Here is a 70,444-nt window from a genome sequence, read left to right on the forward strand (position 1 = left end):
ATTGCTAGTTTAGTGGGAGTTGGACCTCCTTATAAGGGAGGTTCTTTCCCCACTTGTATGAGCATGAGAACAAGAGGGACATCCACGCGCGCTCCTCCTCCGCCGCCCGCCTCGCCACGCCACGCCACGCCTCGTCATGACGCGCCGCGGGTTGCGTGTTGCGGGAATGAGCCGAGCCGATGTCTAAATTTTTGCCACACACTACGGGTATACAAAAGGTCACTCGGGAGCTAGAAAGTTTTTGCTGTAGTGGATATTGAATACGAACGCTGCACCCTTCGGCTGCTGACTGTTCGTTTCATCTCCCGCGTTCCCTTTAGCTCCCGGCGCGGCCTCTCGCCTCCTTCTCTTGCGCCTATAAAAGGGAGGTCGCTCCTCCCAGAGAGACGCACCAGAACTTCTCCTTCCTCTCGCCACTGGTTCTAATCTCTGAGCTGCTGCTGTCTTCCTCATCCCGGCTTGCGGCGTGCACCGCGAGTCGGGACAGTAGTCCTCCGAAATCGCACCTCTTTGAGTCCTGTACGGGAGAAGGGTGATAAGGTTTTTGGGGAGCGCTCTGCGCGACTACTGACTTCTTCGTCACGGATGCCCCGGACTCCGACGACTACTTCCCCGATGTCGGCAACCTCCTCGACGACATGGAGGACACCGACCCCAAGTCCAGTTCCTCTGCTCCGGCTGCTGTCCAGTACGTGTTCTTGTTTTTCTTGTTAGAGGTCCTGCCATAGTTCCTTCTTCTAGTGTTTACCCTACACTTGTTAGGATCTACCTCATATATGCATCTTGATCTACTGTTTGCTCAAGAGATGATCGTTTCTAGCTCATGTATGCAGATGTTATTTACCTTCACTTTGTCAAATCGCATGACTTGTTTTATCACTGCTATACTAGTCATGCTTTATCTAGTATTTCTGTTAATAAAATCATTCGGTAAATTGCTCATATTTCCAACAATCCAAAAACCTTATTATAGGCAATTTACCCCGAGTGGTTTTGCTGCTTCCATGAGACCTCCTATGTTTGAGGGTATCCACTATAAGAGGCGGCGCGTGAGAGCAATCTTATGGTTTCAGAACATGAGCTGCTATGACGCCACTCTTGGCAAACCTGAAGGAGAGCAAGATGACCAACAGGCACAAGCTTTTCAGAAAATGGATACCTTGTTTAAGGTTGCTCTCTTGAGTGTTCTTGGTGAGAACATAGTTGATGCTTATGCGTCAATTGATAATGGAAAAGATATGTGGGATGCACTCGAGGCCAAGTTTGGGGTCTCGGATGTTGGCACTGAGCTGTACATCATGGAGCAATTCTATGATTACAAGATGACTGAATAGCGCTCCGTGGTTGAGCAAGCTCATGAGATACAGTCATTTGCTAGAGAACTTGAGCACTTCAATTGTATCCTACCGGACAAGTTTATTGCCCGAGGTATCATCATTAAGCTTCGTCCCACGTGGAGGAACTTTGCTACCTTACTGAAGAATAAGAGGCAGGAGTTTTCCGTTCCGGATCTCATTGGTACTCTTGATGTGGAAGAAAAGGCAAGAGCAATGGACAACCGTGCTCGAGGTATTGAGGGAGGTTCTAATGCCAATCTGGTACAGAAGAAGAACTTCCAGCCCCACAAGTTCAAGAACAAGGGCAAGTTTGATGGTAAAGCAAAGTTTGATGGGAAGAACAAGGCTGTGCAGCACATGAACTTCAAGAAGAAGAATGACAAGAAGAAAGGTGTTTGTCATGTGTGTGGGGATCCTGATCATTGGGCTCCAAGTTGCCCTAATCGCTATGACAAGCGTCATCCTGGGAAAGGCGGCAAGACCGCTAATGTTGTCATTGGAGACACTGACATGAAGGATGCTCGGTATGGTATATTTCCCACTATTCTTTCAGTATGTCATTCTCCTAATTGGTTGATTGACACGGGTGCTAATGTGCATGTATGTGGTGATATTTCCATGTTTTCGTCTTATCAGACTGCAGGGACTTCCACCGTGCTGATGGGCAACGGTTCAAGTGCTTCTGTTCGTGGTGTTGGCATGGACAATCTGAAGTTTACTTCGGGGAAGATCGTGCGGCTGAAGAACGTGCATTATGTCCCCTCCGTCAATAAAAATCTTGTTAGCGGATCTCTTCTGTGTAGAGATGGCTACAAGCTTGTCTTTGAGTCGAATAAATTTGTAATTTCCAAGTATGGAACCTTTGTTGGTAAAGGCTATGAGTCAGGAGGCCTGTTTCGTTTATCCTTATCAGACGTTTGCAATAAAGCTGTTAATCATATTTGCAACAATAGTGAATCAAATGTGTGGCATTCACGTCTCTGTCATGTTAACTTTGGTTGCATGTCGCGACTAGCGAAGTTGAACTTATTCCCTAGTTTACTGTCATGTGTATCTTCTGAAATGTAAGGATGAGGCTTTGAACTATTTCAAGATCTATAAAGCTGAAGCGGAAAACCAACTTGATTGAAAGATCAAGAGGCTTAGGTCCGATTGTGGTGGAGAGTATTTCTCAAATGAATTTGATTCCTTTTGTGCGGAACATGGTATAATCCATGAGAGGACGCCTCCCTATTCACCTCAGTCAAATGGGGTGGCCGAAAGAAAGAACCATACTCTAACTGATTTGGTTAACGCCATGTTAGACACATCGGGTCTCTCCAAGGCATGGTGGGGGAAGGCGATATTGACTGCATGTCATGTCCTAAACCGAGTTCCCACAAAGAACAAAGAGATAACTCCTTTTGAGGAATGGGAGAATAAAAGGTTAAAGCTCTCTTATCTACGAACCTGGGGTTGTTTGGCGAAAGTCAATGTGCCAATTCCAAAGAAGCGGAAGCTGGGACCAAAAACTATGGATTGTGTTCTCCTGGGATATGCTTTTCATAGCATTGGTTATAGATTCTTGGTTGTAAAATCTGAGGTACCTGACATGCATGTCGGTACGATCATGGAGTCGAATGATGCGACTTTCTTTGAAGATATCTTTCCCATGAAGGATATGCCTACCTCATCTAATCAGGAGATGCCTAGTTCATCGAATCAGGAACCAGTTACAATTACTGAACCTGCCATTTCAATGGAACACTTTGAAAGTCCTGTGGAGGAGAAGAACGAAGTTCCTACTAGGAGCAAGAGACAGAGGACTGCAAAGTCCTTTGGTGATGATTTTCTTGTGTATCTCATAGATGACACTCCCAGTTCTATTTCAGAGGCCTATGCATCTGAAGATGCTGACTACTGGAAGGAAGCAGTTCGTAGCGAGATGGATTCCATCTTGGCAAACGAAACTTGGGAGATAACTGATCGTCCTTATGGGTGCAAACCTATAGGATGCAAATGGGTATTCAAGAAGAAGCTTAGGCCTGATGGTACTATTGAAAAGTACAAGGCTCGGCTCATGGCTAAGGGTTATACCCAAAAGGAAGGTGAAGACTTCTTTGATACTTACTCACCTGTGGCTCGACTGATCACTATTCGAGTTCTACTTTCACTAGCTGCCTCACATGGTCTTCTCGTTCATCAAATGGATGTTAAGACTGCTTACCTAAATGGAGAGTTGGACGAGGAAATTTATATGGAACAACCAGATGGGTTTGTAATAGATGGTCAGGAAGGGAAAGTGTGCAAGTTGCTGAAGTCTTTGTATGGACTCAAGCAAGCACCCAAACGGTGGCATGAGAAGTTCGAAAGAACTTTAACAGCTGCAGGCTTTGTTGTGAACGAAGCTGACAAATGTGTGTACTATCGCCATGGTGGGGGCGAAGGAGTTATGCTTTGCTTGTATGTTGATGACATACTGATTTTCAGAACAAATCTGAATGTTATTAAGGAGGTCAAGGATTTCCTATCTCGCTATTTTGAGATGAAGGATTTAGGAGTGGCTGATGTCATTATGAACACCAAGTTGTTGAGAGACAATGATGGTGGGATTACATTGCTTCAATCTCACTATGTGGAAAAGATCTTGAGTCGCTTTGGCTATAGTGACTGCAAGACCTCTCCAACACCATATGATGCTAGTGTGTTGCTTCGAAAGAATCAACGAATTGCTAGAGACCAATTGAAATATTCACAGATTATTGGCTCGCTTATGTACTTAGCCAATGCTACAAGACCTGACATCTCTTTTGCTGTTAGCAAACTGAGCCGGTTTGTCTCAAAACCAGGAGATGTGCATTGGAAAGCTCTAGAGAGAGTTTTGTGTTATTTGAAAGGCACTGCAAATTATGGAATTCACTACACTGGGCATCCAAAGGTGCTTGAAGGGTATAGTGACTCAAACTGGATCTCAGATGCTGATGAGATAAAGGCCACGAGCGGTTATGTATTCACTCATGGAGGTGGCGCTGTTTCTTGGAAGTCTTGCAAGTAGACCATCTTAACGAGGTCAACAATGGAAGCAGAACTCACAGCACTAGATACAACTACGGTCGAAGCAAATTGGCTTCATCGGCTCTTGAATGACTTGCCGGTTGTTGAGAAACCTGTACCGGGTATCCTTATGAACTGCGACAATCAAACTGTGACCACGAAAGTGAACATCTCAAAGATAACATGAAGTCATCAAGACACGTTCAGAGAAGGTTAAAGTCTGTCAGGAAAATGAGAAACTCAGGAGTTATTGCATTGGATTATATCCAAACGTCTAAAAATCTGGCAGATCCTTTCACTAAGGGTCTATCACGTAATGTGATAGATAATGCATCGAGGGAGATGGGTATGAGACCCTCAATATGAGTTGTTCACAGTGGTAACCTATTCTTTGTGATCGGAGATCTCGTGAATTAGATGTGTAAGACAAGCTGTTGGTCAACTGGGAGGAGAGTACCCTTACTATTAAAAATACCACTCCATGAAGATGCAATACTCTCCTAATCTGCATGGCAGGTTGATGTATATCTTAATGTGTTCTAAGTGGCTCTTTGAAGCAGAGATGTTGTCCTGCAGAACATCTTTTGAAGAACGCACCTATATGAGTCTGATTGTTAAACGTCGCAATCTATGAGAGTAGGGTTCTCTCTAGTAAACTCATGGAAGGTCTCGGAGTATGACGCATAAGCTCCACCCGCGGGGAAGACCCACGGTAGCCATGTACCGGTCAAGGCTTTGTGTGAAGCTAGATTCACAGAAAACTTGCAGTTCAAGGCCCAGTCCACTGTTCAAGTTGCTTACTAGTGTAGCATAGAGTTCTAGGTGGAAGTTCAACTTAACAGTCTCCACTTCAGTACCGGTATATAAAACAGTGTTTTGAAACCAAAGGCAAATTTTGTGTGCCTCTGGGATCTGGTGGGGGATTGCTGGAATTCAGTCTATTTTGGGACAACCCAATAACTATTTCAGAAATTCCTAAATAAATCCTAGAGGCACACTTAGCCCATTTGTGCAAGGCAAGGGATACTACTAAAGTTTAGTCCCACATTGCTAGTTTAGTGGGAGTTGGACCTCCTTATAAGGGAGGTTCTTTCCCCACTTGTATGAGCATGAGAACAAGAGGGACATCCACGCGCGCTCCTCCTCCACCGCCCGCCTCGCCACGCCACGCCTCGTCATGACGCGTCGCGGGTTGCGGGTTGCGGGAATGAGCCGAGCCGATGTCTAAATTTTTGCCACGCACTATGGGTATACGAAAGGTCACTCGGGAGCTGGAAAGTTTTTGCTGTAGTGGATATTGAATACGAAAGCTGCACCCTTCGGCTGCTGGCTGTTCGTTTCGTCTCCCGCGTTCCCTTCAGCTCCCGGCGTGGCCGCTCGCCTCCTTCTCTTGCGCCTATAAAAGGGAGGTCGCTCCTCCCAAAGAGACGCACCAGAACTTCTCCTTCCTCTCGCCACTGGTTCCAATCTCTGAGTTGTTGCTGTCTTCCTCATCCCGGCTTGCGGCGTGCACCGCGAGTCGGGATAGTAGGTCTCCGAAACCGCACCTCTTTGAGTCCTGTACGGGAAAAGGGTGATAAGGTTTTTGGGGGGCGCTCTGCGCGACTACTGACTTCTTCGTCATGGACGCCCCGGACTCCGACGACTACTTCCCCGACGACGACTACTTCCCCGACATCGACAACCTCCTCGACGACATGGAGGACACCGACACCAAGTCCAGTGCCTCTGCTCCGGCTGTTGTCCAGTACGTGTTCTTGTTTTTCCTGTTAGAGGTTCTGCCATAGTTCCTTCTTCTAGTGTTTACCCTACACTTGTTAGGATCTACCTCATATATGCATCTTGATCTACTGTCTGCTCGAGAGATGATCGTTTCTAGCTCATGTATGCAGATGTTATTTACCTTCACTTTGTCAAATCGCATGACTTGTTTTATCACTGCTATACTAGTCATGCTTTATCTACTATTTCTGTTAATAAAATCTTTCAGTAAATTGCTCATATTTCCAACAAAAATATCAAATCATGCATATAAGAATTCAGAGAAAAACCAAATAGTATTCATAGATAATCAAGTTCATAAATCCACAATTCATGGGATCTCGGCAAACATACCGCAAAAGAATATTACATCGAATAGATCTCCAAGAACATCAATGAGAACTTGGTATTGAGAATCAAAGAGAGAGAAGAAGCCATCTAGCTAATAACTATGGGCCCGAAGGTCTGTGGTAAACTACTCATGATTCATCGGAGAGGCGATGGTGTTGATGTAAAAGCCCTCCGTGATCGATTCCCCCTCCGGCAGATCGCTGGAAAAGGCCCCAAGATGGTATCTCACGGGCACAGAAGGTTGCGGCGGTGGAAAAGTGATTTCGTGGCTCCCCCTGATGTTTCTAGGGTATAAGAGTATATATAGGTGAAAGTGAAGGATTGGCATGAGAGGAGACGTACCAATTTCAAAAGTGAAGGATTAATATATCCTATTAGCAATTATACCTGAATCTGTGGGCTATGGCTTTGAAACTGAACCATGCCTGTTGGCTGCTGCCCGCTATTGGCACTGAACAAAAGTGTTCGTTTTCCTAAAAAAAATGTTCGTGTCAATCAATCCTTCTCAGATATTGTTTGCCTCAATATTGGGTCTTCTTATATACTCCCTCTATTTTTTTTTAGTCTGTATATAAGATTTGGTCAAAGTCAAACTTTGTTAACTTTGGCTAATTTTATTAAAAAAAATTAAGATTCACAGTATGAAATCAATATTGTTAGATGCATCATTGAATTAACTTTCATACCATATAACTTTAGTGTTGTAGATGTTGATTTTTTTAATAAAGTTGGTCAAATTTTATAAAGTTTGACTTTAATCAAATCTTATATGCAGACTAAAAAACGGAGGGAGTATTATTTACCCCCAATATCGGGGTCTGCTTTTTTCTTTGAGTCCTGGCCCACCTTCGACCAACCAACCACCATTCCCACCTCCCCTGCTCTACTTCCCAAAAAAAAACTCCCCTGCGGCGACGGCGACGGCGAGGAGACGGCGAACGGCGGGCAAGGACCAAGGCGCGTCGACTTCAAGCTGCTCTGCTCCCCGTCCGGCATGGTAGCCCGGTCTCTCCTCCGTCCGTGCCACCCACAAGGTCAGCTCTCCTCTGTTCTGCCCGCGCCCTGCAGGTGCTTGCGTTTATTCCCACCAGGTTCCTTCCAACGCGACCTAGCTAGCTCCATTACCATGGTCACCAGCCAATCACTCACTCAATTTCCGAGCGCGTGCATGCGAGAGAGGCCGCCCTGTCACGTCACGCACGGCTGTTTGCTTCAGTGGAATCGCAGCTGTCTCCGCGCCCTATTGTTTGCCTTGCCTCGGTGCGTACCCAGAAACTAAGTAATGGCCGCCATACATCAAGAGACGAGCTTGAGCTTGAAGCGAATAAAGCTGGCCTTTGTGCCAATTCAAGTGCAATATGATCAACTCGTGTCTAGGCGCTAGCCCCCAGTGCCCGTCTTTTTAACATTCGCTTACCAAGCTCGTTCACATGGCATGTCCTTGTGCCGGCCAGAGTGTTGTAGCTAGCCTAGCCTTGTTCTTACTCTTGGATTTGCTTCGCGGGATGGGATGCGATTGTTTGGTCGATCTCATCCGGTGGGAGCAGTGGACATACACTTCACTTGTTGGCTAAAGCACATCATTGGTCCGTACGACCTCAGCTTGATCACTCCTTCCGGGCACCACAACTGAGGCTCCTTCAGTTCACTAGCAGTATGTTATTAACTTACTACTTTTTTTTTTAGAACGAAGGCTCGCGAGGAGCCCGGCTTTGAATTAACAAAGCCATCAACCGGCCACGAGGAGCCCGGCTTTGAATTAACAAAGCCATCAACCGGCCAGGAGTTACAGCAAACAACCAAATTACAGCGGTCAGAAGGATACAATGGGAACACTGGACTGAAACGCTAACTACAACCTCCACAAGCAGCTAAAGCAAAGGAAATTAAGATTACAGCTTGCAAAGGCCGAGCACTCCACACTAGGATCATATGAGGAAAAGCAGAGCAGCAAAGCAGGGCATATCCGACCTTCAAAGATGGCCATGCTCCAGGAACACCTAGAGAAGAAGGGGAACAACATCTTCCATCTCAATCACCGAAGAGGGACCCTACCCCCTCGCCATGGCTCGTAGGCGCCGCACCGTCGGGGTTTCGAGGAGCTCACCCTAGAGCTCGAAGAATGCCGCCCTCACATCGGAAGGTGGACATAGTGCGGCCACTTCAATTTGGGATATCCCTAGCCGGCCGCTCCGCCACGGTCCATGCCCAGCTAGGTGGAAATACGCTTCGTGGAATCGGACGATGAAGAGGAGGCAGCTCCGTCCCTCACCTACAGCGCCTCCCGACCGCATCCTGCCTCCCTAACGGCGCCTCAAGCAAGGTCACGGCGCGCAAGGCGCCGCCGCCGCCAAATCCGAGAGGATATAAGGTTTTCACCCGGGCAGGGTGGGTCGGGGTGGAAGCAGGGGACCTCGGCTGCGCCCCCATGGAGGAAAGCAGCGCCCTTGGGCATTGCCGCCGCCGGACCGGCCGGACCGGCCAAGGTTTCCCCCGGTCCCCTAGCTGGCCACCAACTCGCACCAACGCCAGGGCCAGAGAGCAAATCACAAGCCACCGCCGACGGCGAGAGAGAGGTAGGCGGGAAGGGATTTCGAACCTCCAGATCTGACGAAGAAACTTCGCGCCGCGGCCGGATTCCACCAACCACCCGCCGCCCGCGCGGCCAGGCACACTGGCCAGCACCCCTGGGAACGCCGCCCACCGCCCGACGACGCCGCCTCTCCGGTTGGGGCCGCCGCCCCAGGAACCGCAGGCCTCCGAGAGGGGATGGAGCGCCGAGATCCTCGCCGCCACCTTCACCGGCGCCTGCGCAGGCTTCCCGGCGGCCGTCTCCGGTAGCGGCGAGGGGAAGAAGGGAGTGGCGGGGGGTGGCGGCGGCCGCGGAACCCTAGTCGCCCCCGAGTCGCCCAGGGGGGCGACGCGAGGGCCGGGGTGGGGGGGAGAAATTTTCTTTTCCGTACACATTAACTTACTACTATAGACCTCGATACTGAAGGAGGCCATTTGCTTGCAAGCCCAGCAGCCAAAGCAAATGTAATCATCCCCAGCCTCTCTTGATCCTTCCTCTTTGTATCAACTCCAGGCGTATCTGCACAGGTTGTCCAGTGTTGTTAGCACTCTCAAACTTGATCTCTAACGCTGCCCTCTCATAAATATATATTACATGGTAGTAGAACAACTGTCGATCAGAGCCTTGGCCTCACGAATCGAAATACTCGTTGTATTTTTGTTCAAGAAGACCCGGAACCCTCTCCCTGATATTTACAGAGTATCTACTGGGACGACAGGAGTAGTTTCTAGTATTGATTAGTACTAGTTTATCTGTAGCTGATGACGGCATCTTGCCCTTGTTCTTTAATCAGTTTGGCAAGTGCAGCTAATAGCCTGATTATTACTACTCTCTGTCTCTGCTTTGTGCAGCTGCCTAGTGTTTTCGCCCCACACTTGTCCTTTCCAGGCAAGCAGGTGTAGCACGATTAGCTTTGTTTAATCGCTGATTAATTAACTGGTGCTGCAAAGTAGTATAATCTGATCAACTCGAGTCTAGGCGCTAGCTCTCAATGCCCGTCTTTTTAATATTTGCTTACCAAACTCATTCACATGGCATGTCTGTGTGTGCCGGCCAGCGCCTTGAAGACCGCAATCCCACCGATGACTCTCCCGCAGCCTAGCCTTGTCTTTACTCTTGGATTTGCGTTCAAAGGATGGGACGGGATTAGTTCGGGTGATGACTTGTAGCTGCTGACCACCAATAAGGAGAGACATTAGAGTAAAGTAAAGTAAGCAGCTCCCTCGTATCTCAGATCTCTCTCTCTCTCACTACTCCTTGGCTCAATAAAGCAGTTGCTGATCAACGCCTTGGCTTAACACATCAATAGTTCACATGACATTTTCATATTTTTTGAATCGTATGTCATAATGATTATAGCACTGGACACTTTATTCAAATACAAATTTGGTGACATGTTTTTTTGTGTGCCGGATAACCAACATTCTGTTGGTCAAACTGATTTTTGAATCGCAAAATACGCAGAAGCCAGCAGACTGGAAGGAGGGAGTTGGTTTTTTGTACTTGCTGATGACAGCCCCTTGTCTATCTTATTAAATCCGTGTGACAAGCGCAGCTACCCCAGTGATACTAGTTAATTAGTACTATATCAGATCTGTCTGGGTGCTAAACACTCACTAACTCACTCTCTCTTTCTCACAGTCGCTTGATCTCTCCGTCACTTGCTCTCTTCTGCCCGCCTCCTCCCGTCACCTCACCCTCTTCCCCATCGCCGTGGCGACGACAGCTCCCGGGTCTGGACCAGCCGCACCGCACTGCTGCCTCAGATCACAAGGTAGCAAGTCAGATCTCTCTCTCTCTCTCTCTCTCTCTCTCTCTCTCTCTCTCTCTCATATGTAAAGGTGTTCCTGCAGGCCTGACCGGCAGATCCTTTTGCAGCTAGCTAAGCCTCCCCAGCAGTCAGCATTCATCACCTGCAGACCAGTACCTCGTGCAAGCGCGTTGCAGCTAGCCTATACAATCAGTACTAATATCTTTTCCAACAAAAAAAATTGTGTGCTATTTCGACGTTATAGCGTCGCTATAGCCTATCGGGAAAGACCACATTACGTTTTAGCAAATTTGCGCGCTACAGCACTATTCATGTTATAGCGCACTATTTTGACGCTAAACAAAATAACTTGTAGCGTTTTAGCGTGTATCACCCAGCAGCCTATCAAGCATCACCGCATCAGCCCAACTCACTCTCACACACACACTCTCTCAGATGCAACTCATACAACAGTCTATACAACAACTCATACAGCCTAACCAGCCAACTCGTCACCAGTTTCCCACCAGCTCGTGACCGAAGGTGACGGCGGCGTTCGTGACTCGTGAGTGAAGGCGGCGGCGGCATTCGTGACTCGTGAGCAAAGGCGGCGACGGCGGTTCGTGAGTTGCAACAGCTTCTCTTCATCCTGTCTCCAAGTAGCAGCGTCGACCACGCCTCCAACTCCAGCAAGTCAATGCAATTTCTTATTAGGAGTGTTCCCTTTAGTTGCAAATTAGGAGTATCCATGTTTAGTTAGGAGTATTCCCTTTCCTTGCAAATTATTGAAGCCTTCCATTATGTGATATATATATTTGAATTTGTTTTTTGCAAAACGCTATTTTTTAAATATAGCACGCTATTAGCACACTATAACCTGTATAGCATCTAGAGAAGGGCGACGTTATATCTTATAGCGCGCTATTTTTTCATTGATCTTTTCCAGGATTTCTTACTTTTTATTAGTGACGGCAAATCAATGCCTGCATATATGACATATGTACCAATGATTGGATTTCCTTTGGTTTCTGGATCGATGCAGGTCGTACATCCCTGCATCAGATGGGGATGTACGCAGCACTCCGTGTGGCGCAATGGGTGGTGGGCAAGGCGCTAGCCCCCGTTGCCGAGGGTGTGCTGGGGGCTTGGGCAGACACCAAGAACTTTGGTCCCAACGTCGAGGCCCTCAGCACGGAACTGCTGCTCGTGAAGGCCATGCTTGAGCAGGCTGCCCACAAGGAGCTCGGAGGCCCGGCAATGGAGATGCTGCTGCAGAAGCTGCGGGACTCGGCTCAGAATGCCGAAGATTTGCTGGATGAGCTGGACTATTTCCGCATCCACGACAAGCTCCATGGAACGTATGAGGCTGCCGACAAGCACGGCAAGGGTTGCGTCCGCAACCTTGCCTTCAATGCTCGCCACACCGCCGAAACTGTTGGCAAACTGGTTAACTGTTGCGCTTGGCAGCGTGCTAAGCGCCGGCAGAGGTCACACAACAATTCCTCCTCAGCGCCAAGCGCCAATCATGAGGCCAGCGGATGCATGCCCAAGCTCGGTAAACTCCTCCCTTGCTCATCTTCCCCACATCTACATGTTGGTGATGGCGATGGTGGCAATGAGCAAGAAACACCAAAGCTTGAGTTTAATAGGATTGGTTTCTCTCAAAGGATGAATAACATTGTAGAGAAACTGCAGCTTATGCGCAATGAGGTTAGCAAGATTCTGATACATTGTGGCCCTAGAACTGTCCCAGACACTGCCCAAATTCGTCCTATCACCAAAGGTCGGATTGATGAGCCAAAACTGTATGGGAGGGACCGTGTCATGAATAGCATCATACATGATATCACCAAGGGTCAATATTGTGACAAGGGTCTAACTGTGCTGCCGGTTGTGGGTCCGGGGGGAATGGGGAAGACAACTCTGATACAACACATATATCGCAACCAACAAGTGCAGAATCATTTTCCAGTCATGATTTGGATATGTGTCTCCCTTGATTTCAATCTCGATAAGGTGCTAGAACAGATTAAAACATGTACACATCGAGTTGAAGCGGAAAAAGAGGGTATTATAACAGAAAATGTGATTGAACAAAGATTAAAATATAAAAGGTTCTTACTTGTATTGGATGATATATGGCGGATTAGTAATGGGGATGATTGGGAAAAACTATTGTCGACACTCAATCAATCACAAGAAAAGGGTTCCATGATTCTCGTCACAACTCGGTTTCAAGCAATAGCACAGAAGGTTAAAACAATTGGCCACTCAATAAAGTTGAACGGTTTAGAATCTGAAGAGTTTAGGAAGTTGTTCCTTGCATTTGTATTTGGTGATGAGCAATGTCCAAGGGATAAACATTTTTTGCTTGAGACTGGAGATAAGATAATGGAAAAACTAAAGGGCTCCCCTCTTGCGGCAAAAACAGTTGGTAGATTACTGAGTAAAGACCTTCGTTTGCTTCATTGGAGAAGGGTCCTAAAAAGTAAAGGATGGGAGAAGCAGACTGATGACAATGAAATTATGCCTGCCTTGAAGCTTAGCTATGACTTCCTTCCTTTCCATCTGCAACAATGTTTTGCATATTCTGCATTGTTTCCTGAAGATTGCAATTTCAGAAGCCACGATCTCATCAATCTGTGGATCGGACTAGATATTTTGATACCTAGTGGTCAAAACCAAACATGTGAAGATATAGGTTTGAGCAATTTAAATGAGTTAGTCATTCATGGTTTTTTCAGAGAAGAGGAAACTGATGGTGTTTTGTTATATGTCATGCATGACTTACTGCATGATTTGGCATTGAAAGTTGGATCGAATGATTGTCTTAGTTTACGTCTCTCTGATGTTGGATCAGCAGAAATTCAGCCATCCATCCGTCACTTGTCTATAAGCACAGATGACTTAGGTGAATATGATGCAGTATCTGGTGAAAAATTTAAGAGTGAATTGGAAGAACTGAAGACAAGATTGAAGGTTGAACATTTGCAAAGTTTGATGTTACTAGGAGAAATGGATGAAAATTTCGCCAAGATATTTGGTGATTTTTTGTGTGAAGCAAATGCTATTCGTGTTCTTTATTTGCCCAGCATGATGTGTCCCGTGGACTCCATGTTACATGACTATTCAAGACTTGTCCACCTACGATACCTATATCTAGGGACAGAAGACAACAAGATGCATTTACCACAGAACATCTCTAAATTTTATCATTTAAGGATTCTAGATCTTGAGTCGTGGGATGGCAGTTGTGATTTGCCTGAAGACATGAGCAACCTTGGCAAATTGTGCCATTTTTATGCCCCAGGTGATGATGAGATTCATTCTGATATTTGTAATGTGGGAAAACTTAAACTCTTAGAAGAGTTAAAAGTATTTCGAGTCAGTAAAAAAAGCCAAGGATTTGAATCAAAGCAACTAGAGCATTTGACCAAGCTAAGGGAGCTTGGCATATACAACCTTGAGAAGATACATACAGTAGAAGAAGCAGCTCAAGCAAAACTGTTGGAGAAAAAATACTTGAGGAGGTTAACATTGGACTGGGATAGTGAGCGGTCTAGTGTTGAGCCTGGTGTGGAAGCGGCGGTTCTTGAGAGCCTTCAACCACATGGAGATCTTCAAGTATTGTGCATTAGAGGGCACAGAGGCCCTTCTTGTCCAGCATGGCTGGGTGATCAGCTTGTTGTTGAAGCTCTGCAATCTCTTTGGCTTGATGGTGTTTCTTGGGAGGTTTTCCCTTCTTTAGGGAAGGCGTGGGATCTTCGTGAACTGAGGTTGGAGAATATTGCCGGACTAAAAGAGGTTATCATGGAGAAAAGTTTCTGCATGCTAATAAAGCTTGAACTCATTGGGCTAGGAAGTTATGAAAAATGGGTTTACCCAGCTGAACAAGATTCTTCTATAGGTGGAGACTTGTTGCCACCGGATGCTCATATATTCCCTCTTTTGCAAGTTCTGATCATTAGGAAGTGCCCAAAACTGTTGGGGTTGCCTTTCTCAAACCACATTGTTTTTCCAGATTGGTTCCCTAAGCTACAAGAGCTTGAAGTATGCGACTGTCCAGAATTTTCGTCAGTGATTCCCACGTCCTGGATTGAGAGTCTGCGTCGTGTCATGATTGAACGTGTCAAGCTACTGAAGAGGTTTGCGTACTCAAAATTATCTGATGGAGCAGAATTGAAAATCATTGGATGGGGTGATTTGCAAAGCTTAGATCAACTGTTAGTTTTTGATAAGGAAACATGTATGGAGAAGCTGACACTCGATAGCTGCCCACCTCTGGAGTTGAAGCACCTTCTGAAGTTAACCTCGCTGAAGAAATTAATTGTAGAAAATTCACTTAGTCTGGTTGAACCACTAGGAGGTCAGGGTGATGTGGAATGGCAGCTCCCTGTTGAGCATATCAAGGTCTATGGTTTAAATGGTAATAGTGGGAAGGAATTGACAGAGCTACTCCCTCACCTCCCAAGGCTCTCCATATTGAATATATGGAAGTGTAAAAACATAAAAAAGCTGGTAGTGGGGGTGGATGTGCAACAGACAACATCAGCAGCATCAGATGAAATAACAAGACCATCAGAGGAAGAGGATGATGGGGTGCTGCTCTTACCAGCTCAGATCTTTGACTCACTACGGGAATTAGATTTCTCTGGCTGCCCAGAGCTGGTCCTGGTGGACCCACCAACTCTTGTTCCCGGAGGAGGTCTCCAAGCCTTGCGATCCCTCCAGAGTTTATTAATAGTGTGGTCCCCAAAGTTTCTATCCGCCTTCTCGTTTTCCTGTCACATTTTTCCTTCCTCCCTGCAATACCTGGAGCTTACTGTGAAAGGCATGGGGACGCTGGAGCCCCTCGCAAACCTCTCCTCTCTTACCAAATTAAATTTGGAAGGTTGCGGACAGGATCTCAAGTGTCAGGGTTTGCGGTCTCTTCTTACCAACGGAGGCCAGCTCAACAAATTAATAGCCCGTGGCAGCCCTAGGTTCTTTGCTGGTTGGGATCCCAATCCCAGACGGACTTTGGAGGACGTTAAAGGAGGAGAAGAGCAACCGACGCAGCTTGTTTCATCCACACTGCAGGAGCTTTGTACAGATGACATAAGGGGACTCCTTGCTGCACCGATCTGCAGCTTCCTTTCTTCCTCCCTCACCAAGCTGGAACTTCGTGGGTATGGGTCTGAAGGGATGGAGCGCTTCAGCAAGGAGCAAGAGGACGCCCTTCAGCTCCTCTCCTCCCTCCAGAAACTTCAGTTTATGCATTTTGTCGATCTTCAGCAACTCCCTACAAGGCTGCGCAACCTTACCAGCCTCAAGATATTATCAATCTACCGCTGTCCAGCCATCTCGTCATTGCCCAACGACGGCCTCCCCAAATCACTGCAAGAGCTAGTTGTTGGATACATGTGCAGCGAGGAGCTAAGACAGCATTGCAGGGGGTTAGAGGGAACCATCCAAAAAGTCATAACATAGACTGATCCAAGGTAACACATCCCTCCATCCCATAATATAAGAGCGTTTTTGACACTACGCTAGTGTACAGAATGTTCTTATATTATGGGACGGAGGGAGTACTTTCTTGTGTTTTTCCACTTTGCCCTTTTCCTGCTTAATAACACTGCATTTGTTCCCATCCACTGTGCAGGAAAATGCCTTGGAGTTCCCTCGTACATTCTTCTAGCTTTGTAGAGCTCTGCTTTTTCCATTCATACACACTTGCCACATGCATGATGTGAGGGTCTTGTCTCTTGTGGCTGCCGTCTTCCTTCCTGTACATAAATCTGGTAAGTACATCTAAACTGGAACTTTACTCCTGCTGTACCATATCAATCCTATCAACTTCCACTTATACCCGCTGCAAAAAATATATCCACTTATGCTCCTGCTATATTAGATTTCCATTTTCTTCTACATGGCAGAAAGTATTTAAGATTTGCTTCTCAACGCCCCTTGTCTTTCCACAAGTCTGAGAAAACCAACCTGATTATCTGCAAGTCTCTCTTATCTTTGCTAGATGTAATTACCAACATAATCTGTGATCACCATTTGGTTTGGTTCTTTGTACAGGTGTTTGTTTGATCTTATAGGTTTCTTCATATTCCGACTTCCTATTTTGGGTGTTACAATCAAAATATCAGTATGGCATAAGTATGGAACAAATGAGACTTTTGCGTCAAGCTGCTGATATTAAGGTGGTCATTTCTTTCTTCATATTCTGCTATGTTGCTATCAGTACCAGGTGTTCCTGCATTCCTAATTTCTGTTTTCTTGTTTTTCAGGTGTTATAGCGTTTGTTTGGTAGGCTTTGTAGCCACTTATGTTTGCATTTTGTCCAAAACTCATGAAGACCGATGGTATACCTGTAAAGTTCAGTTTTAGGGATTAAAGGATCATCTTTGGCTTAGTTATGGAAAACAATGAGTTGTCAGTGTTTTGCTACTGATAAGGTTTGCAGTTTTGCCATCCAGTCTAAGTTACTGATACCAGGTATACTGATAAGGTTTGCAGTTTTTTTAGTTCAAGTCTACATTCTACTAATACCAAATATTCTTTCATTCATCATAATTGTTATTGTTTATTGTTTTAATGGTGTATAGGATCTTCACAGGAATAGTCTGCATACCATAGCAGTGCAACCCTGGAGCCAATTCAGATCATAGGGAGCAGTAGAGGTCTGAAGGTGTTGCATTGCAGGGTATGGGCAATTTTGAAATTTCAAAAAGGCATGATTGCAGCCTATTCATTAATTTTCGGTTTTGAGCTATGAGAAGATTACTTCTTATTTTTTAGCTATAACAGTTTTCAGTGTTCTATCTTTCTAGTCTTCTATATTAAATAGAATACAAGTAAAGCAATTTATTCTGATCAGTCAACAGTGAATCAGGATGTTGGTTAATGCCAGGGATTCACTTGCTGCTAAACTGTTAACAACTGAAACTTGCCTACCTAGTGATGGAACTGTAAGTGCCTCGCCCTGATTAATCTTTTACCTATATTCAGTCAGACATCATGTGCTGTTGGTAGCTACTCTCAGTTATGGTGTTGCTTCATGTTCTAGATCAATCACTCCAGGACAGAGAGAAAGAAGTACATAGCCGTGGTTCGCCCAATAGGCCTCCGTGTGGTACCTGCCCATAAGGAGGCTGACATGGGCGTAGGGTGCTTTTTGGTTCACTGTTGAGAGGACTGTCATGGAAGCTCAGGTAAAAATTGTGGTAACTTCACAACCTCTTTTAACAAGACATTAGAGAATGCGCTGGGGAGATTGCTTATCTCAATCACAACCTGTTATGGTGCTGCTAGAAGGAGGGCGCGAGAGGTCCGGCCGGGGGCCTTTTTTGCCCACGGCCGGGCAAGAGGGGAGGGATTTCCTTCTTAATTCTTGCTTTCTTAGATTGATACATCTCCTCTCTTTATATAGAGAGGTTTACTTGACTCCCAAGCAAGGCTTACTTGACCCCTATGCAAGCGACCCTTATCTCTAATTAACCCTAAGACTAATGGGCCCATTAGGCCCATTACGTACTCTAACACTACATCCCACCTAGACATGCAGCTTGTCCTCGAGCTGCAGCCTAACCAACTTATAACCATGACTCGACGCAACACAAACCTAACACCTAAAAACAAGCCTTTTACATCTCGGCTTGTTTTATTATTCTCAACCTGAAATAGACTGGGACGCTTTATTTTGGACCCTTAACAAAAAGTGGACACCATCCGCACGTCGGACGTGCACGTGTACAGCCACCTGGATCCCATGGACACCACCTGGACAAAAGGAGTGCATGTGTATGACCACCTGGAAGTGGTCGCAAGAGTGACCAGCAGAGGCGCCCTCGTGGCGGCCGGTGGCGGAATGCAGTGGTGCTACGCGGTGCGCTGCTGTCGGTGACACCATGCCTTCTCCCTGCCGGACGGCTGTTGGTTTGCACCGCACAGGGAAGAGTGGAGGGCTTGCGATGGAGAATGACGAGGGGTGCGCCCCCCCAACCGCCGATGTTGCAGACTTTGAGGTCGCTGCCTGGGAAAACAACATGCCCGCCGCCTGTGGGGGAAACCGCATGCCCAAGATCCCGACGCAGCGGATGAGATCGAGGTCCTTTGCGCACCGAAGGGCAATTTGGAGGAGCGGCAGCTACAGACCACGCATCTCCCGCACACGCCGACGCGCTAGGAGGCCGCGCGCAGCAGCCTGCAGCCTCACCGTCGCCGACACGTGGCGGGTAGCGATCCAAGACGGAAGCGGTGACGGCGACGGCGGGGACTGGACTTGGTGAAGCGGGACTCCTGCCGGTGCGGCCGATGCGGGGCCGGAGCTGACCGGCGGTGGCTGCTGCAGCTGCAGCGGCTGCTGCGGCGGAGCGCCGGGCGCGGCTGAGGCCGCCAAGAGCGGCGGCTGCCACTGCAGCCAGGGCTGGGCGGTGGTGGCGATGGATGGCAGCTGCAGCGGCTGCTGCAGTGGCCCGGCGAGCGCGGCGAAGGCCGCCTGGTGCGGCGGCTGCCACGGCGGCGCGGGGGCGGCAATGGGCCCTAGAGGCGCGGCGGGAGCCGGCGCCGGCCACTGCGGCCACTGCGCGGCGGCGGCGGGCGGCGGCGGCAGCTGCAGCTGGGGCTGCAGCGTCCCAGCGAACATCGCGGAGGCCCCTGGATGCGGCGAGTACCACGGCAGGGCCGGCGGCCCGGTGGCGGCGGTCGGTGGCAAGGGCGGCGGCGGCCCGTAGGGGCTGGCCAGGTACATCCAGATCCCCTGGACGGCTGTGACGAGGTCGTTGAGGACCCCGGTGATCTCCTCCGGGGTGTAGGCGGCGGCCGGTGGTGCGGTGGAGGGCGCCGGCATCTGGGCGGTGGCGGCGCCGGAGGATGCGACCAGCGGCGCGGTGTAGATGGCCAGCGGCACGGTGGTGACGGTCGGCAGCGGAAGCGACGGGGTGGGCGGCGGCGAAGACATGATCGGAACTGAGCTACCTGATACCAAATTGTTATGGTGCTGCTAGAAGGAGGGCGCGAGAGGTCCGGCCGGGGGCCTTTTTTGCCCACGGCCAGGCAAGAGGGAAGGGATTTCCTTCTTAATTCTTGCTTCCTTAGATTGATACATCTCCTCTCTTTATATAGAGAGGTTTACTTGACTCCCAAGCAAGGCTTACTTGACCCCTATGCAAGCGACCCTTATCTCTAATTAACCCTAAGACTAATGGGCCCATTAGGCCCATCACGTACTCTAACACAACCATGTAACTGACCTTTATATTTCTGTAGTATGGCTTGAACAGGGAGGAGGAAGCAGTTAATAGCCTGATTGTAGAGGCCATATGTGAATGTGACAGGGAAGTTGCCAAAGTTATTATGTCTTGGACTCCTGAATCAGGTATATATGTTTCTTGTGCTGTTCAAACTTCAAACTATACTTCTTCTTCAGTTCACATGATAATGATTCGCTCACAACTAACAAGGGACTATCTTTATTTAACCCAACAGGCCAAGACCGAAGCTGCCAAGAAGGATAGCTGATGAGTGTGTGGCGCATCGTGGGGATGGAAAGATCACGAGTGCAGAGACATGCTGTTGGACATGGACAATCCTACTGCGCGCGCTATACGGCGGTTAGTAGTTTGTTCATTCGGTATATGGCAAAGGCATTTTGACCCCGGCCGGCAGAACCGTGCACAAATACTTACACATCTCCTTTGCAGATGTAACATGGAATGGAGGGTGCCTGCCTGCCTGCCTGTTGGTGAAATAAATGGTCAGCTTCTTCTTCTCGACAGAGGAATGCTGCTCGCCCGGCTTGCTTGAAGACCTGGCCTTCATTTGTATTCCAGAGATGCTACTCTGCACGCCTGCTTACTGGAGCACGCACCATTGATCAGGAACCAGACTGCAGCATCTTCTGAAGAATTCGACGCTTGTTGTCATGCTATTAACTGAAGAAATCGACACCCAGCGGTTGGCGCCAAGAGAGGAGATGAGCACCATTTACTGTCGATCGCCTCTGGGAAGATGACCCAGGTGGTAGTGGTGTATGGAATGGGTGCAGAAGCAGAGCCATCCCATAATTTCGCCATCAGGCCTTCATCATGCACTTGTCGAACCTGTGAAATTTCTCTTTTGAAGTGTACATTCATTCATAAAAAAGCAAGGAGAAGATGATCTGTGGTCGGTAACCACATGCTATTAGACAATTCTGTGTATATTAGACAGTTGGCGCACCTTTCCATCTGCTTACAGTTACACTGAACGTGCTCTGTTCTGTTATTTACTCTGACTCTCAGGTGCTCAACATCACAACCAATGTGTGTTGTGAACGTGTACCATTGTTCACTGCTTCTCTGCTGCTCGTTCGTGCTGGTGTGTTTCTTCTTCTTACGGTGTCAGTGTGTAAAAAATTAAAAACGGATTTGGGGGCTGTTTTCTTTAAATTTTCCCGAGTGTTGTTGCTCGATGACCACAAAAAAAAAACAGAGCTTAATTAGTTTTCAACCATGCAAAGATTGGCTGTGGATTTCTTTCTTTCTTTGCATGCAGTCGCACAGTTTTTTGACTGAAACATGCATACAAACAGAGCTCTGCTTTTCAATTAAGCAGAGGGAAAACTGTACATTCACCGGGCCTTAGTTCGGAGTTTACCCTGAAGATGAAAACAGCAGGAGGAGATAGCAACCTGTGTGCAAGTTGATCGCAACGAGCATGCCATGCCATGCCCATGTTAATTGAATTAACGCTATTTCCACTTCAGTTTTCCTTTTGCAACTATTCACGTCTCTTTCTTCGCTGGGATGTGACAAATTCAAACGGTCGAACCCACATCTCACTCATGCCAGCAGAAAAATATGAATACACCGCAACCACATTCCTTGGATTTTCATTTCATTCTTCCTGTATGTTGTATGCGAAATCTTTTTTTTTGCGGATGACGCCCTTTTCACCTCTTTTTGGAAGCTTCTAGAAGCTCTTCGGTGTTTTTCTGTTTTACCTTTTCTGGTTTCCTTTTCAGTTTTTTCCATGTTTGTTTTATTTCATTTTTCTTTCCACTTTTATCTTCCTTTTAAAAATTAATGAGAATTTTAAATTTTCTGCACACACATTTAAAAATTCTTTAGTAATTTTCAAATTCATTAATGTTTTTTCAAATCCATGCATATTTATAAAATCCACAGACACTTTTTCAAAATACTAAGCATATTTTATAATTCATGCATATTTTCAAAATTGTGAATATTAACCCATGAACATTTAAAAAAATCACGACCATCTTTTAAAATTTGTTAATGTTTTCTGATTTTGTGAAAAAAAATCAAATCTACCAAAAAACAGAGAGCCGTTTTTCAGCCAGTCGTCGTTGTCTTCTTTTAAGCTAGAGCTGTGAGAAAAAGTGCAGCGATGCATGCTGGCCAGCAACGTGAGAGGAGCAGGAGAGCTAGCGCTACTAGGCCGTGGCCCGTCAAGGTAGTGACGTGCGAGTAGGGGCGGGACCAGGAATTGAAGATTGTGTATTCAAATTTTGAATTTCTTTTGGGAAGCTTATAGTCCTCCTTCTGGCGCATATAACCGATTATAGTAATATATTATACTAGTTCTAAACTATATAAAAGATATTGCATAATATATTATATTCATCAAATTTGATCATAACTTGGCATTGTTCAACATATAGGAGTACAAATTGTTCAACATATTGTGGAAAAATCTAAGATATATGGAGGATAGAAAATAGAAAACGATAAGAAACTTTACAAATTACAGGAGTACTATTCTTTATAGATAATGTTCAATGTAGTAAATTCAAAATTTATAATCATTCTCAAATTACAAATGTAAGTGGAAAATTGCAAATTCTCGTGTCAAAATTTCACAATCGAATGCAAACAAGTTCTAATTGCACTATAGTTAAATAGGCAGACAAGTGTTCAGACTAACTTACTTTTGTCTGTATGTACTGTAGTGCAGCCAGCTTAATTAACATCACGAGAAGAAAACTGTGCTCCTGCCTGCAGCGATGGATGTATCCAATTGGACTAAGAAAGAAGAATTGGCATGCGAGGAGACGTCCCAATTTCAGAAGTGAAGGATTAATTAACATCCTATTAGCAATTATACCTGAATATGTGGGTTGTGGCTTTGAAACTGAACCATGCCTGCTGGCTGCTGCCCGCTGCTGGATCAGGACCAGGGTAAGTTTCTCGAGGGGTCGTTTTTTCTTTTGGAGGGTCAGTGAACGAATTAAGTTTCTTGAGGGGTCGTTTAGTAAAAAGTAATGCCATTTTCCCATGATCTCAACCTTCACAGTAGCAATGCGCCATTTGGCGAGACACACAGTTGAACGAATATACTGCAGAGATAACATCTCAAATCGCCACTTGAAAAATGAGAGTGGATCAAATTGCTATTTAAAATGTCGTATGCAAAGAAATTCCATTGCTTTTTCATGTGCACCATGCAACCACAAAAGTTTTCCAAATATGGAAAATGCAAACCCAACGCCAACACAACCAACTGGATAGTTTTTTTTTGAGAAAAAACTGGATAGGCCGAACAATCTCATGTACGGGCCGAATGGGCCGAGCTGTTGGACCGTTCAAGATTTGCGGGTCAGCCCACTTTAGCAAAGGACTCGCATAGTTTCCGGTACTGAAAAAAAAAAGGTTTCCAGCGTGCGCCTCGAGCAAATCCACCCCCTCCCTCCACCAAAACCCCCACCTCGTCGGCGCCACCACCATTGCCGCCGCCGGAGAACCCGCCCTCTGGAGGTGCAGCCGCCCGCTGATACCACCGCCCTCTCCGCCGCCATGATTTGCGCAAGTAAGCCCTCGTCTCTTGCCCCATCCCTACCACCGAAACCTAGCTCTACGGCCCCGCTCCCTCTCCTATTTCCAAGCACTAACCCGCCGCTTCCTCCTGCCGCTGCTCCCTCCCCTCTCAAGTCTCCGGCGAGGTGCCGGAGGACCCGGTCTTGTCGACCAAGTCGGGGCTGCTCTTCGAGCGGAGGCTCATCCAGCGCTACGTCGAGGTCACCACCGTCTCCCCCGCTCTAGGTTTGGTTTTGGTTGGCCTAGGACCTTTGCACTGAATCTGTTTGGTTTTGGTTCCCCAGGACCATGGGAAGTGCCCGGTCACCAAGGAGGAGCTCGCCATGGACGACCTCGTGACGGTGAAGACCGACAAGGTGAGGCCCGCAAACTGTTTCTCTTTCCCTCAATGCGGTTCCAGTGTTTATCTTGTTGTTCTGGAGAACCTGTTCAGACGCTAGGGTTCGGTCATGAGCCTCGCCGATGCCTGCTAGTGCCACACTTTGTAGTCGCCTGCTTTGGATTGGGTGTTTGGTAGTCCTTGACTTACAATCACACCATGTGGCAATTTATTGTTACATCTTACTAGTATGTATGGGGTGACAGTATCTTACTTGTGGAGGACATATTAGTTAGCCATCATGTTCAGGATTCTCGGGTCGAAGGTTCTCCACATATGTTATTAGTAACCCCGGGAAGGAATTAGCCTGTCTCGTAGTACGGTTTTGCTACTTCAGAAAGATATCTGATGGGTTCTCAATCAGACTTACATAATGGAACAAGGACAATAAATTAGGTTTTAGGATTTGCGGTGATTTTGTATTCTTTTGCATGGTTCAAGTCGCCATTTGCACTGACTGGGTAAATGCGTTCGAGCAGGCACCTGTATTTCCACACAATGTCCATTACCTACATAAATGTTTTAGCCATGAGCGTGTACTGAAATTAAAACAGTAATCATGTATTAAGTATTAACCACCAGTTGATTGAAATATTGGTTTGTTAGATAGGGTTGATCTTTGTGATAATCTATTATATCCAAACCACAATTGATAAACCTGACTCAACATGTATGCATGCACCATTACTTGTGGGGCTGAAACTTCTAGCTTAGAGAATGGCAAAAGAAATCGACATCCTACTTGTTTTTTAAGGCTGACACTCATACCTTGTTAAAATAAACTAGTTGCCGTACTCTCATATGTTGTGTATAGCTGTCAATTGAAGAACTATCGTTTTTGCAGATTCCTAAGCCTAGACCTCTGCAAGCTGCAAGTGTCCCTGGACTCCTTGGTATGTTTCAGAATGTGAGTGCCTGCTTCCTTCTGTTTACAGTTTATATATTTGATTTTGTAGTCATAGTAATTCTTAAGCATGTTCTTTGTATTGGAGTCCATTGTTGTAACTTTTAAGAATCAAGTTAAGTTCTTTTGCCTAAAGACTGGATATGATTCACAATGTGCTTATGTTTAGATTCAAATAGGAAGAAATGAGCAGTAATTGAATATGAACACATTTGGCTCACATAATTTCCCTTTTGCTCTTTGACATTTTAAGACGACTCATGATTTTGTTTTCATTATGTAAGACTACTGAAGTCACTTCCTTTTTTATGTGGGTATTTAGTGCCATGAAAAACCGTAATAATATTGAGATATTCTAAACTGTACAAAAGTATTATGCTTTTATTGTACTTCCAGATTGTTGGTAATGGGTATGGTGAAGCATTTGATCTTTCTGTTGTTAAATAGTTGGGAATTCTTATCGAGCTGCAAGTGCAGATTAAGACTTCTTTCCTCTGATGTTGCAGGAGTGGGATGCTCTCATGCTGTCTAATTTTGCTTTGGAGCAGCAGCTACATACAGCAAGACAAGAGCTCAGTCATGCGTTATACCAGGTTTTCCAATCTTTCCAAATAGTGTCTTGAATTATACACTTTTTTATTGTGTTCAACAATAAAGTATTCTTCCTTTAAAAGTGCAAGTGCCATTTGATATCAGGATCTTGATAAAACCTCGCAGTTGCCAGCTAGTTAAGTTTCTGACATTTCAGCCTTATGGATGTTTGTGAATGTGCTTAGAGGATTTCGGAGCTTTATACAGCCATAGCTAGGACATCTTTGTGGATCACTTGGATAGGAGGTTCCATAAATTATTTCTAGAAACGCTTTATTTCTAGAAGGGGAGCCTTGGCGCAGTGGTAAAGCTGCTGCCTTGTGACCATGAGGTCATGGGTTCAAGTCCTGGAAACAGCCTCTTACAGAAATGTAGGGAAAGGCTGCGTACTATAGAGCCAAAGTGGTCGGACCCTTCCCTGGACCCTGCGCAAGCGGGAGCTACATGCACCAGGTTGCCCTTTTTTTTTTTCATGAGCATGATCATCATGTACCCGTTGGTTTTTACTAGCTTGTTTTGCCCATTTCCAGCATGATGCTGCTTGCCGTGTTATCGCCAGACTAAAGAAGGAAAGAGATGAGTCTAGGACACTTTTGGCTCAAGCTGAAAGGCAGATTCCTATTTCAGCTGCAGGACCTGCGCCTGTAGCTGCTGTTACAAATGGGAAAAGAGGTTTTCACCGTTCTAACATGTCAAAAGCTAACTTTTTTGTCTGTTTTGTTCTAATCCTCTTTCCTGGATACACAGCTTTGGAAGATGAAGTGGGTCCTGATGGGAAGAAGATACGTCCTGGTATTAATCCTGTCATGATCGATGAATTAACAGAATGCAATTCCGTGCTCTCAGCACAGCGCAAGAAACGGCAGGTGTGCATCTCTTCTCCCTAACAATCAATTAAAGGAGGACCTGAAGTTTGTTGTTTGTCAAACATGTCCTGTTTTAGTTCATAGGAAACTTGATATGTCCCTCTCTAAACTTGTGTACTACATGCCTTCTAGATCAGATCATATAAACATTATATGCCAAAAATAATTGTGGTTTTTACCCACTTGTTTTTTTGTCTTGTTTTGTTGAAATGGTACACTAATTTCTGTTTTTTGTCAGGTACCTCCAAGTTTGGCACCAATTGATGCACTTGAAAGATATACTCAAATCTCCAGTCATCCACTTCATAAGACAAACAAACCAGGGATTTTATCTATTGATATTCATCATTCAAAGGTCAGATTATTTCAAGTTTAGTTTGAAAAAGTGGTAAATTGTATGCTTGAATAGTGACACTGCAATGATTGTTGTTTACTTACCTAATTGATTTCTGTATTTATCACCAGGATATTATTGCTACTGGGGGTATCGATACAAACGCAGTTCTTTTTGATAGGCCATCGGGTCAAGTCTTGTGCACTCTCACTGATCACTCAAAGAAGGTCCATGGCCAAACTCAAACTCACTGACTCTCTCCCCATCATTTTACATCTACATATGTTAATATAGCTTATTCCTATGCACAGATTACAAGTTTGAAATTTGTTCCCCGGGATGAGCTTTTGATAACCGGATCAGCAGATAAGGTACACCTACTGCATAGTAGTAAAGTAAATCATTAATGTGATATTAGCTATATCAATATCAGTTCTAGAAAACCTTTTGCATTCACTAAGTTTTCATTCTGATGATTTGGGCTCCCTTACATAAATGATTAAAGGATAATTTATTGACCCAGTAATCTGATAATACCATAATCATCACACAACTCATCATTATAGGCTTCACTCTTCTGTTTGTAAACTCTGCAGACTGTCCGTGTATGGCAAGGCAATGAAGACGGAAGTTATGGTTGCAGGCACACAATGAGAGATCATGGTGCAGAGGTTAGTTTGCATTGACATTTGTTTCTGGTGAATGCCTGCTTATTTGATGTTTGCAATCGACCTTTCTGCGTTACAGTGTGCACAAAATTTTATTAGGCACCAACTGGTGGCCAGGGGTTGGGGGTGAGTGAGTGAGCAGGGATGGGTAAATCTAGAGCAGACGGTCAAGGAAGAGACCAGAGCTGGACTTTAGGGATTTGAGAAATCTTCTTGGTTATTCATAATGAAATCATATGAATGCTTAGCCTAAGCAGCCGGTGAAGGAAGAGACCGGAGCTGGACTTTAGGGATTTGAGGAGACTTCTTGGTTATTCATAATAAAATTATATGAATACTTAGCCTAAGCAGCTGGTCAAGGAAGAGACCGGAGCTGGACTTTTAAGGGCTTTGAGAAGACTTCTTGGTTAAAATTATATGAATACTTAGCCTAAGCAGCTGGTCAAGGAAGAGACTGGAGCTGGACTTTAAGGGATTTGAGAAGACTTCTTGGTTATTCATAATGAAATTATATTAATACTTAGCCTACATAGCCAGTAGCCCAATACATGAAGATTGGAAACAAATAATCAACTCAGTATCAATTCATAAAATTACATGTTACAAACCATGACACTTATTTTGGAATGGAGGGAGTAACCAATAAGCTGCTCACATCCATGACGGTCAATCTGCTATAGAACTTGCTGTTGCATGGCAGTCAATTTGCTATAGAACTTGCTGCTATATTGTCAGTTCTACTTGTTGGTTGAATGAGCTCGGATAAATAGGAAAATAGTCTGCAATATGCTAGAGACTCCAGTTTTTGTTTTTTCTCAAGAACTATAATATTATTGGCTTGTTCCCTTTTCGTGCATGCAGCGATGCTAGCTAGCAGAGGATGTTTTTGCATTCTTTTCATGTGGATCCTGTGCATTTTCTGTATTTTGTTATTTAATAATCTCGCTGTTGATGCTGCTCGTTGTATTATCTTACGTTCTGATTTTTCTTTCTGAAAATGTACCAGGTTGAAGCTGTGACGGTCCATGCTAGTCAGAAATACTTTGCAACTGCCTCCAGAGATAGCACATGGTGCTTTTATGATATTTCAACAGGGTCTTGCCTCACACAGGTCTGGTACTTTGCCTAAATTTCCAGAAGCATGCACATCTAGAGATTTATCATTTTGACAAGTGCTGTTATTCAGGTTGGCGAGGCTTCTGGACAAGATGGATACACATCAGCAGCTTTCCACCCGGACGGTCTTATACTTGGAACAGGCACGTCAGAAGGTGTTATCAAAATTTGGGATGTAAAATCTCAGGTAAGACAAGGCAAAAATACTATTCAGATTATATTCAGGTTGACGTCCATGCCATCCTCTTCTAATGTCTCATGTCGTGATTGAAAATTTATATTTGCAGACAAGGGTTGCAAAGTTTGAAGGGGAGGTCGGGCATGTTGGAACAGTGACTGCTATGTCCTTCTCAGAAAATGGATATTTCCTAGCGGTATGTTCTTTCTTTTCTTTTCTTATAAGATCGAATTCTGTGGAAGTCGAGATCTTTGCACAATAACTCTGGATCACTTGCTGTTTCATACTGATATTTCCACCATCACTTTACAGACCGCAGCCCTTGATGGTGTCAAGCTTTGGGATCTACGAAAATTGAGGAATTTTAGGACCCTGTCTCCATACGATCCAGACACACCAACAAGTTCTGGTAAGGAGATCTCTATTTTTTTAAAAAGAAATACGAAAGTACCGGGTTTCTACATAAATTGCAAGTTGAAATTTGGAAGAGAACTGCTCAAATTAATGTGAAATAAGGCTTCCATACAACCAGAATCCGTATTTTCATGAATGACAAGACATTTTTCTCTTGCAGTGGAGTTTGACTTTAGTGGAAGTTATATCGCCGTTGCTGGTTCTGATATAAGGTATGCTACCGACCGATCCAACTTAGCTGCTTGGTATTATTATACTGTAAGAAATGAAATGGCTCAGCTCACGATACGTTGTTAGCTTTGCGCTGAATATAACCTCTTGTGCATAATGGTTGCAGGGTTTACCAAGTGGCCAATGTCAAGACGGAATGGAATCTTGTCAAGACATTACCAGATTTATCCGGCACAGGTTTGATACAGTATTTCTTCTGCTCTTGTCCAGTGTCGCGGGTTCCTTTGTCGAGGGTAAATTAACATGGCTGTGCCTGTCCTTTCCAGGGAAAGTGACATCGGTGAAGTTTGGGGCAGATGCTAAGTATGTGGCCGTAGGTTCCATGGACCACAACCTGCGCGTGTTCGGGCTCCCTGGAGATGAGCAGATGGAGGTGGCAAAATGAGAATCAGCGGAGCAATGAGTAGACGACGATACATGTTGTCGCCACAACCATTTTGCCTTTGGTGGTTAGCCCTGCGCGTCTTGTCCAGGATATGCTTGAAAGAGGAATGCATGTCCCCGAACTGAAGCAGCCAGGCGGTCCAAGTAGCTGAGCAAACCTGCTGGGTGAGCCGCATGTTTTTGTAGTTTGATGATGATGTTTGCGCCGAAATATGTAGGATGCAGAAAGGCTTTCCGCAGCTGGGGTGGGTCATAGGGTGTGCGTGTAGACAGTACCCTAGGTTTTGGATTTATATTATGTATAGGTCGAATTACCAGGCATATGGTTGAACTTGAACTGCACGAGGCAGGCAGAAGCGACGTCGAGGATTCCGCTATCCTGTCGACATGGATTTCTAGGGTTTTTCCTGGACCGGGGCCTTGGTTTTTCCGAGGTTATAATTGTGTTCCCTTCCAACAGAGGTTAAACATTCAAAACGCTTTCTGTGGTTGAACTTGGCAGTCAGCGAGGTTGGCGTCACATCCGAGTCACTGGTGAGCGACGGTGTTGTCACTTCGTCTTAACCACGATGGCTACATATGTAGTTAACCACGATGGAATCATATCTGGTCAGTTGCTGTACTACGCTACACAACTTTTGTATGTGGCGAAAACCCGCTGAAATATTCCTTTTGACTTGTACATAGAAGAAATTACACAGGGCCGTACCTCACAAAACCGACACTGGCCCTGCGCCAAATCAAAATTTAGGCGCATTTAAAAATGTCAACCAAAATATTTTAATTAATCATCCCGTTTGTACAATACTATTGCTTTTTCAAAGAACTAAAACAATTTGGAATAATTGGGCCTGAACGAAAGAACTCAATGAATATGAGTCACCCGCTGGGAAAAGACCCCAGTGCATTGGTATATTTGAAGCAGCCGTGCAGTTCATTGCCCTCCTTTGAGGAAAATGTGAAATCACTAGCGAAGAATCAAGGAGGAGTTGAAGATTTAATTTATTGTTATTTAATCTGATCTTTTCCACGAGACTAGGGAACAAATGAGTCAAGGAAGTGAGAGAGCTTCGGAGGTTCTTCGAACGAGAAAAATACTGCTCGTTGTCTTGGGTTCCATCACACGAGTCTCTTTTACTTCAGCTCTTATACTCAATCAGGCCTAGCTAAATCCCTTGATTAGCATTACACATCGGCACCATTACAGACTTTTGCATAAGCTCATCATGAAAATAAACCCACCCAAATCTCATAATCTAAAAAAATAGGGCAAAAAAGAAACCATATTCGAGAGCTTTTCCGCATAGGAGCTTATTTATTTTCACCGGAATTCTCAAGCCAGTCCCTCCACAAGCTTAATTAAGATCAATAGAAAGCCTCAATACAACACACATATACAACGACATCTTTCATCTTACATATGTATTCTCTTATCTATTACTACTTTCGATCCATAATAGGTGTCGCAGTTTTGAAATAATCCTAGTTCAACCTTCGCATGTGGCGCAACGTTAGTTGACTGCTCAGAGAGGCTCACCGGAAAGCCATCTATCGACCATAGCAAGACACTCCCTTGGCATGTACTCCGGGGCTGTGTGTCCGGCACCCTACATGCGCACTTATTTAAATTAACCAGCTCATAATTTATTAAATTGCATTCTACTAGCCTGCAAATTTTCCTTTTTGCATTCTACTCCCTCCGATTTTGAAATATAAAGGGTGTTAGTTTTTTGAAAAGTCAAATGTTTCTATCTCTGACCAAGTTTATAGAAAACAGTACCAAATAAATAAAGTATTAAAAATATATGACATGGTGTATCCAGTTATACTGATTTGCTATTGTTGTTATTGGTATTTTGCTCTATAAACTTGGTGAAACATATAGTAGTTTGACTTCTGCAAAAATTAACACACCTTATATTTAGAAATGGAGGGAGTACTTGGTAAAGCTGGTACGGATTCTAACTAGCTTTGGTAAACTAAATCCAACCACACGTACCTTTACAGTTGCGTATGTCAGATTGTTGGAGAAAGTTCTTGTGTATCTGTTCAAATTATGAGAAACAAAAGCGATGTATAAGGCACCAAATGGTTTGGATATTTCAGTATGGACCACATACGGACTAAAATGAGTGAACAAACATACTGAACCCCGTCTACATACATTCGATTCAGAAAAAAAGTTAGAACATCTTATAATTCGGAACGGAGGCAGTAATATGTAGTATGAAATACTCACTGCGCGCGCACACAATGAACCACGACTGTTCACTTCCACTAATAAACTCAGTACTGTTTCCACCCAACACTAGAGCCAGAACAATAAGTTGTGGGTGGGTGTCCTTACCCCACGATTTGGTCGTCCACATGCCATGGTCGCCAAGGATCTGTGATGGGCAGCTTAAGTCGTCTGATCCATGCTTGGGTGTCAACATAAGATACTTTAGGGTCATGGTCTCCACTGCAGCGTCATGAGAAGACGAATCTAATTAGTTCTTGCAGGGGTAATTAAGCGACTCTGCTCAATCAAGTGTACTATATATATTTCCATAATTAAGGGGATCAGAGAGAGGCTGCATGCATACCTATATATCATAGCCCGGTATCCTCTAGTAATCAGGGCTGCATGATCATCTACCGCGCTGGTGATTTCATGTGTGTAAGGTAGATTGACATCACATCGTAGCCATGATGGAACTGTTCCCTGCACAGTAGTACATACGACCATATGCAATAAAATAAGACCTTCGTTATGGAGGGAAGAGGGGCTTCTTTATTTACCTTGTGAATACCCAGACTCTCCCTTACAGCTTCGTCATTTGTCCATAACTCGGATAGGAAGTATGTGGCATTCTGCATCAATCAAATGAAGCGCAACAAGTAAGATGTCGATACACTTAACACCGCACAATCAGAATAGCAAAATCAAAGCACTACTTTTTTTGGAAATAAATAAATAAATGAATACAAGGGAACAAGAAATGAAAATGAAAACTGAGAATAAACCAAAATGATTATTACTCCTTCATCCGAAAAAGTTTATCCCTCAAATGAATGTATGTAGCATCAAATTAGTGCTAGATACAACCATTTAAGGGACAAGTTTAAGACAAGATTTTTCAGACGGAGGAAGTGTTACCCTGCACACGGACGAAAATGCGGACTCTGTTAGCATTTTCCTCCCATGGTCTTGCAACGGCTGCTGCTTGTGAATGGTGAGGCTTGGATATTCTTCACACGCTGGCTCCAAGACGTGTACAGTGTTTAAACCCCTCATGCACTGTATCCCAAACCAAAAATACTGATCAAGTCATCAGCTAGCAAGCTACTACTCCCCGCAATTTATTTTAGAAAAAATCAAGCTACTACTGCTAGCTAAGTGTTTCGTGCGTTGCTACCGGGATAATCAACAAATTCGTGGTTGGTACTGGCACTCACCTCTTGGATGGCTTGGAGGGAATCGGCACAGTGGGCGTTCGATGCCCAACGGTATTCCCCCCCGCAGCTTTCACGAGCAGCCTGTAAGGTGAATAATAATACAAGCTAATCATATTTTATGCACCCGCGGACTAACTGATTTATAGGTGAACTATATATTGTTCCATGATATTCCAAATCGATAGTGATGCACTTGACCAAATTCAGTATTTAAGTTAATTGATATCAATTTTAATTCCGGCCGAGAGGCATTATCTTTGACTTGAGAGGTAGAAGCAAGCCGATACCAAATGTAATTTTGCACTAGTCATTTTCGTACAACATGCACGTAAATTACTGGAAGAAATGATAAACTTAAATATTTAGTTATATATCACCTCGTAGAGTTCATCTGGTATAATTCCCATCCCATGAAGAAATGGAACTCGAGCGTTGAAGGTCGTCGTGTTATCGGTTAATGGATTGCCAGCAATGACACCCTGATCAATTAAGATAAATTTCCATGTTGGTAGAATTCTCACTTCCTTACAAAGCTTATGTAAGGATCGCAACTTCACATATCTATAAGCATGCTAAACATATTATAATAACCTTGGTCAACCTCTGTATCTGAGAGTACAAATAAGCAAAGGTCATGGAGAAGTTCTAGCTTAACCTACGATGAACAATAAAAAATAGAAGAAGAAAAATCAAATAAAAATCTGAAAATTTGTGGCTTCAGAGATGCCCAAATGTTTTAGGTGCTTACAAAAGTTCATGGAGAAATGACAGCCTATGAGCTAAAAAAAACACAGCACTCATAAATGCTCAAACTACTTTTTATCTGGAGCTCCTCGGATATCATTTTGCCATCAAATTTTGTAAGCACCTAACACATTTGTGCATATTTGAAGCCAAACAATTTCAGGATTTATTTTATTCTTCTACTTTTTTGATTTATATTGTTTATCAAGGGTACAATGCACCCATGTTTAGAAGAACCAGTCTCCAAAGGTCATTGCAAAGGTTCAACCACCCAAAAAAAGCATCAATGACCATATAAAAGGCATGGGGGTGAATTTCACCCAACCATTGTAACCATGTTTTGAAACCATTGAAGTTTAATAAATTCATAGATCTGATCCAGATACATGTTTGAACATAAATATTTAAGTTAAAACATAAACTACAGTTTTCAATGTTGTGTTATTAAACAAAACTTTCTTGGCCTTGATACAAAGGGAACCTGGCCCTGCCTTATCAATTCATTTTCTGTAAGATTATTTGTTCAATTATTTGACTTAGATGTAAGCAACAAAGACTTGTGTAGACATGAAACTCTAGAAGTAGATCTTAGACCATCTCTAGTGTTGACCAAAAGCGAATTTAAAACTCCTTCAAACCGATTACACAAATTGCAGCTACCAATGCTAAATGTTCAGAGGAGAAAAACGACACACCAGAGCGCCTTGTGTTTCATCCGTGCAAAGGGATAGGGACCATGGAGGAGCACATTTTATTTTCTATTCCATATGATCTCCATGTTTAGTTGTTGGAGCTTGTTCTTACACTGGAGCAAAATAATTAACCATTCCAAGTTCCTACTTTTTGATTTGAGTCGATCCACCACTAGAGATGATCTTAAAGGTCTTGGAAAGAGAATGGTAAACATCACAAGAACACAAATATGAAACTTGAAAATAATATGTTGCAAGAGAAGTCATTAAAGTAATACCTTGAGATTAATGAGTCGCTCATTGCCGAGTTCTATCCCTAGAATGAAAGCGTCATGTAGGTTAAAAGACGCACTTCATGCTCACAAAAGAAATCCACAGGCTTTGAATAAACTATTAAGGAGAATAATCGGTGTTGATAGAGATGGAGAGTGTGAAGGAATTGATCAATTACCTTTAGCAATTTTCATAGCAAGAGAAGGTATGATTAAGCCGCTATATGAATCACCTGAAATATAGAGTGGATTTGGCAAGAACTGCGGATGTTCATCAAACCACTGTGAAGACAAGGAAACAATTGGAAAATTGTACCGATATGTTAACTTGTACATTCTAGTCGAAAAAGCATATAGATTAGAGCAGGTGGAGAGTGTAACCAACCGTTTCAAGGAAAATGTGCAGCTGCTGAACAACAATTGTGTCACTCTGTATGGTTCTCTTGTCTCCGGTCGCATATGAGAAGCCTGTTCCTACCGGAGAATCCACGAAGATGATGTTGCTAACCTACAATATATACGGAAGCAACACATTACAATACATAGCTTGCAAAAAAGAAGTCTTACATTGTGGTATGGAGGGAGCATATTTTTTACGCAACTACACACTACAATTTCTCCGCCGGAAGGAGGGGTTCTTAATTTTGTTGTATCAAAGGGAAAATTTGATTTTCGCCACTCTAGATTCCGCCAATTTTCTATATGCCACTCCAGATTTTGACATTTCACATTTATCACTCTTAGTTTTTGACAATTATCACAATTGCCATTCCCGTGGCAAGAGCAAAATTTTCAGAATGACAGTTGTGATAATTATCAAAAGCTAAGAGTGGCAAAAATGAAATAAAACTATTTTGCTTTTGCCACACAATGGCAATTGTGATAATTGTCAAAAGCTATGAATGGCAAAAGTGAAATGTGAAAACCTAGAATGGCATAAGAAAAATTGGCAAAAACAAAAAAATTCCCATCAACTAACCCCGCAACATAAAATTCATAACAAAACAGAAAAAAAGGTTTCACCTTTGCCCAAGACGATGGCTGGTAGAGCAGAGTAGGCAGGCCTCCCATGTAGCCATGGAAGTCAAAGTTGAAAGGGCCGATCTCGTAGGCGAGGCCTGAGAGGGCGGAGCAACCGGGCCCGCCCGTGAGCCAGAGAAGGACGGGGTCCTCCTCCGGGTCGTTCTCCGACTGGATGAAGTAGTAGAAGAGTTGGGCGCCGTCGTCCAGCCCCACGTACCTGCACCACGTGGACGTTGCATCATCATCATCCGAGGAGCGGGAGGAGGAAGAAGACAGAGAGCAGAGCACATGTATAGTATACGCACCCTGTTTCGAGGGAGAAGGGCAGGGGTCCGCTGAAACCGGGCAGCCGCGGCACGGCTTTGGTGGTGATAGACGGCGCTGCGGCGGAGAAGAAGGGATGGAGGAGGAGCAGCAGCAGGGATAAGAGCACAAGCGGCGGCCGGTGGGGCGGCGGCGTCGTCGCCATAGCTAAGCTTGACTCCATCGCCTTAGCTATGTGGCAAGCTTTGCACTAGCTGACTTGATTTGTTTGGATCGATGTTGGGACTGATCATCTGCTAGTGGAGTACTACACACGTACGAGAGACGAATTGAATAGCGTACCTACCCTCGTGTGTGAATCAACACATGAGAGAGACCATGAAAAACATGCATGCACTACCTGTACGAGTCAGGTCAGGTCAGCATCATCGTCGTCGCGTACCCCTCAAATCATGCTAAACTTAATCAGACGGGTCAAAACAGTGAAAATATCCCTGTTGTGCAGTGGCGCTACACCTACTGGCACTGGCAGGCAGGCAGAGTTACCGGGGATTTATGCAAATGGACGCCCGCGCCATCACTTAAATTCAGGCAGGCAGAGTTACTCGGCGGTCCAAGGCAGGCAGAAGCGGCGTTGAGGATTGTGCTACCCTCCCTACATGGTGAGCGTCACAGCTGAGTCACTGGTGAGCGGTCCAGTGCTGTCACGTCGTCATAACCACGGTGGATGCATATGTAGTTGGGTTAATTAAGATGGGTCAGCTGCAGTAGTACGCTACACACTGGACGTCGACGCCGACGTACCGGAAGAGCATACACCCGGGCCGTCCCTGTCACTGTCCGGTCTTTTTTTTTTTACCAGACGGCCATCTTAAACGTGCCTCAAACGTCCGGCTGATCGACACCCTCATATCCAGCCTAAATATGGGGCTGTTATGAAGCGCCCGGGCATGCCCGCCACATCGGTCTGACGGCGGGGTCCCATGCGAAAACGCCCGGAAATCCGGCGGTCCGCGGACGCCGCATCCGTCGTCGCAGTGTGAACGCCGCGTGGCGCCGCTCCGGCTTGCCGTTCAAGACCAAATCCGAGTATTTAAGCCGGACTGCGTCCCGCAACCCTAAGCCATCCACCTCCTCCATCTCCTGCTTCGGCGCTCTGCCCACGCTCTGGCACCACGCCATGGTATGGAGCAAGATCACCTACTACGACATGCTGACGCTGGAGCACTGCTACGAGATCCAGCAAGAGATCCGGGCAAGGCAAGCCGCCCGCCGCCCGCATCGTTGCCGGCCTGCCTCCGGACTCGCCGGAGCCGGAGCCGGAGGAGGAGGAGGAGCAGCCGGGGGAAGAGAAGGAGAAGGAGATGACTTCGATAGAGGTGGAGGAGGCGGAGGAGCCGGACCAGCAGGTGCCAGCCTTCAACATGGAGCAGGCGGATGCGGAGTTCGCCGTCACCTAGTCCGACGAGATGGCCGAGCAGCAGGCCATCCTGGAGTCCATCCAGGATGAGACCTATGTGAAGGCCAACCGGGGGTTCCTCCGGAGGGAGCAGGCGGGGTCCGACACGCTCTTTGCCGAATTCAACGCGGAGATAGAGGTGGAGGAGGCCAGAGTACAACAGCCGGAGCTGCAGCTGCCGCCCATGCTGCCGGAGCCGGGCACGGAGATCGCCATGATCTCCGACGAGGAGTAGCTAGGATCGACACAGTACGTAGGTTTTACTTTTTTCGCATGTCTTTGTATGCATATAAGAATCGAGTATGAGATATCCGAAGCAACAAGTGAAATTTGAGACGTGCCCGGTCACTGCCCATGTCCATGCCCGGACGCGTCCGTGGATATTTAAGAGGCCATATTTGTCATATATGATTGTAGTAGATGCTCTAACGCGGCGTTCATGTCGATCGACCCCATCCATCCACAGCGACCCAGCATAGCACCAACCAACATGTGCACGCAACTTGGCTGCTACCGACGATATTTGATGCGACTTTGATAGCTTCACTAGGAGTACCAAGGAGTATACAGCATATGGATGAGCTTTTAACTGTAACTCCTTTTTGTATGTGGAGAAAACCCTTTTTGTTTGACTCGTACTAGTACATAGAAATCATACATACGTTGGCACCATTATATTACAGGCCTTTGCATAGGCTCAACGTCCACCCAAATCTCATAATCTGAAATGAATAGGACAAAAGAAAAACAGAGCTTTTTCCTGTGGGAGCTTATTTATTCATTTCCACCGGCTCCCCCACAAGCAGTGGCGGTGCCAGAAGTTCAAGTATGTGATGTCAATTTAAACTTATAATGTAAAATACATGTGTATTTACAAATTTTCTACCATCTTCGGCATAATTTTTACTTGTAATTAAGAGTTTCACCAAAATGTTGTGTGGTCAAGTGACTACACTGCTTGAACGTGGCTTCGCCACTGCCCACAAGCTCAAGTAAGCTCAATGAATGCTCACGGCTCAAAAGCCGCAATACAACACATACATGTCTATTCTCTTATTTGTCACTTATACAGCAGACATTGCTAGCAATCTTCTGCACTGCCACATCATCAGTTGATCGCTCAAAGAGGCTCACCGGAAAGCCATCTATCGATCATAGCCAGGCACTCCCTTGGCATGTACTCCGGGGCTGTGTGGCCAGCGCCCTACACGCACATATTTAAATTAACCAAATCACAATTGATTTTTTACTTACTCCGTCCGGAATTAGTTGACGCTCAAACATATTTATCTAGCATTAAAATACGTCTAGATACATAAGTTTGAGCGTCGGCTAATTCCGGACAAAGTAAGTACTAGATTACTCCCTTTGTAACTTAATACTCCCTCTGTTTCTTTTTAGTCCGCATATAAGGTTTGGTCAAAGTCAAGCTTTGTTGAGTTTGACTAACTTTATATTAAAAAATATAAACATTCACAATATGAAATCAATATTATCAGATGCACCATTAGTTTTAGTATTGTAGATGTTCATATATTTTTATATAAATTTGGTCAAACTTTGTGTAGTTTGACTTTGACCAAATCTTATATGCAGACTAAAAAGAAACGGAGGGAGTATAAGACGTTTCTTTATACTATCATAGTGTCAAAATATGTCTTATATCAAGTTAAAGAGGGAGTACTTGTTATGGATGCTAACTAGCTTTGGTAATTAAGCTCAAGTTAAACCTGAAAGCAGTTAATGGCGCACGTACCTTCACGGTTGCGTATGTCAGATTGTTGGAGTAAGTTCTTGTGTATCTATGCAAAACAAGAGAAAGAAAAGGCGACGTGTAAGGCATCAATATGTGAACTACGACTGCTCAGCTTTCCACTATAAACACACTAGGCCTCTGCACCAGAGGTGCACACAGCCAGAACGTATAAGTTGTGCTGGGTCGGCGTCCTTACCCCACAATTTGGTCGTCCAGATGCCATGGTCGCCAACGGTCTGTGATGGGCAGGTTAAGTCGTCTGATCCATGCTTGGGTGTCAACATAGGATATTTTACTGTCATGATCTCCACTGCAGCATCATGAAACAACGAATCTAGTTATTAGCCTACGGTTGTAATTAATTAAGCGACTGTTCACCCAAGTGTATATTTCCATCATCAAATGACTATTCAGGTGAAACGTATATTAGCACGCGTGCTTACCTGTATATCATAGCCCGGTATCCTCTAGTAATCAAGGCTAAATGATCATCGACCGTGCTGCTGATTTCATTCGTGTAAGGTAGATTGAAATCACATCGTAGCCATGATGGAACGGTTTCCTGCACAACATACACCATACTTACCAAATAAGCCCTTCGTTGTTGGTGGAACATGGGCTTCTTATTTGGTGGCATGCGGAGAATTCTCCCAGTGCAAAGAAAAGCCTAGGGATTAGTTAAAGCTGATAATAAAATGTCAATATATAATCACTAAAACATTTCTCTTCCAATTCTCACCTCCTACCTTGTTATTAAAACGGTAGGAGCAATTCCCGTTTCCTAGCTCTAGTTACGGCCAGTCAACCACTTTATCAAGTAAGAATACATATACCTCTAAGCTAGTCCCACCCTACCTTACCTTGTGAATACCCAAACTCTCCCTTACAGCTTCGTCATTTGTCCACAACTCGGACAGGAAGTATGTGGCATTCTGCATCAAACAAATGAAGCACAACAGTTAAGATGTCGATGCAGTTAACACCGTAAAATAAGAATAACAAAATGGAACCGATTACAGATTTTGACAAAGCAAGCAAGAAGTAAAAAAAACAAAAAGCAAGAAGTAAAAATACGAGAAGTGAAAATAAAAACTGAGAAGAAACTAAGAATGGTAATTGAGACGTTTACCCTGCACAGAGACGAAACTGCGGACTCTGTTAGCCTTCTCCTTCCATGATCTCGCGACGTCGGCTGCTTGTCAAGGGTGAGGCTTGGATATTCTGGACAGATTTGCTCCAAGACGTGTACATCGTTTAAGCCCCTCATGCACTGTATCACAAAAGCCAAAAATGCTGACCAAATCATCAACCAGCAAGCTGCTTGTGCTAGCTAAGCGTGTCGTGCGATTGCTACCGGGATAATCAACACATTTGGGGCTGGTACTGTCACTCACCTCTTGGATTTCTTGGAGGGAATTGGCACAATGGGAGTTCGATGGCCAGCGATATTCTCCTCCACAATCTTCGCGAGCAGCCTGCAAGGTGAATATCACAAGCTTATCATATTTTCTGCACTGTGCTTAACTATATATTGTTCCATGATATTCCAAATAAATAGGGATGCACTTGACCAAATTCAGTATTTAAGTTAATATAATTTTTACTGACTGAGAAGCATTATACTTGACTAGAGGGGTAGCAGGCTGATTTTTTTTTTTGAAAAGTAAGAAGCAGGCTGATACCAAATGTAAATTTGTAGTAGTCATTTTCATATAGCATACACATAAATTACTCTCAAAAGGTAAACTTAAATATGTCGTCACTATGTCACCTCATAGATTTCATCTGGTATAATTCCCATCCCATGAAGAAATGGAATTCGAGCGTTGAAGACCGTCGTTGTATCAGTCAACGGATTGCCAACAATGACACCCTGATCAATTAAGATAAACTTCCATGTTGGTAAGATTCTAACTCCTTAAAGAGATCATGTGAGGACCGCAGCTTGACATATCTGTAGGCATGCTAAACATATTGTGTTCTGACAGTGCATATAAGCAAAAGGTCATTGCAAAGTTTCAACTACAAAAGGCATAAATGAAAATAGAGTTGTTTATTTGTAAGTGAATAGAAAATTGACCAAAAATGGAAAAGATAAAAGGGTGAATTTCACCCAAACATGGTAACCATGTGTTTGAACCCACTGAAGTTCAAGAAATTCATATACCCGATTCAGACAAATATTTGAATATAAATATTCAAATTAAAACATAGATTATATTTGGTTTTCCCAGTGTTGTGTTCTTAGACTAAAATTTGTTGACCTTGATACATGGAAAACCTGGCCCTCACCACTAGAAATGATGTTACTGATTTTAGAAAGAGAATAAGAAACATTATGATGGCACAAATAGGAACCATGAATAATATGTGTCGGAAGAGAAGTTATGAAAGTAATTGTTATCAATACCTTGAGATTAACGAGTCGCTCATCACCAACTTCTATCCCTAGAATGAAAGCGACATGTAGTTAATTAAAAGATGCACTTTATACCCTGAAAAGAAATGCATGTGCTTTGAATAAACTTGTACGCAGAATAATCCTTGTTGATAGAGATGGGGAGCGTGAAGGAAGTTGAATTACCTTTAGCAATTTTCATAGCAAGAGAAGGTATGATTATACCGCTATATGAATCACCCGAAATGTAGAGCGGATTCGACAAGAACTGTGGATGCTCATCAAACCACTGTAGAGACAACAAAGAAGCAATTGGGAAATTGCACAGATGATGAACTTGTACATCCTAGTAGAAAATGCGTATAAATTATAGCAGGCGGAGACCGTTTCGAGGAAAACGTGCAGCTGCTGAATAACAAGTGTGTCACTGGGTATGGTTCTCTTGTCTCCGGTCGCATATGAGAAGCCTGTCCCTGCCGGAGCGTCCACAAAGATGACATTGCTAACCTACAATATATGACACAACAAGTACACATTACAATTTCTCCTCTGCAAAGAGGGATTTTTAATTTTGTCATATCAACAAAATGTTCAGGTGATTGTAACAAAAAGTGCACTGTTATTGTAGCAAAAGGGCCCCTCCATCCTAATAGATGCATCACATTTGAAGGATTATTTCTGTAACAAAACGAAAGGGGGAGCGGGGTTAACCTTGGTCCAAGACGCTGGCTTGTAGAGCAGAGTGGGCAGGCCTCCCGTGTAGCCATGGAAGTCGAAGTAGAAAGGGCCGATCTCGTAGACGAGGCCGGAGAGGGCGGAGCAGCCGGGCCCGCCGGTGAGCCAGAGCAGGACGGGGTCCTCCGCCGGGTCGCGCTCCGACTGGATGAAGTAGTAGAAGAGGCGGACGCCGTCGTCCAGCTCCACGTACCTACGCCGTACCGCACGACCGAGTTAACCGAGGAGGAGGAGGAAGAAGAAGAAGACGACGACGACGACAACTTAGGAGAGAGCGAGCAGAGCATACCCTGTTTCGAGGGAGAAGGGCAGGGTTCCGGCGAAACCCGGCAGCCGCGGCACGGCTTTGGTGGTGATAGACGGCGTCCCGGCGGAGAGGAAAGGATGGAGGAGGAGGAGCAGCAGCAGCAGGGAGAATGATTGCACAAGCGGCGGTCGGTGGGGCGGCCTTGTCGCCATAGCTAAGCTGGGCTCTCTATCGATCAGCAGGAGAGGACGTACGGCACCGCAAGCGGCAAAAGTTGCACCAGCTGACGTGATTTGATTGTGAACACACGGCACTATGCACTACGGTATGAAAAACTTGTACTGGGAGTGGTACCTATCCGAATCAGCATGAATCAGCATCGTCACTTGCATGACGTGACAGCGCGTGCACATACGTATCTTAACACAACGTATGCGGACAAGAGTAAAATCTATTTTAAACCTTGAATTCATACTCCCTCTGTAAACTTCTATACTAATAGAAGGGAGTACGACGGATCGATTAACCTTCCGGTGCCCTGAAATCAACACCCCATACTCACTTAATTAACCCTGCATGTGTCCGATCTCTCCGTGGTTTTCCACGGACCGCGCGGCCGGAGCAGGATCGGCCATGTCCCAACCAACGAGCTGCCACACGTACCTTATCTTCATCGTCACTGTCAGCTGCTGCTGTTTTCTTAGGTTAAGTTTCAACGAAAAAGAGAGCTTTAATCTTGCCGCTAGCATCAACATAGACTAGTGTTACATCACATACGCTGATTGGACGAAATTGGGCGGTTCTCTCCATGCGTGCCTGACAGCTAGCAGTGTCGTTGCTTCAGTGTTTCCAGTAGCTGCTTTTTTCTTCGATGCTGGGCAGCGCATGGGGCCCGAGCGTTAATGCAGATTACGACGCTGCCGAGTTGCACACCCGAGTAGGCGGGGATCTCAGAGCACCGCCCCTCTATTTCCTTCTAAAGTTTGGAACGTCCGTCCGATCAGTGAAACATCCGAACTCACCGTCAACCCTCAAATTAGGACCGAATATAGGGACGTTATATGAGGGCGTCCGGACGCGTCAGGGCTCCCCGCTCGGTCCCACCTGCAGCCACCCAAGCCTTCTTTCCCTTTGATCTCTCTCGCGTAGAGCACGCTGAAAGATTGTGGATGTCGCTTAGGGGGTGTTGAATAGACACTTTAAAATAATTACGATTTAGGCTTGAACAAATGCGAAATAAAACTAGCGTTTAATTTGTCAAGTACAAAACCTAAAACAACTAGTCTCACGTATGTGCACCAACAACTTATGCTAAGCAAGATAAACAACTAAGTGATAGCAAGATATATATCAAGAAACACTATGACTATCACAAAGTAAAGTGCATAAGTAAATGGCTTGGATAAGAGATAACCGAGGCATGCGGAGACGAGGATGTATTCCGAAGTTCACACCCTTGCGGATGTTAATCTCCGTTTGGAGCGGTGTGAAGGCAGAATGCTCCCCCCGAAGCAACTAGGGCCACCGTAATCTCCTCACGCCCTTGCACAACACAAGATGCCGTGATTCCCCACTAAGAGACCCTTGAGGGCGGTCTCCGAACCCGTACAAATAGAAACCCTTGAGGGCGGTCACCGGTGCCCATACACTTTGGCAACCCATGGGGGCGGTCACCGAAACTCGTATAAATCACTCGGGGCGATCTCCACAACCTAATTGGAGACCCGGACGCTTGCCCGGTGATGAGGTCACGTATTACAGGTAGGGTCAAGGACCCATCATTTGGACCCACATGGGGCCCATCACCACCAGGGATAGGTCCCTGGACCATGCCAGCACTCGGATGCATACATTAGAAAGTCCACTCTGATGGCTCAACGGCACTCGGACAACCACACGCCACTCGGCTAATGAATCACCACTCGGACCAAGGAGACAAGAGGGTGTCCTAGGAGCTGCAACAGTCGAGGAATCCTAAGTCAACCTTTAACAAGAGTCAAGGCTACCGTTACCTGTAACTGTCGTAGTAGAGATTCATCACACCTGTAACTGATGCCTTTAGTGTCATTAAATGCCTTGGCGACGTGGGAGACATGGGGCTGCGACACACTCTATATAAGCCGCACCCCCTCCATAGGCGGGGACGAGCAATCTTTGTAACCATATCCATAAAATAGAAGCAAGCATAAGGGCACGAGACATAGGGCTGTTACCTCCGCTGAGAGGGGCCTAAACTCGTTAAACACCGGGTGTCACACCTGCACCGTAGCTAGGTTCTGCCCCATATTCGTACCCCTAGTACTCATGTCAGGATCGTAACCCCGATAGTTGGCGCCCACCATGGGGCTAGGCGTCTAGCAAACTTTCACAGCATAGGTGGAATTCTTCATCATCATGTCAGTCGGCGGTAAAATTCATTTCGGGACACTCTCCTTCATCGCCGACGACTCAGTGTGGCTTCGCGAGGCCCCGCTGGACGTGGAGGCGCTGCCCGTCCGTGACGCGACACATTTCCGCGCATCATCCTACAGAGTCCTACTCCGACAGCCCTCGGATCCGTACTGAGTGGCCGCTCGCCCTACCCTCGCACGCCGCCGCAAGCGTTTCGGGCGCTTGCGGTTGCAACGCTGTGTCAAACACGCTGTGGCCACACAGGCCGCGGCGGAACATGTGGCGGCTCTTGAGTTCGACGAGCCCGCCCTCGACCTCTCTGATGGGTCACTCGGCGATTCCTCTGAGGAGTCCGAGTGCGAAAGCATTGAGTCGACCGCCGAAGTTCTCATGGCGGACAACTCCGAGCACCGCGCACCCCCAGGGTACACCAACGCTCGAGACAGCGCGTGCGAGTGTGTCACACGGCAACACTGACGGTGACGCCAGGGGCCACAAGCCATACGTGCCTCAGACTCTCACCCGGGAGCAACGAGACGAGCTCAGGAACGAGCAGCTCCTGAACACCCCCATCACCGGGACGACCCCGAGGCATTGGCCATGGAGTCGACTCGCCTGGCCACCCTGGCCGAGCGCGATCGCTTGCTTCAGAGGGAGCTGGACGACCGTGAGTGCTGTCAACCTAGTTCCAGTCGGCATAAGTGCCGGCTCTTCTCGAGTGACCAATCTCGTAAGTATCAAGTCCTCAGTACTCCGCTACAAAATCTGGCGGCTGCTGCTCGGATCGTGGATTCCATCCAGCCCTCCGACTCAGCAGCTGGAGAGGGGATTTGGTAGATCCAACCGCTCCTAAAGATGGCACTATAGCAAACTGCGGTTGTGTCCCAGTCCAGAGATGGTATCCACACCTCATCAGTGCACGCAGAGACCGTTCAGTCGACTCATAGCCCACTCGGCTCTGGCAGGTACCGAGCCACATCCTCCTCAAGAGATCACCACGAACATCAGAGGCGCGGTCGAGCTGCGTCACCCTGGCGTCATGACGACTACGATCGCGCCCTGATGCCTCCACCACGAGATGGCACGTATGGGCGCCAGCCCTACGACGACAGACAGACGCATGACGACAATCATAGGCCAAGTCTCACTCATCACATGAGGGACACCCGAGACCCGCATTTCAACGTGAGATGAGTTCTCGCTCAGAACCTAGTCGATAGGGGCCGGGCCTTGCGAGAAGGCCAAGATGCCGACGTTCCGAGTGGTTCTGTACCATCAGGTCCCGAGTGTTTCAGCTGTTATATACGGGCAATAGAGATTCCCAACAACTACAGGTTGGCTACTGGGATCAGCAAGTTCACCGGCGAGTCCAAGCCAGAGATCTAGCTGGAAGATTACCGAGTGGCAGTCCAGATCAGCGGCGGCAACGACAATGTGGCCATGAAGCACCTGCCTCTGATGCTCGAGGGCTTCGCTCGGGCTTGGCTGGCACGGCTCCCGCCAGGCAGCATATTCTGTTTGGACGATTTGGCGAGAGTATTCGTCAAAACTTTTAAAGGCACTTACAAGAGACCAGGTGGTCTGGTCGAGTTGCAGCACTATGTACAAAGGCCAAACGAGACTCCCCGCGAGTTCATTCAGTAGTGGACTACCTTGCACAATACGTGGAGAACGTCACTTGAGCACCAGGCGATCTGCGCCTTCAAGGCCGGAGTCAGACACCGTGAGCTGAACATGAATTCGGACGAACTGAGACCCTGACTCTCAGTCGAGCTATGGAGATAGCCAATCGGTACGTCAACGGTGAAGAGGAAGACCGGATGAGAAGCGACAAAAGACGAGCAGGCGATGCTCACCAGTCGGACAACAACAAGGGCAAGAAGCACAAGCGGAAGGCTGAAGCTAGAGGGAGCACTGAGGTTACATCCCTGGTTGTCCAAGGCAAAAGCAAAGGCTCCCAAAAGCACAAGAAATACTGGAAGGGGAAGAAGCAAGTCACCCTGAAGAGTTGCACCCTCGATCAACCCTACCAGATCCATACGAAGAAAGACGAGGGGGGCAATTTAATTCTGCCCAAGCATACCACTCAGGAGTACCGACTCCTGAAGCAAGAGATGCGGCAAGATTCCTCCGAGAACAAAGATGAAGACAAAGACGATGACAGAGGCAAAGGTACTTCCGGGTACCCTAACATCGAGAAAGTCTTGATGATCTTCGCCGACATCAATTACAAGAGTCGCCTCAAGGTTATTAACCGAGAGGTCAACATGGCAGTTCCGACTATCACCAAATACCTCGACTGGGCCAAGACACCAGTGACCTCCGATCAGTCGGACCACCTAGCCCACATTTCGACCCCCTGGGCGGCATGCTTTGGTGGTTGAACCGGCTGTTGGAGGGGTCTGATTGTGCAAAGTCCTAATGGATGGAGACAACGGACTCAACATTATTTATGCCGACACATTGGAGGCAATGGGCATTTCGATCCTGACTCAGCAAGAGCAATATGTAGTTCCACGGGGTAATCCCCGGGAAGAAGGCTAAATCACTCAGATAGATCACCCTCGACGTCATATTTGGCGAAGAGAAGAACTTTTGAAAGGAGGCTGACTTTCAAGGTGGTAGACTTCTAGAGTGCTTACCACACTATCCTAGGTAGGCTCGCCTACGCACGTTTCATGGCCCGTCTGTGTTACGTATAACTTAAGCTTAGAATGCCAGGGCCAAAGGGCATGATCACCATCATGTGCAATCGGAAGTTGGCCAAAGAATGTCTCCAGAAGGGCTCCCAGATCACCGACAAACAGATGGCAATGGCCGAGTTGGATGAGTACAAGAAGGCGGTGGACTCGAGTGAGCTACTGAAGTCCAAAAAGCCGACTGTGGAATCCGCTTTCCAGTCGGCAGGAGAGACGAAGCTAGTACACATTCATCCTGTGGACCCGAATGCTTCCCCGACCAACATCTCCACCACCCTTGATAGCAAATAGGAAGGTGAGCTCGTCCAGTTCCTCCGTGGGAACTAGGACATCTTCGCATGGAAGCCTTATGATATGTCGGGTGTTCCCAGGGAGTTGGCCGAGCACAGACACCGTGTCGACTCAACGATGAAGCCTATCAAGGAGCACCTTCGACGCTCTTCCACTGAGAAGCGCAAGGCGATTGGCGAAGAGATAGCGTGGCTTTTGGCCGCCGAATTCATTCGAGAGGTGTACCACTCCAAGTGACTTGCCAAAATCGTCATGGTGCCGAAGAAAAATAACTCTCTCCCAATGTGCATTGATTTTAAGCACATCAATCAGGCCTGCCTGAAGGATCATTTCCCTCTCCCATGCATAGATCAGATAGTAGATTCTACTGCCGGGTGTGAGCGGTTATCGTTTGCGGGTACCACCAGATCCGAAAGTATGGTCCTGATGAAATAAAAACAACATTCATGACCCCATTCGGGTGTTTTTGCTATATTACTATGTCATTCGGGTTGAAAAATGCTGGGTCCATGTTCCAGCGTATGATTCAGAAGTGCTTGCGGAAACAAATCAGCCGGAACATGGAGGCCTATATGGATGACATCATGGTCAAGTCCAAGAAAGGTTCCGACCTCCCGACTGACCTCGCCGAGACCTTCGCTAATTGACGCACTTTTGGCATCAAGCTCAACCCAGCTAAGTATACCTTTGGGGTCCCTGCTGGCAAGTTACTCGGCTTCCTCGTTTCTGAACGCGGGGTTGACACAAACCCTGAAAAGATCAGAACAATCGTCTGAATGAAACAACCAGAGCATATCCATGACGTACAATGCCTCATAGGTTGTTTGGAAGCCCTGAGTAGATTTATCTCAAGACTCGGTGAAAAAGCCCTGCCGCTTTACCGATTAATGAAGAAGTCTGACAGGTTCAAGTGGAATCCTGAAGCGTAGGCTACGTTCCAGGAACTCAAAACCCTGCTTTCCACCCAGTCGGTGCTAGCAGCTTCGAGTAGCAAAGAGCCACTCCTCTTGTACATCGCGGCCACGAGCCAAGTTGTTAGCACGGTACTCATTGTGGAGCGGGAGGAACAAGGCGAGACCTTCGAGCACCAATAAGTAGTCTACTACATCTCCGAAGTCCTGAACCCTTCCAAGCGGAGGTATTTGCATTACCAGAAGCTAGTATATGGGATCTATCAGATTGCAAAGAAGGTGGCACATTACTTCCAAGAGCACTCGGTCACGGTGATAAGTGACGCCCCTCTGCTTAAGATCATGAACAACATAGACGCCACAGGCCGAGTGGCAAAGTTGGCCATCGAGCTCCTTCCACTGGATATCAAGTTTGAAACGAAGAAAGCCATCAAGTTGGAAGCCCTGGTGGATTTCCTCGCTGAATGGATAGAACAAGAGCAGCCCGTCCCGAGTCTCCCTGAGAATTGGACGATGTTTTTTTACGGCTCCAAGATGCTCCATGGCTCCGGGGCCGGAGTGGTCTTGGTGTCTCCTAAAGGCGACCGACTCAGTTGTCATAGGTGCAAGCAATAAAAATTGCTCTCTAAATATGTATGATCTATTAGTGTGAAGAAAATAAGCTTTATACGAACTTGTGATATGGAAAAAATAAAAGAGACGGATTGCATAATAAAGTTCTTTATCACAAGCAGCAATGTAAAGTGACGTTCTTTTGCACTAAGATTTTGTGCATCCAACCATAAAAGTGCATGACAAGCTCTGCTTCCCTTTGCGAAGGGCCTATCTTTTATTTTTACTTTCTACCCTTATACAAGAGTCATGGTGATCTTCACCTTTCCCTTTTACACTTTTTCCTTTGGCAAGCACTATGTTCTCGGATGTAGGTTTTCATAAAGTATTATTGTTGACATTACCCTTAAGGTAAAATGTTGGGAGGCAAAACTATAAGCCCCTATCTTTCTTTGTGTCTGATTGAAACTTTGTACCCATAAGTATCACGTGAGTGTTAGCAATTGTGAAAGACTAAATGATAGTTGAGTATGTGGACTTGCTGAAAAGATCTTATATTGACTCTTTCCGATGTTATGATAAATTGCAATTGCTTCAATGTCTGAGATCATAGTTTGTTAGTTTTCAATGAAGTTTCTGGTTCATACTTTACCTTGTGAATGAATTGTTACTTTAGCATAAGAAATTATATGACATTATGTGTTGTTGTTCTAAAGATGGTCATGATGCCCTCATGTATGTATTTTATTTTATCGACACCTCTATCTCTAAACATGTGGACATATTTTTCGATATCGGTTTTCGCTTGGGACAAGCGAGGTCTAATCTTGGGGGAGTTGATACGTCCATTTTGCTTCATGCTTTTCTATTGATATTTATTGCATTATGGGCTGTTATTACATGTTATATCACAATATTTATGCCTTTTCTCTCTTATTTTATAAGGTTTACATGAAGAGGGAGAATATCGGCAACTGGAATTTTGGACTAGAAAAGGAGCAAATATTAGAGACCTATTCTGCACAACTCCAAAAGTCCTGAAACTTCACGGAGAATGTTTTTGGAAAATATATAAAATATTGGGCGAAGAGAGCACCAGAGGGGGCACCTACCATCCACAAGGATGGAGGGCGCGCCCTACCCCCTGGGCGTGCCCTCCGTCCTTGTGGGCCCCCTAGAAGGCCCCCGACGCCCATCTTCTGCTATATGGTGTGTTTTGACCTGGAAAAAAAATCAGAAGGAAGCTTTCGAGACTAAGCGTCACCGTCTCGAGGCGGAACCTAGGCAGCACCAATCTAGGGCCCCAGCAGAGCTGTTCTATTGGGGAAACATCCCTCCAGGAGGGGGAAATCATCGCCATCGTCATCAGCATCGGTCCTCTCATCGAGAGGGGGTCAAACTCCATCAACATCTTCACGAGCACCATCTCCTCTCAAATCCTACTTCATCTCTTGTATCCGATCTTGGTCTCAGAACTTCAGATTGGTACCTTTGGGTTGCTAGTAGTGTTGATTACTCCTTGTAGTTGATGCTAGTTGGTTTATTCGGTGGAAGATCGTATGTTCAGATCCTTAATGATAATTAATACTCCTATGATTATGAACATGAATATGCTTTGTGATTAGTTATGTTTTTTCCTGAGGACATGGGAGAAGTCTTTTATAAGTAATCATGTGAATTTGGTATTCGTTCGATATTTTGATGAGATATATGTTGTCTTTCCTCTAGTGGTGTTTTGTGAACATCGACTACATGACACTTCACATTTATTTGGGCCTAGGGGAAGGCATTGGGAAGTAATAATTAGATGATGGGTTGGTAGAGTGACAGAAGCTCAAACCCTAGTTTATGCGTTGCTTCGTAAGGGGCTGATTTGGATCCATATGTTTCATGTTATGGTTAGGTTTACCTTAATTCTTCTTTTGTAGTTGTGGATGCTTGCGAGAGGGGTTAATCATAAGTGGAGGCTTGTCCAAGGAAGGGTGGCACCCAAGCACCGGTCCACCCACATATCAAATTATCAAAGTAACAAATGCGAATCATATGAGCATGCTGAAAACTAACTTGACAATAATTCCCATGTGTCCTCGGGAGCGCTTTCCTTTATATAAGAGTTCGTACAGGCGTGCCCTTTGCTACAAAAAGGATTGGGCCACCTTGCTGCACCTTAGTTACTTTTGTTACTTGTTACCCATTACGAATTATCTTATCACAAAACTATCTGTTATCGATATTTTCAGTGCCTACAGAGAATACCATGCTGAAAATTGCTTGTCGTTTCCTTCTGCTCCTTGTTGGGTTCGATGCTCTTACTTACCGAAAGGACAACTATAGATACCCTATACTTGTGGGTCATCATAGTACAATTGGTATTGAGTAGAGCATTTTGCACCTCAAGAGCTTGTGCTTCACGCTGTTGTTGTTGTTGTTGTTGTTGACATTATGCCTCGGCATCTTCTTCATCTTGGTGTTGGCGCACTCGCTCTTCCTCTTGCTCTCATTGGCGGGGGCATTCTTGTTCTTCCACTTGTTGGCATTGGTGTTGCCTTTCTTGTGCTTGCACAAATGTAGCTTGATTTTGACGGTGTTGATGTTCTTGCGCTAGGAGTTGCTCTTGATGATCGGTCCCATGTAGAGGATTGCGGTTTGCTTGACGATCTTGGCGCGCGGCTCATTGAAGTGTGTTCGATGTCGGTGTACTTGAACCTAAGATGGTGTCGTTGGAGTGTCGACTCGAGTGGCTCCATCTTGAATAGGACGAAGTAGTAGAGGAGCGATTGACCAACAAGGCATGAATCTCGTCCATTCTTGCATTGTTCTCTTGTTTTTTTTCGTCAAGCTTGTTGTCGAAGTAGTCTTTTGTACGTTGCTCGGAGAGTCGCAAGTCGGTGGTGAGATTGTTGATGCGGTCACTCAATGCTTGTTGTTGTTGATGCAATGCTCTTTGTGCACCGAAGAGGTGGTTCCTGGTGACGTAGGTGTTCGGGTCGTCGTCTTGCTCGAGGAAGATTGGGTTGGTAGAAGAACTTGGCATATCCATCATTTCAAGTAAATGTGTGAGTGTGTGAAAGAGAAGAACAATACCAAATGTACCTTGACCGATGTTGAGGGTGGATCAAATATCACTCAATGATGTAACAAGGAAATAGCACAATTGGTATTGTATCTCGTCAATCTCTCAGACCTACACAAAGAAAGCGTATGATGGAGCTCGGTTAGGATGGTGGCACAAAATTTAGGCAAATGTTAGTGAGACTCAATAATGTTGTAAAAGATTCACAAATTTGCAAATGCAACAAGTAGACCAATAGCAAAATGGAGGTACATGGAAACACACACATGGAAAGATAAATGGGGCCGTGCAACCAAAAATGAGCTCAAAATGTGGAATCCACGGAAAATTCTCGTGTTGCACAATGCTAGAGAGACGCTAGCACGATTGCATAATAGGCGGATATGAGACTTGTGCACAACCTACTAAGGAAAAATGCGACAATTTCTATCCCAAGTATGCTATATGTATGGTGTTCCGATGGTATGGTCCAAGATGATCAAGTATGAGAATATTAATGTAGTATGATGCTATGGTTCTTGCTTGAAAGCTCTTTGCTTATCGTTTCTATTTCGCTTAAAAGCTTGTTTGGTTCTTTCTCTTTTGAGTTCTTTTTCATGCAGAACTTCACGAACCAAGATAGCAATTGTGTATATGCTATGAAAACCTTGTGACACAAGATATGATACCAAGATATGGACACCAAGATGATGATATATGCAATGATCACTAATGTGCACAAGTAACGTTGCCGGCAATACTCAAAGGCTAGTCTTGATGGGTAAGTGGTGCAAAAGGAAGGCTATGGGGTTATCAATGCAATGGCAAGGAGTACACAATGTGTCATCGAGGTTACCATCGATGTTAATCATTTGCAAGCAAGGACGAGTGACGGTGAGGTGGTTGTTGTCGAGGGCAAGTCCTTGGCGAAGATGAGCGGCGGTGATGTCGTTGTTGAACCGTCCCTAAGTAGCCGAAACACGTTAGCAAACGGGAACAACAACTCAAATTCTCAAAGCAAATGTGTCAAAATTTGTCGGAGTTTGTAGCGGGTAAGCGATGGTGGATGTGAAGAACGGTGGTGGTATGCGGAAGGCGGTGGTGGTATGTGGAAGTGATAGTGGTATGTCCTGTCAAAATTGGCGAGAGTTAGGCGGGAAACAGAGCGGTGGATGGAGCTGTTGCTGCCAGGGGCCGGATGTCCGGGCTTGCGGGCTGGATGTCCGGGGTGGACGGATGTACGGGCGTACGAGCCGGATTTCCGGGGCTCCTGCTCCGTGAAGAACTCGGCGGATCTTGTGGGAAAGAAAAATTACGGGGCAAAAATCGAGGAATTTCGTGGATGGATTTGGGAGAAAATTTAGGGAAGCTAGTCTACGAGTAACACATCAAGTCCAACAAAACTTCATCACACCAACAAATCACAAAAAAAATTGGGGGGCTATTTTTGTGGGGATTTTCAAAATTGGGACAAAATCAACAAAAATAGGCTAGAAAACAAAGAGGGGAGGCTCCAAAATCATGATCAACGTGGCTCACTATAAAAAGATGATGTAGGGTAGAACCCTAGATGTCCGATCTGTCACGATTGGAGCGGATCCTACGAAGAACACGAGGGGAAACTGATACGTCCATTTTGCATCATGCTGTTGTATCAATATTTATTGCATTATGGACTGTTATGACACATTATGTCACAATACTTATGGCTATTCTCTCTTATTTTACAAGGTTTCCATAAAGAGGGAGAATGCCGGCAGCTGGAATTCTGGGTTGGAAAAGGAGCAAATATTAGAGACCTATTTTGCACAGCTCCAAAAGTCCCGAAACTCCCCGAAAGTCATTTTTGGATTTAATAAAAAATACTGGCGAAGGAATCAGCGTCAGGGGGCCAACACCCTGGTCACGAGGGTGGGGGGCATGCCCACCCCCCTAGGGCATGCCCCCTGCCTCGTGGCCCGCCTGACAGGCCTCTGGTGCCCATCTTATGCTATATGAGGTCTCTTGCCCTGGAAAAATCATAAGCAAGCTTACGGGACGAAACTGCGCCGCCACGAGGAGGAACCTTGGCGGAACAAATCTAGGGCTTCGGCGGAGCTGTTCTGCCGGGGAAACTTCCCTCCAGGAGGGGGAAATCATCATCACCAACGATCCTCTCATCGGGAGGGGGTCATTCTCCATCAACATCTTCACCAGTACCATCTCCTCTCAAACCCTAGTTCATATCTTGTATCCAATCTTTGTATCCAAACCTCATATTGGTACCTGTGGGTTGCTAGTAGTGTTGATTACTCCTTGTAGTTGATGCTAGTTGGTTTATTTGGTGGAAGATCATATATTCAGATCCTTAATGCATATCAATACCCCTCTGATTATGAACATGAATATGATTTGTGAGTAGTATGTTTGTTCCTGAGGACATGGGAGAAGTCTTGCTATAAGTAGTCATGTGAATTTGGTATTCGTTCGATATTTTGATAAGATGTATGTTGTCTGTCCTCTAGTGGTGTTATGTGAACATCGACTACATGACAGTTCACCATTGTTTGGGCTTAGAGGAAGGCATTGGGAAGTAATAAGTAGATGATGGGATGCTAGAGTGACAGAAGCTTAAACCCTAGTTTATGCGTTGCTTCGTAAGGGGCTGATTTGGATCCACATGTTTCATGCTATGGTTAGGTTTACCTTAATAATTCTCTTGTAGTTGCGAATGCTTGCAATAGGGGTTAATCATAAGTGGGATGCTTGTCCAAGAAAGGGCAGTACTCAAGCACCGGTCCACCCACATATCAAATTATCAAAGTAACGAACGCGAATCATATGAACATGATGAAAACTAGCTTGATGATAATTCCCATGTGTCCTCGGGAGCGCTTTTCTCATATAAGAACTTGTCTAGGTTTGTACTGTGCTACAAAAAGGATTGGTCCACCTTGCTGCACCTTATTTACTTTCAATGCTTGTTACCCGTTACAAATTATCTTATCACAAAACTATCTGTTACCTACAATTTCAGTGCTGGCAGAGAATACCTTACTGAAAACCGCTTGTCATTTCCTTGTGCTCCTCGTTGGGTTCGACACTCTTACTTATTGAAAGGACTACAATAGATCCTCTACACTTGTGGGTCATCAAGACTCTTTTCTGGCGCCATTGCCAGGGAGTGAAGCGCCTTTGGTAAGGAAAAATTTATATAGTGTGCTGAAATTTACTATCACTTGTTACTATGGAAACTAATCCTTTGAGGGGCTTGTTCGGGGTATGTTCACCCCGACCAGTAGAGCAAAGAGTTGCTCCTCAACCTACTGAACCTACTGAAAATGTTTACTTTGAAATTCCTTTGGGTATGGTAGAGAAACTGCTAGCTAATCCTTTTACAGGAGATGGAACATTGCATCCCGACTTGCACCTAATCTATCTAGATGAAGTTTGTGGATTATTTAAGCTTGTAGGTATGCCTGAGGATGTTATCAAGAAGAAGGTTTCCCTTTATCTTTGAAGGGAGACGCATTGACATGGTATAGGCTACGTGATGATATGGGATCCTGGAACTATAAACGATTGAAGTTGGAATTTCACCAAAAGTTCTATCCTATGCATCTTGTTTATCATGATCGTAATTACATATATAATTTTTGGCCTCGCGAAGGAGAAAGTATCGCTCAAGCTTGGGGGAGTCTTAAGTCAATGTTATATTCATGCCCCAATCATGAGCTCTCAAGAGAAATGATTATTAAAAAAAATTATGCTCGACTTTCTCTCAACAATCGCACCATGCTTGATACTTCTTGTACTGGATCTTTTATGATGAAGACTATTGAATTCAAGTGGGATTTATTGGAAAGAATTAAACACACACTAAAGATTGGGATTCCGATGATGGTAAGGAGTCAGGTATGACACCTAAGTTTGATTGTGTTAAATCTTTTATGGATACCGATGCTTTTCGTGGATTTAGCACTAAATATGGACTTGACTCTGAGATAGTAGCTTCTTTTTGTGAATCATTTGCTACTCATGTTGATCTCCCTAAGGAGAAGTGGTTTAAATATAATCCTCCCACTGAAGTAAAAGTAGTTGCAGCTATTAAAGTTGAAGAAAAAACTATTACTTATAATGATCCCATTGTCCCTACTACTTATATTGAGAAACCTCCTTTCCTTGTTAGGATGAAGGATCATGCTAAAACTTCAACTATGGTTAATAAAAGCAATATTAAGACATATAAACCCCCTGAGCAAATTCAAGCTGAACCTAATGTTGTTGTGGTTAAAGATCTCTTGGCTGATAATATTGATGGACATGTTATTTATTTCTGTGATGAAGCTGCTAGAATTGCTAAACCCGATGCTAAGAAACATAGACATGTTGTAGGCATGCCTGTTATTTCTGTTAAAATAGGAGATCATTGTTATCATGGCTTATGTGAGATGGGTGCTAGTGCTAGTGCAATACCTATTTCCTTATATTAAGAAATTATGCATGATATTGCACCTGCTGAGATAGAAGATATTGATGTTACAATTAAGCTTGCTAATAGAGATACTATTTCACCAATTGGGATTGTTAGAGATGTTGAAGTCTTGTTTGGGAAAGCTAAATATCCTGCTGATTTTCTCGTTCTTGGTTCCCCACAAGATAACTTTTGTCCCATTATATTTGGTAGACCCTTCTTAAATACTGTTTAATTTTGCTAAATTTCGTAGACAACCACATGATAAAGAACTGTCTAGTAAGGATGAAATTATTGGTATTGCTTCTATTGCTGTGCCTCCTACTGATCCTTTAGAACAATATTTGCTAGATCATGAAAATGATATGTTCATGAATGAAAGAAGGGAAATAGATGAAGTATTCATTAAACTGGGTCATATTCTGAAACACAACTTACGTGTTGAAATCCTAGGGGATCTTCCATCACCCAAGGGTGATCCCGTGTTTGAACTTAAACCATTACATGATACCCTTAAATATGCTTATCTTGATGAAAAGAAGATATATCCTGTTATTATTAGTGCTAACCTTTTAGAGCAGGAAGAGGAAAGATTATTGAAAACTCTGAAGAAGCACTGTGCTGCTATTGGGTATACTCTTGATGATCTTAAGGGCATTAGTCCCACTCTATGCCAACACAAAATTAAGTTGGAAGAAGACGCCAAACCAGTTATTGATCATCAACGATGGTTAAATCCTAAGATGAAGGAAGTGGTAAGAAAAGAAATAATAAAGCTCCTAGAGGCAGGTATAATTTATCCCGTTGCTAATAGTACGTGGGTGAGTCCTGTCCATTGTGTCCCTAAGAAGGGAGGTATTACTGTTGTGCCTAATGATAAAGATGAATTGATCCCACAAAGAATTATTACAGGTTATAGGATGGTAATTGATTTCCACAAATTAAATAAAGCTACTAAAATGGATCATTACCATTTACCTTTTATTGATCAAATGCTAGAAAGACTATCCAAACATACACATTTTTGCTTTCTAGATGGTTATTCTGGTTTCTCTCAAATACCTGTGTCAGCGGATGATCAAGAAAAGACCACTTTTACTTGCCCTTTCGGTACTTTTGCTTATAGACGTATGCCTTTTGGTTTATTTAATGCACCTGCTACTTTTCAAAGATGCATGATGGCTATATTCTCTGACTTTTGTGAAAAGATTTGTGAGGTATTCATGGATGATTTCTCCGTTTATGGATCCTCTTGTGATGATTGCTTGAGAAACCTTGAATGAGTTTTGCAGAGATGCGAAGATACTAGTCTTGTTTTGAACTGGGAGAAGTGTCACTTTATGGTTAATGAAGGCATTGTCTTGGGGCATATAATTTCTGAAATAGGTATTGAAGTTGATAAAGCTAAAGTTGATGCAATTGAAAAGATGCCATGTCCCAAGGACATCAAAGGTATAAGAAGTTTCCTTGGTCATGCAGGTTTTTATATGAGGTTCATTAGGACTTTTCTAAAATCTCTAGGCCTCTGACTAATCTATTACAAAAAGATATTCCATTTGTCTTCGATGATGATTGTGTAGAAGCCTTTGAAATACTTAAGAAAGCTTTGGTTTCTGCACCTATTGTTCAGCCACTTGATTGGAATTTACCCTTTGAAATTATGTGTGATGCTAGCAATTATGTTGTAGGTGTTGTTCTAGGACAAAGAGTTGATAAGAAACTAAATGTTATTCAATATGCTAGTAAAACTCTAGACAGTACCCAGAGAAATTATGCTACTACTGAAAAATAATTTTTAGTAGTTGTGTTTGCTTGCGATAAGTTCAGACCTTATATTGTTGATTCTAAAGTGACTATTCACACCGATCATGATGCTATTAAATATCTTATGGAAAAGAAAGATGCTAAACCTAGACTTATTAGGTGGGTTCCCTTGCTACAAGAATTTGATTTACATATTATTGATAGAAAGGGAGCTGAGAACCCCATTGCAGACAACTTGTCTAGGTTAGAGAATGTTCTTGATGGCCCACTACCTATTAAATATAACTTTCCTGATGAACAATTAGCTGTCATAAATGCTTCTCGTACGGCTTCATGGTATGCTGATATGCTAATTACATTGTTGCTAAATTCATACCACCTAGTTTTACATATCAGCAAAAGAAAAAGTTCTTCTATGATTTAAGACATTACTTCTGGGATGATCCACACCTTTATAAAGAAGGAGTAGATGGTGTTATTAGACATTGTGTACCTGAGAATGAACAGGAACAGATCCGACGCAAGTGTCACTCCGAGGCATATGGAGGACACCACGCTGGAGATAGAACTGCACATAAGGTATTGCAATCTGGTTTTTATTGGCCTACTCTCTTCAAAGATGCCCGTAAGTTTGTCTTGTCTTGTGATGAATGTCAAAGAATTGTTAATATTAGTAGATGTCAAGAAATGCCTATGAACTATTCTCTTGTTATTGAACCATTTGCTGTTTGGGGCTTTGATTGCATGGGACCTTTTCCTGCCTCTAATGGGTATACACATATTTTAGTTGCTGTTGATTACATTACTAAATGGGTAGAAGCTATTCCAACTAGTAGTTCTGATCATAACATCTCTATTAAGATGCTTAAAGAAGTTATTTTTCCAAGGTTTGGAGTCCCTAGATACTTAATGATATGTTGGTTCACATTTTATTCATGGTGCTTTTAGTAAAATGCTTGCTAAGTATGATGTTAACCATAGAATTGCATCTCCTTATCACCCACGGTCTAGCGATCAAGTAGAATTGAATAATAGAAAACTTAAATTAATTTTGCAAAAGACTGTTAATAGATCTAGAAAGAATTGGTCCAAGAAACTTGATGATGCATTATGGGCTTATAGAACTGCATACAAAAATCCTATGGGTATGTCTCCATATAAAATGGTTTATGGAAAAGCTTGTCACTTACCTCTCGAACTAGAACATAAGGCATATTGGGCTATTAAAGAGCTTAATTATCATTTCAAACTTGCCGGTGAGAAAAGGTTATTTGACATTAGCTCACTTGATGAATGGAGAACCCAAGCTTATGAATATGCCAAACTATTTAAAGAAAAAGTTAAAAGATGGCATGACAAAAGGATACAAAAGCGTGAGTTTAATATAGGTGACTATGTGTTGCTCTTCAACTCTCGTTTAAGAGTTTCTGCAGGAAAACTTCTCTCTAAATGGGAAGGCCCTTACGTTATCGAGAAAGTCTATCGTTCCAGTGTCATAAAAATCAACAACTTCGAGGGCACAAATCCGAAGGTGGTGAACGGTCAAAGAATCAAACATTATATCTCAGGTAACCCAATAAATGTTGAAACTAACATTATTGAAACCGTAACCCTGGAGGAATACATAAGGGACACCTTCCAGAACGTCCCAGACTCCAAAAAGGAATAGGTATGTGGTACGGTAAGTAAACCGACTCCAAATCAATTTTAATAGCAGTATTTCTCCGTTTTGTAATATTTAAAAAATTAGGAAAATAAGAAGTAGTCCGAGAAGGACACGAGGCCTCCATGAAGGTGGAGGGCACGTCCTACCCTACTGGGTGCGCCCCCTGCCTCATGGGCACCTCGTGTACTCTCCGGACTCCGTTTTATTGCATGATACTTCTTTTGGTCGGTAAAAATTCATTATATAATCTCCGGAGGTTTTGACCACCGTATCACGCAAATATCATCTATCCTTCATTTCGAGCTGTTTCTGCCGCAGATTAGAGCAATATGTCATCCCAGGATTCGGAGGGAGAAAGCTATGTTGTTGATTACCTTGCAAACCCCAAGATCTATGGGGACTTGGAGCATTGTGGCTGGACCACTGAGGAAGAAGAAGACTATGAGCCTAAGGGAAAGGAGGAGACGAGCTCGGATGAAGATGAAGTCCCTCTACCTCAACCTGGGGACATTCATGTGGAGTTTAAAAAGTCAAGCCTCCCTGATAAGGCAAAGAAACCCAAGATCAAGTTTATCCCTTTTCGCCTCTTGCAGGAAAACAAGCAGGAACTATGCAAAAAGATATTAAGCCTGGAGCGAGAGATCGATGATCCAAGGGAGCAAAATTTTATCCTCAAACAAAAACTAAGGAAGAAACCTGCATCATCAACAACACCACCTTCTTCACCAACAAAGGAGACGTAATCACATGGGTATGGGCACTCCCCTTAGCAACTGCCAAGCTTGGGGGAGTTGCCCCGGTATCGTATCACCATCACACTCCTATCTTTACCGTTTTTCTTAGTTCGATCCTTTTGGTAATATCTTGATCTAGTAGAATAAAGTTTTGGTATGAATTAGTTTGAGTTTTGCTTGGTGATCCATCTATATAATCGAGTCTGTGAGCTATCTATAATAAAGATTAGTGTTGAGTCAAGGACTTTGCTATCTTGCTATGATCTTGAGAAAAATAGAAAGAATAAAAAGAAACAAAAGAAACCATGTTGATCTTATGGATAGTAATGACTTCACACGTAAGTATTATGAAGCATAAAAGTTGTTGAGAGTTGGCAAGCATAGTTTTGGTCATCGTTGCAATTAATAGGAAGTAATAAAGAAAGAGAGGTTCTCACATGCAAATATACTATCTTGGACATCTTTTATGATTGTGAGCACTCATTAAAATATGACATGCTAAAAGAGTTGATGTTGGACAAGGAAGACAACGTAATGGGATATGCTTTCTCACATCTTAGTTAAAGTATATTGTCATGGATCGTCCAACATGTTGAGCTTGCCTTTCCCCCTCATGCTAGCCAAATTCCTTGCACCAAGTAAAAATTACTTGTGCTTCCGAAATACCCTTAAACCAATTTTGCCATGAGAGTCCATCATATCTACCTATGGATTGAGTAAGATCCTTCAAGTAAGTTGTCATGTTGCATGCAATAAAAAATGCTCTCTAAATATGTATGACTTATTAGTGTGGAGAACATAAGCTTTATACGATCATGTGATATGGAAGTAATAAAAGCGATGGACTGCATAATAAAGGTTCATATCACAAGTGGCAATACAAAGTGACATTCTTTCGCATTAAGATTTTGTGCATCCAACCATAAAAGCACATGACAACCTCTTCTTCCCTCTTTGAAGGGCCTATCTTTTACTTTATGCAAGAGTCAAGGTGATCTTCACCCTTCCTTTTTATTTTATCCTTTGGCAAGCACCTCGTGTTGGAAAGATCCTGATACATATATCCAATTGGATGTTCGTTAGCATGAACTATTATTGTTGACATTACCCTTGAGGTACAACATTGGGAGGCAATACTATAAGCCCCTATCTTTCTCTGTGTCTGATTAAAACTCCATAACCACAAGTATTGCGTGAGTGTCAGCAATTGTGAAAGACTAAAAGATAGTTGAGTATGTGGACTTGCTGAAAAGCTCTTATGTTGACTCTTTCCTATGTTATATAAATTGCAATTTCTTCAATGACTGAGATTACAATTTGTTAGTTCTCAATGAAGTTTCTGAACCATACTTGACATTCTGAATAGATTGTTACTTGAGCATAAGAAATTATAAGACACAATATATATATATGTTGCTGTTATAAGAATGATCATGATGCATGCATGTCCATACTTTATTTTTATCGACACCTCTATCTCTAAACATGAGGACATATTTTTCGATATCAGCTTCCGCTTGAGGACAAGCGAGGTCTAAGTTTGCAGGAGTTGATACGTCCATTTTGCATCATGCTTTCATATCAATATTTATTGCATTATGGACTGTTATTACATGTTATGTCACAATACTTATGGATATTCTATCTTATTTTACAAGGTTTACATAAAGAGGGAGAATGCCAGCAGCTGGAATTCTGGGCTGGAAAAGGAGCAAATATTAGAGACCTATTCTGCACAGCTCCAAAAGTCCTGAAACTCCCTGAAAGTCATTTTAGGATTTAATAAAAAATACCGGCGAAGGAATCAGCGTCAGGGGGCCCACACCCTTGTCAGGAGGGTGGGGGGCACGCCCACCCCTCTAGGGCGCGCCCCGCTGCCTCGTGGGCCCCCTGACAGGCCTCCGGTGCCCATCTTCTGTTATACGAGGTCTCTTACCCTGGAAAAAAATCATAAGCAAGCTTACGGGACGAAACTCCGCCGCCACGAGGCGGAACCTTGGCGGAACCAATCTAGGGCTCCGGCGGAGCTGTTCTGCTGGGGAAACTTCCCTCCGGGAGGGGGAAATCATCACCATCATCATCACCAATGATCCTCTCACCGGGAGGGGGTCAATCTCCATCAACATCTTCACCAGCACCATCTCCTCTCAAACCCTAGTTCATCTCTTGTATCCAATCTTTGTATCAAAACCTCATATTGGTACCTGTGGGTTGCTAGTAGTGTTGATTACTCCTTGTAGTTGATGCTAGTTGGTTTATTTGGTGGAAGATCATATGTTCAGATCCTTAATGCATATCAATACCCCTCTGATTATGAACATGAATATGATTTGTGAGTAGTATGTTTGTTCCTGAGGACATGGGAGAAGTCTTGCTATAAGTAGTCATGTGAATTTGGTATTCGTTCGATATTTTGATAAGATGTATGTTGTCTGTCCTCTAGTGGTGTTATGTGAACGTCGACTACATGACATTTCACCATTGTTTAGGCCTAGAGGAAGGCATTGGGAAGTAATAAGTAGATGATGGGTTGCTAGAGTGACAGAAGCTTAAACCCTAGTTTATGCGTTGCTTCGTAAGGGGCTGATTTGGATCCACATGTTTCATGCTATGGTTAGGTTTACCTTAATACTTCTCTTATAGTTGCAGATTCTTGCAATAGGGGTTAATCATAAGTGGGATGCTTGTCCAAGAAAGGGCAGTAGCCAAGCACCGGTCCACCCACATATCAAATTATCAAAGTAACGAACGTGAATCATATGAACATGATGAAAACTAGCTTGACGATAATTCCCATGTGTCCTCGGGAGCGCTTTTCTCATATAAGAACTTGTCCAGGCTTGTCCTTTGCTACAAAAAGGATTGGGCCACCTTGCTGCACCTTATTTACTTTCATTTCTTGTTACCCGTTACAAATTATCTTATCACAAAACTATCTGTTACCTACAATTTCAGTGCTTGCAGAGAATACCTTACTGAAAACCGCTTGTCATTTCCTTCTGCTCCTCATTGGGTTCGACACTCTTACTTATCGAAAAGACTGCAATAGATCCTCTACACTTGTGGGTCATCAGAAACATGAGAGGAATCTCTCAAACCAACAAGATTCGATTACACATGTGCTAGATCCTCGAAGCACAAACAGATACACAATCCACGATCAACAAATTAGGACGATACAAGTAGCAAGTTCTTCTCTGTGAGGAGGTCTTGGGGGATCTTCCCGTGAGGGCTCTTAAATCCACTTGGGGATCTTCTCCGTGGAAGTCGCGAACTCCGATGGAGAAGGGGATCAAGTGGATGAGCAAAGCTCTATCTCTCAAATGAGCTAAACCATTGCTAACCCTAGAAAGAGGGAGGTGGAGGAGTATATATAGCCTAAGTGTGCGAATGGGTACATGTGCCTCGGACCTTTACTGTGCGCAGACAGGCAGAGCCGAACATCGGGGCGTCGGGTTGGATGTTCGGGCCTTCATGGGGAGCCGAATGTCCGGGGCTGCGGCCGGATGTCTGAGCTATCGAAACCATTCCTTCTGCTCTCTGGACAGGCTTGTCCGGATGTCCGGGATGGAAGCCAAATTTCTGGTCTGGGGGGGGGGCGGATGTCTGGGCCCTATAGACTTGGCTGCTCGGTTGTTGCGGCTGGCGATATCTCCAGGGGGCGGATGTCCGCGGTCATGGCCGGATGTTCGGGTCCTGGGAGCTATTCTCGACTCCTTCCGTTGGTTCTCTTCATCCATGAACTTGGGGACTTGTCCGTCTTCATGCACATTTTCGAGAGAGTCCTCTTGGTACCTAATCATTCATAGCATTCCAGACTTAGGTAGTAGCCATATCTCGAGAGGGTCATGTGGAATATCACTAAGGAGAGAAGTCACCTCGTTCTCGAGAGCTCTAGCTCGTGCTCGTGTCATGGGTCCTCTTGGCACTTGATGAGACGATGGTAGGTCCATGGGGATGACCATAGGATGCTCCGCATCAGCTTAGCTGCGAACCAGCTTTTGCGTAAGTTCAAAAACAGTCTGAGTGAGGATCTGCTCCACACTCAATCAGCGAACCTGTTTTCGCCTAAGTTCAAAAACAATCCAAGTGAGGATCTGCTCCACACTCGGGGGCTTGGCTACGAACCAGCTTTCGCCTAAGTTAAAAAAACAATCGGAATGGGGATCTGCTTCACACTCGGGGGCTTGACCGCGAATCAGTTTGCACTTAAGTTCAAAAACAGTTCGAGTAAGGATCTGCTCCACACTCAGAAGCTTAGCTGTGAACCAGTTTTTTCCTAAGTTAAAAAAAATCAAAGTGAGGATCTGCTCCACACTGTGGGTGGGGGGCTCAACTGCGAACCAACTTTCGCCCAAGTCAAACAAAACACAAGAGGAAAATAAGAACTAAAGATTTCACAAATCAATGGTTCGATCCATCCGAATGTTTCAAGCAAAAGTGAAATGAGCTCAAGGCTCGGCAAAGTATGCAGTTACAACAACCACCCAACATTCCGGGGCAAATTTAATCAAGTGTTTTTAAGCATCGGGCTGAGGACTGGCTGGCTCAACGAAGGTCTCCAGGTCGATCTCGTCCACAATGCGTGTGGCTACCTCGGCGAACGTCTCCATGAAGTCCTCGAACTTGAGATTCTTCTTGTTCATCACTCAGAGGCCCTTCGGTTTCTCCTCGTCCACATTCTTGCAATGAACGCGAACGAGTGACAAAGCCACATTAGCACCACTTCGGGCAACCGACTTCTTCCAAGCTTTCACTCGGGTAGGAACCTCATTCAATCGCATCATGACGGACTCCAGGTCCATCCAGATCTCCTCACCAGGCTGCAGCTCCTTGTCAATCCGGCGCCCCTCGTCTGAATGATATATCCTAAGGTGTTCTCCAGACGGTCTTCCAAATGCAAGACAGTAAGAGCTGCCTTGTTGGCAACGAGCGACCTGGAGGGGTCTAGATCCCTCTCGAGCCTCTCCAACTCCAGCTCCGTGTTGTAGCAGTGCTTTGTTCGAGAAAAAGTAGCTCGTGAGTAAATGATCGAGGGAGACTTAACAATTTGCGAAGTCCATTCGAACAAGAAAGGACTTACCGGCGAGCTTCACACGCATCTCTGTGCAGAAATCCTTAATGTACTGCTCCAGGGCATTCTTCTTCTCAATGAGCTACGCGACCTTATCCTCGTAGTCTGTTTCTCTTGTGCAAAGGCGCCGGCTTGATCTTTGCATTTCTTCTCCTATTCGGAAGATTCGCCTTTGGCAGCGATGACTGCAGCCTTGAGGTCCTTGATCTCCTCCTCCAATTTGCCGACTGAAGCCAACTTCTCGTCAGCAAGCTTGGTCTTGGTCCTGGCTTCCTTCTGAGCCGACGCTAGGTCCTTGTCCTTGCTCTCCAGGGCCCGCTTCATGGTTTCTAAAGAAATAGAAGTCATGAGCCATGTTACGAGTTGGGTGTTCTTGCTACGAACATCTTTTGGGCCAGAATAACTCGGATCAAAAGGGGAAAATAGTGTGCAACTACTGACTGAAGGAAATGTCTTACCTCCCAGGGCCTTCTTCTCCTTCTTCAGTCAGGTGCTCTTGAGCTTCTCCGCGTCCAGGTCCAGCCGGAGGGATATCACCTCCTTCTCCAGGGCAGCATAGTGGGACCCCAACTCACAAGCTCTCTGCACCACACTGAAAAAACAGTCAGTGGAAGGCGTGAAGGAAAAACCAAAGTACTGACCCACTACCACTCGGCCATACACTACCAGGAGGAACAAGCTAGACCAGTACTGGACCCTCAAGTACCCTCTGGCTACCGAGTCGGTCAGACACCTCCAAGAGGAACAAACTCGATCAATACCAGATCCTCAGCTACCCTCTGGCCACCGAGTCGGCCGGACACCTCTAAGAGGAACATGCTCGATCAGTACCAGATCCTCAAGTAACCTCTGATCTACCTTCACTCGGCTAGTTCCCGAGTTAGCAATGAAGGAGATCGAGGATAACAACACCCTGGTCTACTTCATTCGGCTGGTCCCCGTGTCAGCAATGAAGAAGATTGAAGACAACAACACCCTGACGTACCTCCACTCGGCTAACTTTTGAGTCAGCCGCAAAGGGAATGCTACCTATTACCTCACGAAAACAAGTGTTGCCAAGCACACCGAGTGCCAAGCCGCTACCGATTGCCCGCAACCGATAGCAGTCTCGAGGACTACACCCAGTGAGTGCACTCAGCGTGTCCCCCACTGGAAAGTGACTCGTGTTGAGCTAAAAAATGGCAAACGATCCCAAGGCAAAACAGCCACAATTCTAAGACTTCCACCGACTGCATCCAGTCAGCGGTAGCCTCAGGGACTACACCAAATGGGTGCACTTAGCGTGCCCTCACTAGATCGTGATCACTCAGAAACACTCTAGCTAGACCCTGAGCGAAAGCAACAACAGAAAAACACAATAGTTCAAAGACTCCTACCAACTGAATCCAGTCAACAGGAGCCTCGAGGACTACACCCAGTGGGTGCACTCAGAGTGCCCCCACTGGATCATGAACACCCAGTGGGTGTGCTCCGTGCAAACCCACTGACAAAGACTCTACCACATAAAAAGAAAAAACTTCGACTTGAATTCATACTCAAAATGGTACTTACTCGGACATTAGTCTGTAGCACCTCGCTGGCATCATAAGCCTCCTTTAGTCAGCCACACATCAGCCCACCTGGATTAGAGCCTCCTTGCTCGCCCCCACTTGATCTTCAGGGACATGGTGCAGGGGGGAGGAGGAGGCTGGGGCCGATGGAGACGCGGATGCAGGCCTTGGATCCAAAACCACCGCCAACCCACTTGGAGGAGCTGGGGTAGACCTTGCAGCCGGGACCACCCTGGGTCAGAGGACACATCACCATAGCCCTCATAGTGTCCTTTGCTGGAGAAACGCGAGCCACTCGACGGGGGGAGGGGGGCGTCTTGCATTGGCACGCCGGCGCCCGATGCCTTCTCCTTGATGGCCTTGGGGTTGGGTGGGTCAATCCTCTCCTCATCATCCAACTGAATTCTCTCTAGTGAGCTGCACGAGTACACGAACCAGAAAAATTAGTGAAGATCAGTCGGAAGAAACCTGACCATCCAAATTAGTCGATACAAAATACCTATGGAGGTGGCGGCGGCTGTCGGTGTTAAAACCGGCAGATCTCGGGTAGGGGGTCCCGAACTGTGTGTCTAAGGATCGAAGGTAACAAGGAGGCAGGGGACACGATGTTTACCCAGGTTCGGGCCCTCTTAGTGGAGGTAGTACCCTACTTCCTGCTTGATTGACTTTGATGAGTATAGGGGTTACAAGAGTTGATCTACGTCGAGATCATAATGAATAAACCCTAGATGTCTAGCCTGTATAATTGTGTTCGCCCCTAAGGACTAAACCCTCCGGTTTATATAGACACCGGAGGGATCTAGGGTTGTACAGAGTCGGTTACAGAGAAAGGAAGGTACATGATCCGAACGCAAAGCTTGCCATCCACGCAAAGGAGAGTCCCATCTGGACACGGGTGAGAACCTTCTATCTCGTATCTTCATGGCCCATCAGTCCAGCCCATGTCACATAGGCCAGCCGCTCGAGGACCCCTTAGTCCAGAACTCCCTCAGTAGCCCCTGAACCAGGCTTCAATGATGATTTATCCGGCGCGCAGATTGTCTTCGACATTGCAAGGCGGGTTCCCTTTTCGAATATTCCAAAGCAGATTTCCGCACACAAGAGCTGCATCCAGCACTGCTTCACACGTACAACCCTAAGCTGTAAAAAGCAACAATACTTAAAATAAGTCACGTCCATGGGCCACTTTTTTGGCGAGGTGTTGTGTTTTGGCCTTATTATTATTCTGAACCATTTTACAGCCTCGTTTCGCATTTCAAGGTACGGCCAATGACACGTCTTTAAAGCAGAGATCGTGTCCCCTTATCACGGGATTCTCATCAATAGGGGTTTTTGGTAATCCAACCGTGCCATTCACACATCCCCTTGGGAATAGGCGAGATTTAAGGCTTATGAGGGGGTTCTTGATATTCGCTGCCTCTATAAGAGGACAAAGACCCATCTGTTCACCTCATGCCTTCTTCTTCCTGTGCCTTTCAATCCCCCAAGCTCTAGCGCCCAAGTTCCGAACTTTCCTTCCGCCCCAACTTCTCCAACAATGGCTGGATCTGGCTTTCAGAGCAAGTGGATGGCCTCCTCCGTAACGGAGAAGAACATCCAGGATCTGTGGGAGGCGAGGTACCTGATGGCGGAGATCAAACACAGGCTTCCAACCCCAAGGCAGGTCATCCCCACCCCGGAGGCTGACGAAAGGGTGGTTTTTATCCCTCACTTCCTCCGAGGACTTGGGTTCACCCTTCACCCTTTCGTCTGAGGTCTCATGTACTACTACAGGCTGGATTTCCATGATCTGGCCCCGAATTCCTTCCTCCACATCTCGGCGTTTATCGTCGTGTGTGAGGCATTTCTCTGTGTCCCTCCACACTTCGGCTTATGGCTCAAAGTTTTCAATGTGAAGCCAAAGGTGGTTGAAGGCCAACACACCGAGTGCGGCGGCGCCATGGTGAGCAAGCTCAACCTTGTTACTTGGCCCAAAGGAAGATTTGTGGATACTGTCAAGGTGTGGCAGTAGGAGTGGTTCTATATCACGGAACCCCGCGGCATCAAGTGGGATGCTGCTCCTGCCTTCAGATCTAGACCTCCGCTGTGGCTCGCATCCTGGACCAACAAGGGCCTAGATTGGGGGTCCCTTGACGAAGTGTCGATGCTGCAGAAGTGTATCAAGAGCATGATAAAAAAGGACATCACCCTTTCTTATGTGATTCAGGTGATGCTCATCTGCCGAGCTCTCCCTTGCCAATGACGGCCTCTCAAAATGTGGGAGTTCAATCCGGAGGGGCCACAGACCCTACAACACTTCTTTGGCACGACGCACAAAGGGATTTGGAAGCTGCTCTTTAAGAAGCAGAAGTCGTGGCCACGGACGTCCGACGACACTGGCCTCGACTGCAACAATCCGGCATCCCCAGTAAGTATCATATTTCCAAACACTACTTAGCTTGTCGATCTTAGGGAGGGGTCCTGAAAATTCCATCTCCTGAACAAGACTGGATAAATAAGGCCGAGCGGATTAAGTGTCCGGCCCCGCTCCCCGAAAACCCAGCCGATCCTCTGTTAATGAAGATGCTGGTCCCGGCGCCCTCCGAGGCGCCGGCAAAGAAGGACAAG

At 45.1% G+C, this 70,444-nt stretch overlaps 4 protein-coding genes across 12 annotated transcripts; 2 read left to right on the forward strand and 2 right to left on the reverse strand.

Annotated features, from left to right (window-relative positions):
* The first annotated feature begins 7,370 nt into the window (after positions 1–7,370).
* LOC119291994 (disease resistance protein RGA2-like) lies at positions 7,371–21,129 on the forward strand. 6 transcript variants are annotated; one of them, XM_037570810.1, is made up of 11 exons: positions 7,371–7,516; positions 11,847–16,284; positions 16,446–16,584; positions 16,868–16,992; positions 17,080–17,287; positions 17,398–17,495; positions 17,670–17,760; positions 17,835–18,003; positions 20,074–20,168; positions 20,279–20,403; positions 20,494–21,129. In XM_037570810.1, the coding sequence occupies exons 1-2, from the start codon at positions 7,477–7,479 to the stop codon at positions 16,271–16,273; spliced, it is 4,467 nt and encodes a 1,488-aa protein (XP_037426707.1). In that variant the 5' UTR covers positions 7,371–7,476; the 3' UTR covers positions 16,274–16,284; positions 16,446–16,584; positions 16,868–16,992; positions 17,080–17,287; positions 17,398–17,495; positions 17,670–17,760; positions 17,835–18,003; positions 20,074–20,168; positions 20,279–20,403; positions 20,494–21,129. The 6 variants fall into 6 exon arrangements, with proteins under 6 accessions (XP_037426707.1, XP_037426705.1, XP_037426704.1 ...); XM_037570808.1 differs by having other exon boundaries at positions 17,859–18,003; XM_037570807.1 differs by having other exon boundaries at positions 17,677–17,760; positions 17,859–18,003; positions 20,060–20,168.
* Positions 21,130–23,466: 2,337 nt separating this feature from the next.
* Positions 23,467–30,070, forward strand: LOC119291997 (pre-mRNA-processing factor 19-like). The gene is made up of 18 exons (XM_037570814.1): positions 23,467–23,599; positions 23,722–23,807; positions 23,892–23,963; positions 24,831–24,893; positions 25,397–25,483; positions 26,012–26,153; positions 26,229–26,347; positions 26,586–26,702; positions 26,813–26,908; positions 26,993–27,052; positions 27,278–27,352; positions 28,356–28,460; positions 28,536–28,652; positions 28,753–28,839; positions 28,956–29,052; positions 29,218–29,269; positions 29,395–29,465; positions 29,555–30,070. The coding sequence occupies exons 1-18, from the start codon at positions 23,587–23,589 to the stop codon at positions 29,671–29,673; spliced, it is 1,578 nt and encodes a 525-aa protein (XP_037426711.1). The 5' UTR covers positions 23,467–23,586; the 3' UTR covers positions 29,674–30,070.
* Positions 30,071–30,899: 829 nt separating this feature from the next.
* On the reverse strand, positions 30,900–36,665 carry LOC119291998 (serine carboxypeptidase-like 10). 3 transcript variants are annotated; one of them, XM_037570816.1, is made up of 14 exons: positions 36,506–36,665; positions 36,147–36,412; positions 35,842–36,058; positions 35,204–35,326; positions 34,998–35,100; positions 34,825–34,862; positions 33,488–33,589; positions 33,111–33,191; positions 32,812–32,973; positions 32,454–32,525; positions 32,258–32,376; positions 32,020–32,133; positions 31,672–31,717; positions 30,900–31,279 (listed from the first exon to the last, which is right to left on the reverse strand). In XM_037570816.1, the coding sequence occupies exons 2-14, from the start codon at positions 36,326–36,328 to the stop codon at positions 31,196–31,198; spliced, it is 1,443 nt and encodes a 480-aa protein (XP_037426713.1). In that variant the 5' UTR covers positions 36,329–36,412; positions 36,506–36,665; the 3' UTR covers positions 30,900–31,195. The 3 variants fall into 3 exon arrangements, with proteins under 3 accessions (XP_037426713.1, XP_037426712.1, XP_037426714.1); XM_037570815.1 differs by having other exon boundaries at positions 36,147–36,664; XM_037570817.1 differs by having other exon boundaries at positions 32,812–32,952; positions 36,147–36,662.
* Positions 36,666–38,393: 1,728 nt separating this feature from the next.
* LOC119291999 (serine carboxypeptidase-like 1) lies at positions 38,394–42,991 on the reverse strand. 2 transcript variants are annotated; one of them, XM_037570819.1, is made up of 13 exons: positions 42,743–42,991; positions 42,430–42,646; positions 42,103–42,225; positions 41,905–42,007; positions 41,731–41,768; positions 41,092–41,193; positions 40,715–40,795; positions 40,450–40,590; positions 40,181–40,252; positions 39,764–39,882; positions 39,517–39,630; positions 39,321–39,366; positions 38,394–38,768 (listed from the first exon to the last, which is right to left on the reverse strand). In XM_037570819.1, exons 1-13 carry the CDS (start codon positions 42,910–42,912, stop codon positions 38,685–38,687), a joined length of 1,410 nt encoding a protein of 469 aa, XP_037426716.1. In that variant the 5' UTR covers positions 42,913–42,991; the 3' UTR covers positions 38,394–38,684. The 2 variants fall into 2 exon arrangements, with proteins under 2 accessions (XP_037426716.1, XP_037426715.1); XM_037570818.1 differs by having other exon boundaries at positions 41,092–41,211.
* Between the last annotated feature and the right edge of the window lie 27,453 nt (positions 42,992–70,444).

Source organism: Triticum dicoccoides, chromosome 4B (assembly GCF_002162155.2).
Source record: "Triticum dicoccoides isolate Atlit2015 ecotype Zavitan chromosome 4B, WEW_v2.0, whole genome shotgun sequence".
Lineage (NCBI taxonomy): Eukaryota > Viridiplantae > Streptophyta > Magnoliopsida > Poales > Poaceae > Triticum > Triticum dicoccoides.

Coding starts and splice junctions, on each gene's coding strand:
- LOC119291994 (XM_037570810.1), top strand. CDS start 7,477: ATGGTAGCCCGGTCTCTCCTCCGTCCGTGCCACCCACAAG. Junction 7,517..11,846: donor CCGTCCGTGCCACCCACAAG/GTCAGCTCTCCT, acceptor GGATCGATGCAG/GTCGTACATCCCTGCATCAG.
- LOC119291998 (XM_037570816.1), bottom strand. CDS start 36,328: ATGGAGTCAAGCTTAGCTATGGCGACGACGCCGCCGCCCCACCGGCCG. Junction 36,059..36,146: donor CCCTTCTCCCTCGAAACAGG/GTGCGTATACTA, acceptor CACGTGGTGCAG/GTACGTGGGGCTGGACGACG. Junction 32,526..32,811: donor CATTTTCGTCCGTGTGCAGG/GTAACACTTCCT, acceptor TGATTGATGCAG/AATGCCACATACTTCCTATC.
- LOC119291999 (XM_037570818.1), bottom strand. CDS start 42,912: ATGGCGACAAGGCCGCCCCACCGACCGCCGCTTGTGCAATCATTCTCC. Junction 41,212..41,730: donor AGCGACTCGTTAATCTCAAG/GTATTGATAACA, acceptor CCAACATGGAAG/TTTATCTTAATTGATCAGGG. Junction 40,796..41,091: donor TACCAGATGAAATCTATGAG/GTGACATAGTGA, acceptor TTCACCTTGCAG/GCTGCTCGCGAAGATTGTGG.
- LOC119291997 (XM_037570814.1), top strand. Junction 25,484..26,011: donor TCAGTCATGCGTTATACCAG/GTTTTCCAATCT, acceptor GCCCATTTCCAG/CATGATGCTGCTTGCCGTGT. Junction 26,348..26,585: donor CACAGCGCAAGAAACGGCAG/GTGTGCATCTCT, acceptor GTTTTTTGTCAG/GTACCTCCAAGTTTGGCACC.